Here is a 64,508-nt window from a genome sequence, read left to right as displayed (position 1 = left end):
CTTCGAGGACTGTTATATATCAAAAATTTGAAAAATATCAATTTTTTATAATTTGTCATAAAATTTGTATTATATTGTGATTTAAAAAAATGAAAATTATTTGATATCAGAAAGACATGCTTCGTATTCAGAATGCAATTCGATAGGTCTGAGGTGCTCTCATGTCCCACAAAAAATACTGTCGAAACGCAATAAACGCTCATTTTGGATCCCTTAAAATGAATATAAAATTTTAGGAAAATTATTTTTGATGTCTAATAGTAGCCTTGAATGTTCTTTAACTATTATAACCAAATATAAATATATTATTTTTTAATTTGAAAAAGAAAGTCATCTTAGTTTATGTAAGAAATAGGTGCTTTTTTGTGTCGACAGCCTGACCATGCACACGGCATAAAACCGATCCACTATTAATAGGCATAGCACACTACACACAGTAAAACCTGCCAACCTTGCAATCATGCACAAAAACAGATTTTCACTTGATTCAAGTCAATGTTTCAACAATCATTGTGAGAAAACGAAAGTAGCTATAAACATAATCATTTCACCATTATTTAGCTTGATATGTCCTTGTTATTACCTTTAAATATTATTATTGTAATTACTCCAGAAGTATTTAAAAAAAAATTATTACCGCACCCATGTTTTCATGCATGGCACAAATGGTCACTTCAGTGGCCGTAATTAACCAGCCATCACAGAGTCCACTCAGTTTTGCAAAAACCCCTCTTTTAAAATGGACTTTTCTGGTGTGTTACACTCCATATATAGAGAAACCCTTACCATATATGGTAGCCTGTGACCTGCTCTACATGACCTTATGTTCATCTTTTGGATAACGCAAATATTTTTGGAGTTACGATCGTTCTAATGAATTTTGTGAACTTGCCCAGAATTGCTTAATTTTTGACCGATTTGACTAGATGAAACTATATTATAGAAGTATAAACACCATATTTTTCTGTGATCTACTCATATTTTGTGTACATTGAGTGTAACACTCCAGAAAATACGCGAGAACTTTCAGTTAAACTTTCACTCAACTGATTGAAGACGCCAAGCCATGCGCCAGTGCATGAACAAATTCTTCATTTGACAGGCTGGTCGGCCGACGAAATAACCCATCTTGTGCATGATCGGACTTATTTTGGTAAGATATTTTGATTGTTTTATGTACTTAAACATATTTATAACAAGTGTAATAAATAACTTGAGTATCAGAGGCATAATAATGGTAGAATAAGTGAGGAAACCAGCATATATTTTAAACATGCATATTTTAGGGAGTATGTAAAGTAAAGAGCACTGCGACCAACAACTTGTTGCATGGAAGAGTATGCTAGCATGTACATGTACGTGTGTATTGTGCGTATGTGGAAGTGCTTTGTTGTGGCTGTTCCACTGATTGCGCTTACTCCAAAGGAAAAGAAGTGCATAGAAGAGTTCCAGCTAAATACAGGGAAAACTGAATAATTCTAGTGCTGTTTTGGCAAAATAACTGGAAGTTTTTAATGTGTATAATTTTAATATTATCCAGTTCCAATTGATACATGTAGATAAATATATCATATGGCTTAGATTTAATAGGCCTCACATTTCCTTTGTTGCTCTTTTTTAGTTTTCGTTGGTTGGTCTCTTGTCTTGATTTGTCTCTACTCTGGTTTGTTTGATTGTTTTTAAGGGCAATCTGACATAATGAGTTTGAAAATGTAATCTTCAGTAAAATAAATTTTTCACTTTGATTTATTTTTATGGAAAATTTTTTCCAGGGTCAGAAATTCGCAACCAATTGCTAGAATTCTCCCAGTGGAATTTCGCAAGAATCCATTGATTCTCGCCGTATAACTTTGTATGATAAATTGAAATATTTATGAGAATCCATTTAGATTCTTGCAATTTTGTTGACGAGAATCTTTGCGAGAATGAATTCTTGGATTCAAGCCGAATTTCTGAACGTGTTTTCTGTACATTGTATTTTGTAAAGGAAAAATATGTTGTTAATTGATTATGACTTCCATGAAGACCATGATATAGGCTTACATACGGTATTTATTATTTCTTTTCTTTGTGTCATTTCAGATCACTTGTATATTGATGACCCTACCAAGACCAACCTTTGCACCGATGGAAATTGGAAATTATCTGACAATGAATCCATTATGGAAAGAACTTTAATGAATCCTAATTAATCAGCTTTGCATATGCAAATAATGTAATTGTTTACACATGTATTCAATGCAATCCAGAAATGAAAATGTATGAATCCATCAGCTGTCTATACAAATGTATAATGATTTTGTTCACAAATTCAGCATAATCAAGAAATAAAAATGGTGAATTATTATGATTTGAAGATTTGCTGGCCTGTAGACCATGTTGTGTTTTCGCATATTTAATTAGGCAACCAAGGGCTTTCTTTACTTTAAATTATTTGCATTTGCCAAATGTTTAGGAGTTTTAACATCTTGTGAATGTATTGGCATATATTTATTTATGATTGTTGACCAATTCTGTGATGATATGTAATTTTTTTTACTGGTTAGTGACTCAACAAAGTTTTTCGCATATTTAATTAGGTGATCATTTACCATGTTATATTTTCAAACTTAAAAAATAAATTATTTCTTTCAAATTGACAACAATATTCATGTTTCATGTGGTGTAAAGTGTTCAGATATATTTAAACATACTATAGATATGTTGTGGATCACATTCGTGTTTAAAAAGTGCCGATATATCATACTTAATTTGCATATTTGAAATTTGAATATGTAATTAGCTAATTTGCATATTTAATGAGATAATTAGCTGAATTGCACATTTTAAGATACATCTTGGCACAAGTAATCATGATACCAAGTTTCATCACTGAACTACTTGTAGAAGTCCAGATATTCAATTTACGCATATTAATTAGCTGTACTTAGTCGTTTTTTCATGATTTTCTCATTTGCAGTTGTGATTTTTGCATAAATTGGCATATCCGAGAGTGTATTGTACAAAAATGGGATTATTAATACACCTGATTTTATTAAATATGTATTAACCTATGAATAGTGTCTTGTCTCTGTGATTTGCAGTCATTGTATCTGTATAATTTTATTTTTAGGGGTGTTTGAACTTGAGAAAATCTCATTTTTGGCCAAAAATGGCTTTCGGTGGCAGGTTTTCGGTCATTTTTTCCGAACTTCAAATGACAATATCTCATGAACCGTAAGCCCGATCACGATGATTTTTTCACCATTCTTTTTCTTTTTCAGAGATCTCTTAAATGCTCCTAATTTTGTAGACCTCCTGTGTAATTGAATTTTGTGTGTGCTATACCTACTATTAATGCTTCCAAATCTGGGTGTTTGATATACCTAGATATGGACGGATGATGTTTGATATACCTAGATATGGACGGATGACATGTTTGAATGCTGAACATGTTTGAGTATATTGAGGGATAGTGTTTATAGACAAAAACATGCTAAAAAGACAAAGCAATGTTTTGTTAAAATGTGGAATAAAATTAAAAGAAAGTTACTGAAAGAGAGAAAGAAATATATTATATTTTTTAATTTGAAAAAGAAAGTCATCTTACTTTATTTAAGAAATAGGTGCTATTATTTGTGTCGACAGCCTGACCATGCACACGGCATAAAACCGATCCACTATTAATGCTTCCAAATCTGGGTGTTTGATATACCTAGATATGGACGGATGATGCTCTTTCACCCGAAGACCCTTATTTTTCCATTTGATCTGTCACCCAAAGACCCTTGCCAGTTCAATTTGAACAGCAACTTGGTTTATCACTGATTTTGCTGCTTATTTTGAAAAATGAAGACATTTGAAGCCATTTAGAACTAGAAATTCGATTCATTTCGAGGTTTCTGTGGCGCTGTTTCGGTTCTCACCCAAAGATTCCATTTAAAAAAAGGTTATGTTCTCACCCAATGACCCCGATGATATTTTTTACATTTTGCTCTCACCGAATGCTTAAAACCATGCTCTCACCCAATGACCCCATATTTTTTACATTTTGCTCTCACCGAATGCCCCTTAGTGCGGAAGTGCCTACTCCTATATCCATTTCAAATTGAAGTGAATCCCCAGGATTCTTCCACTCCAATGTTCAGCTGAATTATGACTATGAGTCGATCAGAGTCAATTGTTTCAGCTCACCCTATGGTCAAGATCCTAAAATGGGTTCAGTATAGGGTCAGATGCTAAATATTGGGTCTTTTGGAGCAGAGTGTTGTAACAGTAGGGTATTGGGTGCAAAAATATGCATTTTTGGGAGGAATGACAAGGCATTATGGGGTCGGGGATTGCATGAATCTCATAATATTAGAGCATTAATTGCCTTTTGGAGGAGAACAAGAAAAATATGGTGCCGGGGAATCTTGGGAAGGCACTAGTAAAATATGAGGTCTCATACGGTGGGGTAAACGGGCTAAAAACAAAAAACATAGGCCTACATACAAAAACAAAAACAAAAACAAAAACAAAAACAAAACAAAAACAGGGGGGTTTTAGGTGTGCGCATGTAAGCCTATTTATTGTGGTACAATAATGGGCTAAAATGATCAATTTGTCATTACAATGACATTCTGAAAAAGAAAGAAAGAAATACAGAACAAAGAAAGAGATCCGATCTATTTCTTGTGTCTATTTAAGTGCAAAGAGAACAAATATCTAGCTCATTTGACAAAGATTGTTTGCTCGTCCATCATGTCATTTTGTTTTCTCAAAAGTGACCAGCATACCCGCCAGCATACCAACTTCGGTCTGCAAAGGACAGAGGCGCGATCTGATGACGCTTCAGTGTTAACAATGCACTATTTTGTTTGTACATACTTCTCAAATTCAGAAATCAAATATTTAGAGTTATATTATGCAGAAGAATGAAACTTGAAAGAGTGAAAGTCCGAAAATCTACATGCGAATTCCAAAACGACTGCAACGGAAGTCTATGAACAAATTAGGCAACTCGGTATTAAGGACATAGGCACGATCTGACGCCTCAATTCTGGTTAACAATGCATTATTTTGTTTGTATAAACTCCTTTCTTAAATTTCTCAAATTCGGAAATCAAATGTTTTGTTTTGTTTTTGCATGTGTATAGGCTTATACAATGCTTCCAACATTCAATGTTTGAAATTAGATGCAATAAATTTTCTTAATGCCTACCGGTATTATTTATACTATAAGCCTCTCCCTAATAATATCATTATTTTCTAATAAATACACGCCGGCAATGATACCAGTATTCATTTTTATGATATGCCGATATCGTAAACACCAAAGAAAGCTTGGTCAAATCACACGTGCGAAATTTTAAACGACTACAACAGAAGTCTTATTGAACAAAAATTCAAATTAAAGTATCTTAAAGTTGAACTGAAAAATGCTCTGAAAACCATGAAAACTTTGCACCTAATTATTTTGAAATTTAATGTTTACTCGCGAGTCGCGATATGCTTTATTTAAGGGGTACTACACCCATTGATTTTTTTTGCATTTTTTGCATTTTGTGAAGAAATTACAAAAAAAAAATTGGACAAAGTGGTATGCAAAATGAAGGGGCAAATCTTCTCGTTTTATTGGTGGTATCGGTATCAATGTAGCTTACATGCTTTTACAGATAGAAGCCAAAAGGAGGTACATCACTGATGATTTAAATTCACTTCATTTTGGAAAGCTTACTATCAACGGATTTCGTTAAAATTTTGGATATGTGTTGCTAACACATTAGGGAAATAAAGTTGATATGTAAAATGGGAATAAGTGGTTCCTGATTTCTTTTATGACTTCATGAACTTGGTGCTCCACAACTATCAAAAAGGAACTGGTTAAAATGCTTCTATTTTCAATGTTGAGCTATATTTTGTATTTTTAACTTGCGACATTATTGCACTGAAACTTAATTAAGCCATAGGTAACAGGTTACAACAACCATACTACAGCAATGATGAAAAAAATTGTATTTCTTGTCACCTATACAACCATATTGGGTAGTTTTCCGTAAGCTTAACGTTTGTGATTTTGGTAACTATTTTATATTTATTTGTGAAATCCGTCTCAACTAGGCATTCTAAATTGTACTCACCATTTACATCCCAAGGTATATTAGTATATCCACCATGCACTTCTCGATATATATCCAGTTAAAGACAGAATATCAAAATTATGCCTCATATGATATCACAGACTCTCACATGTGTATTCAAAATTGATGCTTAAATTTGACCTGAACCAATTGACCTATAACCTGACATACGGTGACCTAATAGCCTTTTCTTCTCCTAACAACTAATGACTATGCATCTATTGTATAAGTGTGTATTTAATTTATTCGGTGTTATATCATGGTAGGTATTTTGCATGCACCACTATAGATTTTCTATAGAGAGTATAACAAAGGATTTAATGTATTCTATTCATGTACCCTACTTGAACATTTTGAAAAGAATAAATTATGGTTTGTTATGAAACACAGATCTGAGTTACTAGGTTACAGTAAACAAAAAATATATAGGGTTAAAATGACTTACTAAAATGGTTGAAAGTCACTTTATATGTAGATATATTTTATAAGTTAAGGACATGAGGTGATAAACATATATATGTACTTAATAAATTTGCAAGAAAAAAAAGAAGAGGGGTACTGATGAAAATCGGGGTATTATATCGCCTTAATACAGACCATTGATGGGGGCCATATCCGGGAGCAACGATCCGTTCGTGCACTTCCTCCTCTAAAATCAATAACCCATTGAATCTGCAATACTCTCATATCGATGATTTAGCCGAAAATCGACGATTTAGCCGATTTGAGACTCTCAAATCAATGATTTGGCCTATTTGTGTGCTCTCCTCTTTACTCTCAGATCGTGGAATTCTACCTCGTTAGCTACCTGGAGTGGATGTTCTGCGCCCGAGCGCAGCAATGATCCACCGTTACATATAAGGGACTGCGCCCGGGCGCATCAACTCCGACAGTGGATGTTCTGCGCCCGAGCGCAGCAATGATCCACCGTTATTATAATAAGAAAATCTATTATTTTGATTATTTTTTATTAATATAATAAGAAAATATTAGTTATTATACGCATGCATATTGTATTTTATTAATAAAATAAGAAAATAATTTATTTGACTTCCGAGCGCAGAAGCTCCGACAGTGGATTTTCTGCGCCCGAGCGCAGCAATGATCCGCCGTAATTTCAATAAGAAAATGCATTATTTTGCTGTCAATTTGGAGTTATAGTTATTATACACATGCCTATTATAAAAGGCCTAATACTAGTTATTATACGCATGCATAATATAGGCCTGATAAGAAAATGTATTATTTTGCTTCCGAGCGCATCAACTCCGACAGTGGATTCTCTGCGCCCCGAGCGCAGCAATGATCCACCGTTATTATAATAAGAAAATCTATTATTTTGCTGTCAATTCGGTTATACTAATAGCAATAAACTTCTCGGAGTTTAGTTATTATACGCATGCATAATTATATTTTATTAATAAAATAAGAAAATAATTTATTTGACTTCCGAGCGCAGAAGCTCCGACAGTGGATTTTCTGCGCCCGAGCGCAGCAATGATCCGCCGTAATTTCAATAAGAAAATGTATTATTTTGCTTTCAATTTGGAGTTATAATAGGCCTAATACTAGTTATTATACGCATCATATTTATTAATATAGGCCTAATAAGAAAATATATTATTTTGCTTCCGAGCGCATCAACTCCGACAGTGGATGTTCTGCGCCCCCGAGCGCAGAAATGATCCACCAGTATTATAATAAGAAAATGTATTATATTGCTTCCGAGCGCAGTTACTCCAACAGTGGATGTTCTGCGCCCGAGCGCAGCAATGATCCACCGTTACATATAAGGGACTGCGCCCGGGCGCATCAACTCCGACAGTGGATGTTCTGCGCCCGAGCGCAGAAATGATCCACCGTTATTATAATACGAAAATCTATTATTTTACTTCCGAGCGCAGCAACTCCGACAGTGGATGTTCTGCGCCCGAGCGCAGCAATGATCCACCGTTACATATAAGGGACTGCGCCCGGGCGCATCTCCGACAGTGGATGTTCTGCGCCCGAGCGCAGAAATGATCCACCGTTATTATAATACGAAAATCTATTATTTTACTTCCGAGCGCAGTAACTCCGACAGTGGATGTTCTGCGCCCGAGCGCAGCAATGATCCACCGTTACATATAAGGGACTGCGCCCGGGCGCATCAACTCCGATGGTGGATGTTCTGCGCCCGAGCGCAGAAATGATCCACCGTTATTATAATACGAAAATCTATTATTTTGCTTCCGAGCGCAGCAACTCCGACAGTGGATTCTCTGCGCCCCCAAGCGCAGAACATCCACTACCGGAAGTTCTGCGGAGGGGCGCAGGAGCTCCACTGGTGGATGACGTACATACATGGAAAGGGGCGATGAAGTGTTAAGTGCGCGCAGCGCGAAAATTTTGAAATTTTACCTGGAAGTGACCATAGGTAGGTGCTATAATTAAAGCATCCCTATTGAGTTAGATACGGCACGATTTAGGGTCGGAAAAAAACCGGACATGTTTTGAAAAGAAACCCTAATACCTCATACTCATTTGAGACACTAAGCAATATACCGTATAATGCGGGATAAAGTAAAAGACAAAATACAAAACTTAATATAAAGATTCTAACTTTTCAATAAATTTGTTATTAAATTTTTTAGATTTACAAACCCTAATAAAACAAAGTCAAACATAAGAATTTCTAGATGCTTCTTTTCAATGCTTATTTTCCATTCTCATAATTTTCCTCATAATACAATAAAAAACAAAAGAAATGGATTTACAGATCCTAATAAAACAAAGTCAAACATAAGAATGACTTTTTTCTAGATGCTTATTTTCAATTCTCATAATTTTCCTCATAATACAATGAAAAACAACAGAAATATATTTACAGATCCTAATAAAACAAAGTCAAACATATATAAGAATGACTTTTTTAGATGCTTATTTTCAATTCTTATCATTTTCCTCATAATACAATGTAAAACAAAAGAAATAGATTTTCAAACCCTAATAAAACAAAGTCAAACATAAGAATGACTTTTTTTCTAGATACTTATTTTTAATTCTCATAATTTTCCTCATAATACAATAAAAAACAAAAGAAATGGATTTACAGATCCTAATAAAACAAAGTCAAACATAAGAATGACTTTTTTCTAGAAGCTTATTTTAAATTCTCATAATTTTCCTCATAATATAATGAAAAACAAAAGAAATATATTTACAGATCCTAATAAAACAAAGTCAAACATAAGAATGACTTTTTTCTAGATGCTCATTTTCAATTCTCATAATTTTCCTCATAATACAATGAAAAACAAAAGAAATATATTTATATATCCTAATAAAACAAAGTCAAACATAAGAATGACTTTTTTAGATGCTTATTTTCAATTCTAATAATTTTCCTCATAATACAATTAAAAACAAAAGAAATATATTTTTATTCTTTTTTTTTTTTTTTTATGTTTGACTTTGTTTTATTAGGGTTTGTAATGCTATTGCTTTTGTTTTTCATTGTATTATGAGGAAAAATATTAGAAATGAAAACCTCATACTAAATTCCCCCTAAATCGTGACATAGCTGGCGTCAGAAGCCGACCATCTTGTTTTTTTGTTTTTCTTTAAATGGCTTTAATGTTGGCCCTTTTAAAATAGTAAAAGGTGATCAGCTTTTTTTTTGGCTAAAAGTGCACCGATTTCAACAAAAATGGTCTCAAATTGTTAGTCAAGTAAATTAAGTCAAATAAGGAATAGTTACCGGGAAACATTTTTTGCAGCGAGAGTAAAATCTCTGCTACGTACCGTATGCTTCTTTAATACACACAGGAAGCAGCACCTGAGCACTGACCTGTATGTGGATATTCCGAAGATATGTGAGAAGGTCAAATTGAGAAGAATCCGATGTGCTGGCGGCTGCTCACAAAGTAAATATAAACTGGTATCCAAATTACTTCACTGGATTCCGAAAGTTGGAAAATGGGAACAAAGAAGACCATCTGCTCTGACCTAAGACCTGGTCTGACCTACATTGATGTTTTAAAACAAGATACTGGACTAGAACCCCAGAACCTACAGGTGTGGAAAGCATTGGAGCTCAAGGAAACAACTCGGCTTACACAAGCAAGTAAGCACGTAAATTTTAATTAAAATTTTAATTTTAATTTTAATTAAACAGTTAAAACTGTTCTGTATTTTGACTAAATGTATACCTATTATCAAGCATATGTTACAATATCTAAGGTCCATAATAATGCAATTGAAATACAGGTAAAAATCAAGGGCCAAAATATAATAACAACATCAAAAAATTACTATTTTAACTTGGCAACAAACTAAAATTCAATTACAAAACTTCTGACTTCTGAAAATGTTCGCCTCAAGTTCTACAGTAACGTAGACCTGCGTATTTCACTGGTCACAGTATCGAATCACGAGCGTACAGGCACGCGTACAAGAGTATGTCGGCACCCTGACATCGTAAAAAAAAAAAAAAGCATTGATGTCACTACCGACCTTCAGGTGACCCAAAGAATAGTCGTGATAGTGGGGTGATTTCAGTATTTACAATATTCATATCTATTTATCTATTCAAATAACCATGATAATACATTGATAATGTTGACGATATTGACACGGTTCATAATTGTTTGTTTCATGTTCGTATCGTCACAACACTCGAATCCAAAATGGCAGCAAGTTCAGTTGCACTGTCAATGATTTCAGGATTATCTTTTACCTACATTTTATTTCTGGTTGTAATCTTTGTGACTTTGTTCTTCTTCTTTTATACAAAGACCAACTTACCGCCAGGACCATGGACCCTCATTCCTTACATTGGATTTGCTCCCAGAATCGCCTACACTCTCTACAAAGGTGAACCACTCTACAAGTTTTTGATGGAGCTTGGTAACAAATATGGACAAGTATTTTCGTTCACAGCACTTGGGATGCCTATAGTGGTACTGAATGAATATCAAGCAATACGCGAGGCTTTTCAAGATACTAAACTCAATGATAGAGGAGAAAATGAAATCCAAGCCAAGATCTTCAGCAGATCTTGTAAGTAGTACACATGATAAATGTTAATTATGAAATTGATTACCAGTTCTATCAACATCACAGACAGCAACTGTAGCAACGACGCCGACAATCACCACCGCATACCACCACAATCACCACCGTAATCGACATCATCATTATCACCACCACCACTACCATAACCACCACCACTACAATAACCACCACCCATTGGTTTTCTCACCTAGTTCTCAACTTCTGATGCCTTAACAACAGCCATTCATGACTGCTATAATGCTCTGGAGAACCGGCACGATGTTGCTGTGGCCCTCTTCGATCTTACAAAGGTATTCGACAGAGTACCCAATGGTCATTTGCTGCTGAAACTCAGATCTGTTGGCATCACTCGTCCACTCATGTCCTGGTTACGTTCGTATCTTTCCAACAGAATCCGGCCCCTGTCATTTCAGGAGTACCCCAATGCTGTCCTTTTTTCTTATCTATGCTAACGATCTTTGCCTCTCTAATTTCTGTTATGCATTTCGCCAAACCCATTTAAACTGCACCGCGTCCTGGCCTTCGCAATCTCAACAGCTGCACGCTTGTTATTCCGTTTTCTCGTCTCTCCCTGTCTCAAAAATCATTCTTCCCATATGCACCTACCCTATGGAATTACCTTCCTGACACTGGCTCCTGGCTACCTTCAAATCTACCATTAGTGACCAGGTGTTCTAACCATCTCCTTCTCCACCTCATTTGCTTTGTCTTGTGTTTATTTTTTCTCATCCATTTGGTTTCTCCATTTTATGTCTGTCCCTTTTATTTTGTGTTTGGTATAATTAGGCCAACCTTTAATTTAGTGCATCATGCACTATTGGGTTCTCGTCTGGTCTCTGACCGAATTGTTATAAAACATAATCATCCACAACAACAACATTTACCACAATATCTCCTAAATATCAACATCAACGTCGTCGTTACCATCCTCTCAACCATCGTCATTTTGCCATTATTTCGTATTTGCTGTTGCTAATGTTCATTTTAAACGATACGCATCATCACTTTTTTGATCGACATCATCTTCGTTATCTCCATCATAATTACTATTATCATCATTATTCTTCCACCGCACAAACAATGTTTAAACTGTTTTACCCTAGCTTCGGGGCTGCCGTTAAGGTTTTATTATTCATACTTACTGAGCAAATAGAAATGTGAAATCATAATAACTTTCGTCCTATCATTTTATAATTTTCTTGTAGTTAACAAATGGACTGATATGGGACCATACCGGACTTTTGCACTAGCCTGCTTCCGTCAATTTGGAATCGGTACATCTCGTTTTGAGGAGCCCATCAGTAAAGAAAGCAAATATCTAATCGAGGAGTTAGCCAACCTTAAAGGTCAACCTGTCGATCTTACTTGGTATTTTAATAATGCCGTATCAAACATCATCTGTAAAGTTGTATTTGGAACTCGATTTGAACTTTCTGATGAGCGCATTCATCGGCTTACGAGTCTTTTGAATCGTCTAAATGAACTGTTGGGGGCAGGTGGCTTGGAAATATTTATCCCAATCAACATCCCGAGTAAAGCGAAGCAGGAAATGCACAAAGTTGTTGATGAGCTGCATGCATTCATAAACGATATGATTGAAAGTCATCGTAAGAACTTTGACTCTAATAACTTGAATGACGTAATCGATTTGTGGTTGAATGAGATACGACTTCACAAATCAGATGATCCTAATTCTTTCCGAAATCCAGATAATATGGTTGGACAGATATTAGCTCTTTTCTTAGCGGGTACAGACACAAATTCAAACACACTTCGATTCGGCACTCAATATCTTGTCCGATACCCCAAGGTACAGGATCGCATACATCGCGAAATCGATACGATAGTTGGTCGTAACCGGTTACCAACATTGAACGATAAACCAAATCTTCCTTATTCACAAGCCGTTCTTGCGGAGCTTCACCGAATTATTTCACTTGTACCACTGTCTGATTTTCATGTAGCAGGGGATACGACAACTTTCCGTGGCTACACCATCCCGAAGAATTGCGTAGTGATTTCTAACTTGTATGCAGTGATGCACAGCCCTGAAGTGTGGGGGGATCCAGAAGAGTTCAGACCAGAACGCTTTTTGGACGATGAGGGTAACTTTCATGAGCCGGATGAAGTGATTTCATTTGGAGTAGGTAAGTAATTAAACAGATTAATGCCATTAATGCCAAGAATTCAGGCATTTTAGAGGTATCCTCGAGCGAAAGTGATTAACTGCGTGAAAACTATATCGTTTATGGGTATAGGCCTAAACCTGCATTTAACATTGTCAACTATAATGCATATATAGTTTTATTTTGTGAAAACAAATCATGCTTTTGTATAAAATAGGTTAAGTAATTTCTTCTATACCATTTTTTACCCAAATGTGGTAGTGACGTCAACGCGTTAAATTAGCCGTTTAGCTCACGCATCTTTACGGCGTCTTTAAGCGCGTGCATGTGTACATCTGCACTTTGCGCGAACGCTAGCGATTTGAGGTTGCGCCCAATGAAATGCGCACTGACGTCACTGCCACATCAGGGTTGAAAATGGTATAGAAGTGCCGTTTACCCTAGATCTAGATCAGCCAGACGAGGTAGATGACTAGATAAGGATCCCCAAATGTGTAGATATGGCAGCAAAACGCCCATAGCGTCGAGGGGAAAAGAGCTCGTCTAACAAAGTGATTTGTGATTGGGATACTTTCCCAAGCCATTCTTAACGGCTTGCGTAACTCCCTATGGTTCACTATAGACGAATCCAACGAGCCAAGTCATGATCAGGATTTGGTCGGCCATGACGGGTCCCCGCATGCACCACACTGGTGTAGTGACTGCCCAATTGGGTGGATTAAAGCCGCTTAAAATTCGATGTTAGATTCTTTTGTGTTGTATTCTGTCATTATTCTTTTGTCTACGTGTAACACAGGTGATAGAATGCAGTTTAAAATACCCTCCAAGGCCGCATTATTTCACATTTTATGTGAGATTGAGCCGACGGGGACCCAACTTTGGCAGCCATTAAGGTATAGGAATGCGTGAATTTGGATTCGTCTATAGACAAATCGCAATATTACGAGACTGGTCGGTTTCCTGTACACATGCTATTATGCGATGAAATCACAGATAGGGTTAACAAATGCAAAATGTGTGAGACAAGATGTATGGTTTAACTTTATACGCCGTAGAAGTAACGTAGTTAATCGGATTAACTACCATAGCAATGGATTCATACAATTCTGATTATATCGCCCGCACTACAACGTTCACGCGGTACTGATGCATTGAACCACAGATGTCAAAAAATGCTAATCACTCGCACCTGTCAAATTAGTATCATTGAAATGAGCGGTATTGTATTCAATCTATGATTGCAGGCATACACAGGTGATGAGTGCAACCTGCCTGTAGTTCATCCATTGCTATGGTAGGTAATCCGATTATGACGCCACTTCTACGGCGTATAGGTAGACGACGTGTTGTTGGACGAAGCAACCAAAAATGGATTTTCATTATCCAAATCAATATATTATTGAAAAATAACACTTTGATGTTTTGCAAAAGTTCATTCTACAAATCATATACTTTGAAAACTTGCTTGATTTATTGTTGTGAATGAGTTGTGTACGTTTTACCAAAGTGTTGTTGTTTCAGCCCTCTTTACAATATAACTCAAGAACCCCAAGACCTACCAAAGTATGTCTGTGCTATTTGAATTCTTCTACACACTCGCGATGAAAAGAAATGCAATTTTTGCCAAAGCTCACTACCATTTGCAAGATACTGTGAACTACCAAATCGCAACAGTTTAAAACAGTTGATAACCTTAGGAAATGAGGATTTTACAAATTATAGTACAGGGCGCTATGTGGAGATATTCGAGTTAGCATTTTGTCTTGCTACATTAGTGTCACCAATGATTTTTGGCATCCTTACATCTCAAATGATAAAACTAGATTATTGGTTCCCTTATGCTTCCCACGAGGGGTCGAAGGTCATAATGGGGGCCAAAATGTATAATTTATTCTATTGTGTTGTTATATACCTCAAATTGTTCCTCTCATTGCTAGGAATAAAAAAGTCATATTGCACCAGGGTGTTTTGTTCAGAAGTTATATAGTAAATTACATTAGATCAAATGTCAAATATCTCATGCATTAGAGGCCAAATTATCAAAATCCACCGATTCAATCGCGTATTTTCTCAAATTACTCCTCCCGACAAACGAAATAGGAAAATAATTTGTTTGACAAAATGTATAACCTCAGAATCGGATGAAATCATAATTATGGATCAAAGGTTATGCATATTTCTATTGTACTTTGGCTGCATTATCTCTGAAGGGGATATGGCAATATAAATTACACCAAAATTGTAAATTATGTTTTAGATTTCATATGTTAAGGGGAGTAATTTGACACCAGTTTCGATGAAATCGGACATTTTTAATGTTGAACTCTGTGTATGAAAGTTTTTGACATTTGACCTATTCGACCTTATAACTCCTAAACTAAGCACCGTAGAAAAATATGACAATTGACTTTTTATTCTCTGTGATAAGTGTAACAATATAAGATACATTACAATAGAATGGGACTATTTTTAGGTTTTGACCCCATTGTGACCTTCAATTCGACCCCTTGTGGGAACCACGGGGGGCATAGAAAAAATGCAACCAATGGAATTTTTATCATTTCAGGTTTAATGGTTCAATGTAGAAAAAGAAAATCCATAACGCAATGTACTTTTTAAGATGTGTCTGTTCTGGCGAAGTAGCGGAGAGTAACACACTGCATTATCGTCAACTACTATCTATCGATAACACTGTGATATCAGCGATATCGATATCATTGGATAGTAGATTTATTGATTTAGTGATCATTATCGATATGTGGTGTGGTGACAAATGTGATTTCGCGTTGAATGAGCTCTAAGAGGCAATTTCAAATCAAAGGAAAGGTCACGTATGAAATGATTTCTGTACATTTGAATACAACCGTCAATCAGTCCCGGCAATCAGTACGCCTTGAATTTTAAACCTGACAAATTGATGAGTTATTTGATCCATCAAAGTGTTTTCCCGCCTTCTTTGACACCGGCTCATTGCGACATGACCGTTTTAAATTTCCTTCGCCACCGTTTTGTTATCCATCGTAGTGTAACGCGGCTGGGCCGCGGTGGTGAATACTGAGAATCCGGAACCTGGAACGACTGGACAAAAAGACAAACTGTACGAAATGCCATCTAAAATGGTGAACTACTCTTATTGCTAATTTCACTGGTTCTTAAAAATATTACTCATGGCGGGAGCTTTCGACTGATGCCAGCTTGTCTATCAGTTTGGCAATTGAGCAATTTAGGCCAATCAGAAGTCAAATTTCTTTGTGATATAAAAATCAATAAATAAAATCCAAAAATAATAGGCAAGTTCAGCCTATTTAATTAATTTTGAAGTCACTGGCTGATTTTCCACGTACTTTCCTTGATTCTGAAGTATAGAACTGCACAATTGATAGAATAAACAGGAAGTTCCTTTTTAATTTATAAAACGACGAGTGTGCCTTTAATCCATAACACCTAAATTCAGAGCCACCATCTGCATGGCATGCATGCACATCATAATGCAAGGCTAAGCTTAGCCTTTCTTGAAGACTAGGAACTTCCACTATTATATTCTATCGTAATTAAAGATGATTAAAATGAAGCTTTATCAGTCACGTTGAACCATGATATCCAAGAGAAGTAGAAGGCCCAAGAGCCTAGGTAAGCTTAAACTTTCCAGGCCACCTACAGGCGCTAAAAGTCGCAAGGCAGCAGCCTAGGCCACCTAAGCTTACCGATTTATGACGATTTGTGACTGTAAAGATGCGGAAAATGGTGCAGTTCTATAGGCCTACCTTCGAGGGAGACAATTAAGCATTCATGGGAACCAAAACTTATTAAACTACGAAGCGGAGAAAGCTAGGCTAGCCTTGAAAAAGGCTCGATGATGACAACCCACTTTACACTGCTGACAATGACATGGCTGCATGTCGTCTGCTACATTTTGACCATCATTTTTGGCTGAAAGTTCCCATAAATTGCGTTAAATGTCTTCCACATCGAAGCTGAAATTTAGTGAACCAATGTCAAGGAAAGCGAGGCTACGGCAGTGAGTGGCAATCACTTCCAATGCCCGATGAGTCTCATTTCAAATCTGCTGTGACAGAGCTGACCAGGGGCGTGACTGCCCCTGGCAGCGTCAAACCTAAAAGTGAGCAATTTTGGCGAGCAGCCGCTTTTATAGTGAGCAATTTATCGCGAAAACGCGCACAAAACGAGAGTTGAGTGAGCAGAAAAATACTTTCTTTGCTCGCGAGCAATTTATCGTCTTTTCTCGTGAGCAAGAAAACAGCACATTCTGCTCACGAGAACTCACTCACCGAAAAGGTTTCTGATTGACTGAAAACATGAAAAACGAACGCGGCGCAAACCCAGACAAGCGAGAATCCGACCATAGACATCCCCAGACGGGGTCGATCTCCAGAATAAAAAGCGAGTTGCCAGGGCCGCAAATTTGACAGAATCTTTACTAGATTCAGAGAATTACACCCAAAATCGACAAAGAACTGGCAACTAGTAAACAAGTCAAAACTTTCCCAGATCGAAAATATGCACGAAACATATCATTTTAAATCAATTAATTTGAGCTGAAATTCATTTCAGATTTCAATAAAAGTCATTTTGATAGTATTTCCACCTGTGCTTTGCTATAAACTTTTATTAATTTGCACAATAAAAGAATTTGGATCATGAAAATCTGGCGACAAAATCAGTGACTGGTGAGTAATACAATACTCTTCATTCAGTAAGCTTATAAAAATGCATGACCAGAACATCGAAATCGAGGACGAATCAAAATTGATCAAAGTTGTTTATAAAAATCATGATAACTAGTCCAAGAGAGATAGGTACGTGTAACAATACAAAAATAGACCATAAGCCTCACACGAGCTCAAATAACCAATTTTTAGAGAATGAGCGAAAATCCATTTTCGTTACACTACCCCCACCTCTGAAAAGAATTTCGTCCTCGAAATTTAATTTAATTTCTGAATTAAGTGAACAATCTAAATTGTGAACTATTATTAAAATTCAAAACATTCAAAAGCGAATCAAATTTTCCAAAATTTGAATAAAAGCCAAAATTTCATTTAAAAAAAATGCACAGGATTTGAACTGGTTAGATCGACCAATGCCATACCTAAGTCATTTTAGTGCACTCATCATTGCCAAAAATTATTAATCTTGTGACACGTGAACATTCCCACCAGGTCTCCAGCACCTTGCTTTAAAGCATATTAAAGAAAACTTAACACCATGCACCAGGCATGCCAGGAAGACCTTGCAAGACAATTTCTGTCAACATTGCGTACACAATACATAATATAAAATCTTACTCTACAATTTGGTTTAATTTTGTTTTGATTTTTAAAAGAATTTTGTTTTTAATTATTTTTATTATTATTATTATTTAAATTTTGCAAATTAATTTTAAATTTAACTGAAGTTGAGTTTAAAAAGTTATTCCAGAAACATAATCACAAGTTTTCAAAACATATCAAATTCCAAACTATTTTCAAAAATCTATTTCAAAATCATCAAAATGTAAACAAAGGTTATTTTTATCTTCCAAAATTCCAAGTTACAAAATTTCAATCAATTTTCGAATTTCCAATTATCCAAAATGAACTAAAATCTTTACATGTTTCCATTCATCACACAATTTTGATATCAGAAATAATAGTATTTCACTTTCGGAGCTTTTCAGAATAACCAAAATTCATTTAAATTTCATTTTCCAAAAATTCAATTTTCAAAATTCAAAGATAAATTATTTCTCAATTAAAATTTGGGTTCAAAATTATTGCAAGATTTTTTTGATGTGTGAATTACTGAATTTACAAATTTTACATGCTGAATTAACTGAATCTTCGTATAGTCTTCTTCTGCAGGTTATCACAGTCCTACAGATGTTCATCAGCTTGGTACACCATCACACAGGTAGCCTGTCATCTGACATCATGCTGAATCAGGTTCCAGATCACAGTGGGAGTCACCCTGTCAAGACTCAAGTTGGGAAATGTTGCTTTAAAAAGATTTAACACTGGTATTGTTGGAAGAACCATCAAAGTTTCACCATACACACTCGGTAGCGCAGTCATCCCATCACACCATGTAGCTAGCACAGGGCTCTCATCAGAACAGGTTCAGACCATCACTCACATGACATCCCACATAGAGCCCAAGGTAGAGAATAAATAATACCAGTGTCAAACTTCTCATTGCAACATGTCCCAGGTGCGTGCCATCTCCAGGTTGAATACCATCGAAGACTGAAGAACCACCGTCACCACATGCTGACTGATGAACCATTGCTGAAAAGATACAACTAGTAAAGATGGTTGTTTACACAAGCAAAGCAATGGTACCATTCATAAATTCACATCAGCACAGTAATATAAAGTTGATAGCATCATACATGTATTGTACATGTACAATGTGTAGTACCAAATCATCAGAATTATTAAAGTTGGTTGAACAATAAAATATCATAAAACATGACATTTTGCAGTTATTTTGTAAAGTTGAAGGTACATGTAAGACTTCTCTTCTCCAACAAATACAGTTGATCATCAAGGTTGGCAAGGTTGAGTGTAGCCAAACCATCTCTCCCTGAAAGGTAGGTAGGAAATATTGAAAATGAATTTTACAGTGTGATCAGTACTGCAAGCATCAATGTCAACATCCCAAAATACATGGTAGGACCCTATGCAGCAAGCCCGGGCAGCAAGTTGACGAGTCATACATGTGAAAGGTGGGTATTATTCATCACCCCAGGCGAGATCTATTTGAAAAAATTAATAAAGATGCCAACTGTCAAAATTGGTGACAACATTTGTTGGTTGGTAGCCACTCGCTTCTGAATTTCCAGCACTGTATAATTAGTACAGCACAGCTGATACAGCCACATCTTACCTCTCTCAGTTTATGTAAATTAAGTAGAATGATAAGAGTCTCACACACTCTCACTGTCTCCCTGCAATCATCCTAAGGTTCCACCCATTGTGTAGTTAGTAGTCGTCTCAAGGCGTAGTAGTACCAGATCAAGCAATGGCGAATAAACAACCACTGCGATCAAAAACATCTCCATTGGCTGCTGAGCTTACCCTGCTCGTCCTGGCCACATCGGAGGTACAAAAAATATCAACATAAGCGGACCGGTCCTCCCCCATGTAAATTACATCTTCCAGGCATGGGCGCTATATCTACCTCTTCCTTCTCCTTTAATCGAGCACCTTCTCTGGGAACCCCGGTGGTCTACGTGGCCTTGTGACTACTACCAGTTCAATTTTACCACAACATCTGCTGCACCTACTACTGTATCCATTGCTGCAGCCCCTGCTACAGCGCCCTGCAGCCCCTGCTACTGCGCCTGCAGCCCCTGCTGCAGCGCCTTGAGCCCCTGCTGCTGCGCCTGTAACCCCTGCTACAGCGCTTGGATCACATGCTAACTGCGCCTGCAGCCCCTGCTACAGCGCCTGCCTCACCTGCATCTATACAGGATTTTCTATTTAATTTGTAGTTGAGTTGTCTACCAGCCTTAGGATTGCTGTTCCACCAGATAATGTAAGATGAGGCTGTGACTGTAGGCCATCTGGCAACACTAAAAGTATAAAAACTTTGATAAAAGTTAACATGAAGAACATTATGCAGTTGTAAATACTTGCAATTACATCATTGCATATTAAAGATGATAGACTGGTCATTTGGTACTACTCAATTCTGAAGCTGCATTTCTAGGCCATAATTACATCAAGGAATACAGGCACTCACATGCTCAAAAAAAGGCTTTGAAGCATTTCAGACTCAGTTCTGACATCACAAACATCACCATAGGCTAGCATTGGTAGCGAAGACATGGTATGGGTAGCGTAGGACCGTAGCGGCAAAAAAACAGTATACACATTACACACAACACCATAGGCTAAATAGAGCTGCGAAGCCACACAGGTAAGCTTACCATGGAATGTCGAAAATCATGTCCAGGCTGTTCCGGACGTTCTCAGTACTCGTAGGACTATCATCGATGACGAAGGTCAACTCTCCTAAGAAGCAAAGTTCATCCACACAAGCTGCCACCAAAAATTTGTAACGCGGCTGGGCCGCGGTGGTGAATACTGAGAATCCGGAACCTGGAACGACTGGACAAAAAGACAAACTGTACGAAATGCCATCTAAAATGGTGAACTACTCTTATTGCTAATTTCACTGGTTCTTAAAACTATTACTCATGGCGGGAGCTTTCGACTGATGCCAGCTTGTCTATCAGTTTGGCAATTGAGCAATTTAGGCCAATCAGAAGTCAAATTTCTTTGTGATATAAAAATCAATAAATAAAATCCAAAAATAATAGGCAAGTTCAGCCTATTTAATTAATTTTGAAGTCACTGGCAGATTTTCCACGTACTTTCCTTGATTCTGAAGTATAGAACTGCACAATTGATAGAATAAACAGGAAGTTCCTTTTTAATTTATAAAACGACGAGTGTGCCTTTAATCCATAACACCTAAATTCAGAGCCACCATCTGCATGGCATGCATGCACATCATAATGCAAGGCTAAGCTTAGCCTTTCTTGAAGACTAGGAACTTCCCCTTTTATATTCTATCGTAATTAAAGATGATTAAAATGAAGCTTTATCAGTCACGTTGAACCATGATATCCAAGAGAAGTAGAAGGCCCAAGAGCCTAGGTAAGCTTAAACTTTCCAGGCCACCTACAGGCGCTAAAAGTCGCAAGGCAGCAGCCTAGGCCACCTAAGGGAGCGATCGTTATTTATGGCAGGGGGGGGGGAATGGGTAAATTTAGGGGGGAACACAAAATTTTTTTGTGGTCTTGAGGGGGGAACCTGAAATTTTTAGTTGAACCAGGAGGGGGGATTGTTAAATTTTAAATGGAGAAAATTGGGAAAACAAGGGGGAACGCGAAAATTTTGAGCGGCCAAAATTTTTGTCGATATTTTTGCCAAAACACCCATTCCCCCCCCTGCCGTAAATAACGATCGGTCCCTAAGCTTACCGATTTATGACGATTTGTGACTGTAAAGATGCGGAAAATGGTGCAGTTCTATAGGCCTACCTTCGAGGGAGACAATTAAGCATTCATGGGAACCAAAAATTATTAAACTACGAAGCGGAGAAAGCTAGGCTAGCCTTGAAAAAGGCTCGATGATGACAACCCACTTTACACTGCTGACAATGACATGGCTGCATGTCGTCTGCTACATTTTGACCATCATTTTTGGCTGAAAGTTCCCATAAATTGCGTTAAATGTCTTCCACATCGAAGCTGAAATTTAGTGAACCAATGTCAAGGAAAGCGAGGCTACGGCAGTGAGTGGCAATCACTTCCAATGCCCGATGAGTCTCATTTCAAATCTGCTGTGACAGAGCTGACCAGGGGCGTGACTGCCCCTGGCAGCGTCAAACCAAAAAGTGAGCAATTTTGGCGAGCAGCCGCTTTTATAGTGAGCAATTTATCGCGAAAACGCGCACAAAACGAGAGTTGAGTGAGCAGAAAAATACTTTCTTTGCTCGCGAGCAATTTATCGTCTTTTCTCGTGAGCAAGAAAACAGCACATTCTGCTCACGAGAACTCACTCACCGAAAAGGTTTCTGATTGACTGAAAACATGAAAAACGAACGCGGCGCAAACCCAGACAAGCGAGAATCCGACCATAGACATCCCCAGACGGGGTCGATCTCCAGAATAAAAAGCGAGTTGCCAGGGCCGCAAATTTGACAGAATCTTTACTAGATTCAGAGAATTACACCCAAAATCGACAAAGAACTGGCAACTAGTAAACAAGTCAAAACTTTCCCAGATCGAAAATATGCACGAAACATATCATTTTAAATCAATTAATTTGAGCTGAAATTCATTTCAGATTTCAATAAAAGTCATTTTGATAGTATTTCCACCTGTGCTTTGCTATAAACTTTTATTAATTTGCACAATAAAAGAATTTGGATCATGAAAATCTGGCGACAAAATCAGTGACTGGTGAGTAATACAATACTCTTCATTCAGTAAGCTTATATTAATGCATGACCAGAACATCGAAATCGAGGACGAATCAAAATTGATCAAAGTTGTTTATAAAAATCATGATAACTAGTCCAAGAGAGATAGGTACGTGTAACAATACAAAAATAGACCATAAGCCTCACACGAGCTCAAATAACCAATTTTTAGAGAATGAGCGAAAATCCATTTTCGTTACAGTAGATATGCTCATTATGATATTCTATTTTCCATAATGAAATGTATTTTTAATAATTATCCTTTCCGTTATAGGGCGCCGCGTTTGTCTTGGTGAAGCTCTCGCGAGACAAGAACTCTTCATCTTCTTTACCCATCTTCTGCATCAGTTCAAATTTGAGAAGACATCTGAGAACGCACCGATGCCTACCTTGAAACCAATCGACGGGGTTGTCACACACCCAGAAGCGTACAAACTGAGAGTATCTAAACGGGATTAAATCTGGTATCCTCTTCTTTGGTGTTTAATTTCGGTAGTATATTATCCAGGAAATCAGATTCTCAAGGATAAGTGATCTGTACTTATATCTTGTATGATGTAACTCCAGTTCACTCTTCATCTAAAATTAGTACATGCTTGAACTTGAACACGTTGAATGAAGTATTTACAGCTACATATATTTATACATCATAACAATTATTGAAAATGAGTAACTTTTTTAAAACTATATAAGTACGTCTTGTACTGTTGATATGGCCACTTTATTAATGGATTCTTTGTTCGGACTCAATCAGGAAGATACATCTACATCATTATAAATTATATACGTATTACAGTTATACCGTTTTGATTCACCTAATGGCGCACGTAGGATCCTTTGCATTAGGGTAAATTTCACGTACAAATAGAGAGCTCCCTCTTCTAAAATTGCCAACAAGAATTAAGGTCCGTCCCCTTATTTGCTGGTGGAATTTTTATGGGAGGCCACTTTTAGTTTGTGCCTTAAATTCCAGTCATGTGAAGGGAGCCCATATACTTTATTAATTTATGAATTTATGAATTTATGAATTTATTAATTAATTAATTAATTAATTAATTAATTTTATTAATTTATTAAATATTTAATTACTTAATTAATTAATTAATTAATTAATTAATTAATTAATTAATTAATTAATTAATTAATTAATTTATTTATTTATTAATTAACTTGTTTCTTTATTAATTAATTAATTAATTAATTAACCTTCGTTACCAATTCCATAAGAACCCTATATTTTACGTTTCACAAACAGACGTACGAGCAGCATCCGTCAATAGTGTGGCGTATGCTTCAGAAACGAGCCGAAAACCCAAAATCTCCCGTTTCACATAATGACGGACAATGTGGCGTAAGGTACAAAAAGACACTGAAAGTCCGATTTGCTCCGGTGCCGTAGCGTGAGTGATCGGGGGGATACCGACCATGATGGCATCGGGTCTGACGGGGGTGGCACAAGCCGTTTTCCGGCCATTTTCATATTTTTAACCATATGTGTTAACTTTTCAAATCGACGCTACACCACTGATATGCTCCGTTTCACATAGTGGTGTACGTGCGAAAAAAAAAAAAAAACGTGCTGAAACCCCCAAATCTTCCGTTTCACATAGTGACGCCGTTTGCCAATCAGTGTAGTAACTTTACTTTTACGTCTTATGTTTGTTTTAATTTTTAAAAATTAATATATTTAATTTCACATATTTAGTGTCAGTCATATTTATTATGTCACAATTGTTGCTCTAGACAAGCTTTAATTTGAGAACTGACCCATGAGTGTACCCTACAGGCATTAAGCGAATTCGGTACAAGTGGGTTTATGTCACGTGGACAGGCCACGCCTCTTATCCCGGTCGAGTGAAACATATGCTGGAAATGGTTTAGTGAATATGTCGTTCGAGTGGAGTGAAATAAGAACGAATCATACTGCAGTTACTGTCCGTTTTCCTATACACAATACACAGTGCTCTCACCATTGACGCGTGACCCCTACAAATGATGTATGTTGGGAGAATGGACACTTGCCTAGTTAACATCACTGTGTGAAAAATAACCAGCCAATATTTTATTTATTCTCCAAAACTTCTAGCAAATATATTTCTCTAACATGACCTAAAATTACAGCTAGGTTAGATGTTCAGAAATGGTCGCACTTTTGTAAAATATGAGTGAGGGCAAGGCATAGCTAGCCAACTCCCCGTGTTATTTGAATGGAGATTTGACCGAAAATATTGGTATCGGACCACTCACTTCTGAAGGATGCCACAAAAAAACCGGTAAAAGCTACATTTAAATTATTCTAAATAGGTTCTAGAAAATAAAGTTTTGTAACATGTCCTAAATTTTTAGCTAATTTAGGTGTTTGGAGAGGGTCGTACTTTTGTGTTTTAGGAAGGACATGTAAACGACAGATAACACCAAAAATATGAAGAAATTATTTCTAAACCGTGTTAAGTCAAAAATCATTATGTTGCTCATTTTCAAGAATGCTGGTTTATCAAAAAGCACGACATTGTCTGATTTCGTGAACAAAGCCACACATAACATTGCTTCCTTTCGTTTCCTTTATAATCGGTTACCCAACTGAAGCTATGAATACCAGCTTTATTGCGATATCGCACATGAAAACAGTCACTTGTGCACAACCAGAGAAGATCCGATTTAATCAGTTGAGCTGTTTCAATGAGTGTTATCTTGGTTTAATAGCTTTTAATGGGGTTAAGTCCTGCAAAGGTCGAGATGAATTCTACTGTAGACATGACTGCATCATGTGGGTAATTTGCGCCGATTGCTTAAAGGAGGATTTCGTGATCCTAGCATCCTCTAGTAGTACAGTAGGTCTGTATAGGGCAAAGTTTTCTGTTCAGCCTGATAATGTCATATTTCCGGGACACCACTAATTTGGGACATCGTATCAACTTTCATAGACATAGTTGTCTTTAAAACCGGTCTAACTTTTTAGGCGTGTGAACCGTTCGGCCATATTAGTCTTACGGAAACATCATGGATATTGACGTGGTCAGATGAGGTCATCCTCGTCCATATTCGGGACGGTAGAAAATGGACGTTTATAGAGATCACCCATTCATTAAGCCAATAGTATTATCATTTTGCGTTAATTAACTTCCCTAGAGTTATATCTCGTCCATTACTGGGCTATCTATATCAATCTCTGTATTAGCAATTCTACCAACACCTTAATTAATCGTTTCTCCAAGTAAGACTTCTCCCAAGACAACCAGTACCCCCTCCCCCCTCCAATTACAAATTTCCAATTTCCATATGGCATGTATGGGTTATTATAGTGGTCAATGGAATAAATCCAGTTAAACAGAGTAATATAGTCAGATTTTCCCATAGTTGTATCCTTAATTAATTGTTCCTCCAAGTTAAATACATAGAGTTCTCCCAAAACACCCAGACCACACCCAATTAATAACTTCCCTCTGGGTCATAGTGGTCAGTGGAAAATGACCAGTTAAACAGGATATACCGATACAGATAAGATTTATCCATAGTTGTGTACAGTATCACATAATTGGCACTGTGGCTTCTATCTGTTATATTTAATTTTGTTTCCCTATTTGATTTGGAAGAATGTAGTGTACATTGTAGTGGTTAAAGGAGGATGTCCGGTTGGGGGGTGGGGTGGGGCGTGTAGTTGGTGGTGATGAGCGGTCGACGGTCACAAAGGAGGGCATTTAGTTGGGGTGCAGTTGGTGATGATGAGCGGTTAAAGGAGGGCGTCCGGTTGGGGTGTAGTTGGTGAACACCATATGATGTAAATCATTTGAACCGATATTTAGAGGATATGAATCAAAAGCGGGTCTAACATTAATGATGAAGACAAGCCCCTACTCGGTTAGATTTTTTAGTCAAATCCAAAACGTATTTGAAGATATATAGAAGTCAATGTCATTTACAGGCCTATGATCATGTATAATACGACCATAGGCAGAACACTGACTGAACTGGGCCCAGGGGAAACTGATTAATAGGGTGAATTAGTTGTATTGTGATAATCGCTCTAATTAATTGGAAGAACTATTGGACCGACTGTCTCGGTGATCTACTTGGAAGTGTGAGTGGACGAGATTTAGGGTGAGCACATAAGTTCTATTATAATTGCCTAAATTCTAAATATGTTATGAAATAGACCCAAACAACAACACATAATAAAGTACGATATAAGAAGATATATATATTTTTCATATTTTTTATTTTCATTTTATTATAGATATTCAAAAGCTCTTTGTAAGCGTTACTCGATGGTTTAATGTTGGTATTAATATTCGTCAAATGTACTTTGTAACACATATTAGATTTTATTATGCTGTTTGTTAAATATTTTATCGTATTAATGTAGAGTATAAAGTATAGTTTGGTGATGGTGATGGTGGTGCTAAAACAATTTTGGTTCCTTTTTCACACGCTGTCTTCATCATCAGCTTCCATTTCTTCATCCGCATCTTCATCGTACAGGAAAAGGCCATCAAATTTGGCTTGATACTTAGCCACCACTCTTTTGATTGCTGTGTGAATATCCGCACCATAGTCCATTTTGTCTTCGAGTTCATCCGTGATTTCTCGATACAGGTCATCATCTTTCAAATGCGCAAAACTCCATAAAAATGTTGTAAATTGGTTGAAAAAGGCACGTTTAACAGCCCACAGGGTCTTCGTGTATGCTTTCTCCTTAGCCTGTTCTGGATCCAATCCCTCTGCAATGTACTTTTCATATTTTTCAGCTCTCAACTCTTCAGTGGTTTCCATGGCTTGTGCGTACCATTCTCGATACGTAGCGTTGTCTTCCAGTTCATCGCTTATCTGTTCACCCGATGACTCCTCCTCAGATTCAGATTCATATACTTCAGAAGCTTCGGATTCAAGGTTGTCATTTACTTGTGAATCATCCCAGTTCATATCATCTACTTCTGAATCACCTTCCTCCTGTTCAGACTCTTCTTCTGGATGTACAATTTTCTCATGTCGCCTTAGATCGAATTTGCGAGTGAACCCTCTCTCACACAGGGAACACCGGTGAGGATTAGTAGCAGGAACATTCATGTTGACCTTTCAAAGAATTGTGTACAAATGACGAGAAGACGGACTGACGTTAGCTTAAATAAACTGATGATTCAAGCCATGATAAAATGCATTTGACGTCGCAACAGAAATGGTTTTGTCCCATGCTTTCTAAACACGCTGAACAACAATTTCTGCATTCATGTTAAAGGGCATATCTATTGCAAAAACAAGTTTAACTCCATTCTAAAAGAATAATTATTACATTACAAGTTGACACTCGTTGCAATTTTTTTATGCTTATATCTCCTGAAAAAAGAGAAATTGTGAAAAATTTACGTTAATCTAAAAAAAAAATAGTTACAATTGAAAAATGTTTCATGCTTCGCGCTCACTCACAATAACCGGACCTAAAATGATGCCCACCGGAATTTGTTTGTCTTGGCCCACTCAGACAACTGACCCTGATACGCTTCTATCATTCCCTAAAAAGGATTCCCTAAAAAGGCTTTTTACAAAGACCACAATGCTTCTAAGTTAAACCTTCAAAGAGAAAATACATACTTGACATTTACTATGGAATACTTTTTCGCAAAATTCCAAGACTGGTCTGGTAGAGGTCTGCATAAACGGCACGGGCTAAATATTAATTGGGGTGTGTCGGGAGATTAATTGTTTGACAGAAAATGTGCTTTCCATTAGTTTACATTATGGCGTCCATAATGTAGTAAATTAGCCTAAAATGGCGGATTTAAGGAGACTGAATTTGAAAAAATTTCTGAAATTGAGCAACATTATTCTGATATTATCAAATTTATTGAGATTTGAGGCAATGTTTTTGAACCTAAATACCAATAAGTGTTCGTCAGAACTGAAATGCACCTTGATCTGCCAGTTTTGAAAGTGGGAGGAGCTTTACAAAATATGGCGCTATAAAGTGGTATGCACTCAGAAAATTTGAATTGTCCCCTGGGGCCAAATGTTATAAACCTACTTTACACAAAGAAACAGTGTGAGTTCATTGGACAACCAGGAATCCGCACAGTTGTTTTTGTACCGTAAGTTTATAACATTTGGCCCCAGAGGCCATTCAAACTTTCTGAGTTCGTACAGCTTTTAAGAGCCCTATTTTAAGCTCCGCCCCTGTTCAAAAACTTGGTATATTGTAAGTATATTTTAGCTGTGATGAATGCCAGTTGCTGACGAAGTTTAAAAAATATCCCCTCAAACTTTGATAATAACAGAACCACGTTTCATAAAGTCCGAAATTGTGTCCCCCACAAAGCTCAAATTCAGCCTCCCTAAATCGGCCATTTTAGGCAAATTCGCTACATTATGAGTACCATAATGTAAACATATCGAAAGCACATTTTCTATCAAACAATTATTTTACACCATCTCCCGTAACACCCCAATTAATATTTAGCACGTGCGGTCTATGCAGACTCCGTCCAGACCAGACTTGGAACTTTGCGAAAAATATTCCATATTAAATGTCAAGTCTGTAACTTGTTTATTCATCACGTTTAATGACCCTAAGTTTGTACTTTTCAGGGTGAGTGACAACTCCTTCAATAGGTTCTAATGTAGGCATCGGTGCGTCCTCAGATGTCTTCTCAAACTTGAACTGATGCAGAACATGGGTGAAGAAGATGAAGAGTTCTTGTCTCGCGAGAGCTTCTCCCAGACAAATCCGGCGCCCTGAAATCGAAAATGATAATATAATATGCTTTATTATGGTATACATAGTTAATATAAAAATACAACGTATGGTTTATATAATATAACTCCAAAATAGTTGTTATAATAGGTGTGTTGTATATATCCACATCTTAGTTTAGGTCTGAAGGGGGCTGATGAAATGAGAACATTATACGCAGGGTGTAGCCAGTTCAAATTGTTCACTTAATATGTGGGCAATGCTCTTTGCATATTTCGAAACATTTACTGATTGTTCCGAGAGGGAACAGGTGCAGTCGTCCAGCATGTCCAGTTGTCCCGGGTGTAGGGCGGGGAGGGATGGGGTAGCCGGGGGGTAGTTGGTAAATAATACAATTTAATATCATATTATCATAATCTGTCACACTCTGGTGACGCTACTGTGGAGGCTTTAAAAGCTAATGTACATCGAAATATTCCCTCTTGGTTAGTTATGTTAATATTGCGCCACATTCAATATCAAAGCGCTTGAGACTTTACTTGCATTAATATACATACCTACTCCAAAAGGAATCAATTCATCCGTTTCTCGGAAGTTACCCTCTTCGTCCAAGAAGCGTTCTGGTCTAAACTCTTCTGGGTCTCCCCATATTTCAGGGCTGTGCATCACTGCATACATGTTAGAAATCACCACACTATTCTTCTGGATGGTATAACCACGGAAAGTTGTCGTGTCTCCTGCTACATGAAATGCAGACAACGGTAAGAGTGAAATGATTCGATGAATCTCCGCAATAACGGCTTGTGTGTAAGGAAGATTCAGCTTATCATCCAGCTTTGGTAACCGGTTACGACCTACTACCCTATCGATTTCGCGATGTATGCGATACTGCACCTCCGGATATCGGACAAGGTATTGACTGCCCCATCGAAGTGTATTTGAAGTTGTGTCTGTTCCCGCTAAGAAAAGAAGTAAAATTTGTCCGGGCATATTATCTGGATTTCGGAAAGAATTAGGATCATCGGATTTGTGAAGCCGTATCTCATTCAACCACAAATCGATTACGTCATTCAAGTTATCCGTGTCAAAGTTTTTACGATGACTTTCAATAATGCTGGTTATGAATGCCAGTAGCTCATCAACAACTCTGTTCATTTCCTGCTTTGCTTTACTTGGGATGTTGATTGGGATAAATATTTCCAAGCCACCTGTCCCAATCAGAGTATTTAGACGATTCAACAGACTCGTAAGCTGATGAATGCGCTCGTCGGAGAGTTCAAATCGGGTTCCAAAAACAACTTTACAGATGACGTTTGATACGGCATTATTGAAATGCCAAGTAAGATCGACAGCTTTGCCTTTAAGGTTGGTTAACTCCTTAATCAGATATGAGCTTTCTTTACTGATGGGCTCCTCAAAACGAGATGTACCTATTCCAAATTGACGGAAGCAGGCTAGAGCAAAAATCCGGTACGGTCCCATGTCTTCCCATTTGTTAACTACAAGAAATGTAGAATGAACAAAAGTAGATAATGATTAAATTCTAAATTATATTCTTTGCAATTAGTGTCAACCCTAGAACTACTGAGCCATATTTTGTAACACGGACTACGAAGGGGGGGGGGGGCTGATTTTCAAATCTAAAAGTCATATACCACTAAATGTGGTACAAATGCATAGCTATGGGTCTCTTCTATCTAGTGATACCAAAATAAGTATAAACATTCCCCACATAATGTCGGTATGACGTCATAATGTAAGGGCGCCCATGAAAATTGGGGAAATTTTGGCCATGTACAAAAGTATAGGCAAAGTTGATTTTCGGTTAAAATTGTACACAAATGCGATTTTCATCAAATTTTCTCTAAAAAGTCAGTTGCTTTTGGAACAATTTGACTAGAGTGAAATCATTGATATTACTGTAGAAATCAACGGTGGGCCTCACCCCCCTCTATTGTCATCTTTGACCGCTTGCCATATCTCAAGTGTTTTGTTACCTGAGCAACAGGGAAACAAAATCTTGACCTATTTTATTATGTTACACACTAACAAATTACATGAGATATAGCAAAATGTTCTTTGTTTAAAATGTTGTTCCATGCCAAACGATTTGAGACCACTCTGAGCGAAATCGGTTTGATTTTTTTACCCCTATATATATAATGATGGAGACCAAAATTTAACATTTGACCTTTATAACCCAAGAACCATACATCGGAGATTGGTCAAACTATACTTTTTCTGAATCTTAATAATGAGAGAAATACAATTACGTGATTTTGATCCATATTCCCCCAATTTTAAAATTTGAGGCCTGCATTAGCGGTCATTTTGGAAATATGCAAATTAACATTTTCCCCTGTGCCCTTTTTTGCCCTTTTTGGATATGTGATTCAGGAGGGTGTTTAGAGTCACTAGCAAGCAAAAACATTGATGTTCCATTTTTGTCTAGCTCATACGTAAATTAACTCGTCTATAAGGTGCTTGGGTAAAACATTTGTCACTAAAATGAGCGCAAAGGATGGATCTGCGATTAGCTTAGGTCGTTTGCGTTTTGTTGTTGTTGTTGTTGTTATTATTATTTTGTTTTGTTTTTGTGACGGATAAAAATCTTAGGGGCTTGGTACACCCCCTCCCCCTTTCGTAGTTCTAGGGTTAAACATGCCGTACAGAATGAAATGTCGTTGATACAACGTCAAGTTGTATAAACTTTGGTATAATGCCAAAATTTCAACCTGATTATCGGCTTAGGTTGAACTTCAACGTTGTATAAACGTTGAAATAACGTTAAAATCTCAACCTGTAGCCACAGGGAAATTTTTTATATAAACTGGTAATCAATTTACAATAATTGTTTTCTCTACTTACAACTTCTGCTGAAGACTTTGGCTTGCATTTTATTTTCGCCTCTATCACTTAGTTTAGTATCTTGATAAGCCTCGCGTATTGCTTGGTTTTCATTCAGAACCACGACAGGCATCCCAAGTGCTGTGAATGAAAATACTTGTCCGTACTTGTTACCAAGCTTCACCAGAAACTTGTGGAGTGGTTCGCCTTTGTAGAGAGCGTAAACGATGTGAGGAGCAAAGCCAATGTAAGGAAGTAGAGTCCATGGTCCTGGCGGTAAATTGCTCTTTTTAGAAAGAAAGAAGAAGACTGCTACAATGGTGACAGACAGAAGAAATATGGAAGTAAAAGATGAGTCTGATATTATCGAAAGTATAAAAGAATTTGCCGACATTTTGGATTTGAGTGGACTGATGATGATACAAATATCAAACGAAATTTAATACGTCTAGTTTGCACATTATTATATTGCGCACTAATGTATTCAAATAACAAATTATTTATAGCGTTAAAATATTAATGAACCTTGGTCTGATACTTATTAAATAGATATAGCTATCAAATTGACCTTTGACTTTTACTTGATTGGTACGTTTTCATGATTTTCAAGATAATCGATTACAGAGATATGGACGTGTGTGACATCGGATAAGAGAAGTACTTTCATGGATGCCACGTCACTGTAGACATAATTCCAGACACAAAACAAACAAAAGTTTCCTTCAAACTTTCTATGCCATCCCGCGGATCTGCCCCCCCCCCCTAATTACTTTTCCACTTTCACTGCTTAAGTGAGCTAAATTGAAGCGAAAATGGTTTTAAACCAGAGAAAAAGTTAACTACTACCCAACACGTACCCCACTAGCTATTAGCTTTCTTCAGATGCTAAAATTTGCATTTTGATATTATCAAGTGGGGGATGAGGCTGTTGATATGATCATACCTCTTTGAATGAAAATGGAGGTAATAACTTCTTCAATGGTACTATCGTCGGTACAAAACACTTCTAGAATTTCACCTGGTAACGTGGTTACCAACTGCCAACATTTTGAGCAAATGGCATCCCCTTACTATGCATACCTATTCCAATTGGAATCACTTCATCCGTTTCTAGACAGTTACCATTATCGTCTAAAAAGCGTTCTGGTCTAGCCATGGAAAGTTGTCGTATCTCCTGCTACATGAAACGCAGCCAAAGGGAAGAGTGAAATGATTTGATGAAGCCCGCAATAACTTTGTGTATAAGGGAGATTTAGTTTATCATCCAGATTTGGTAACCGGTTACGACCGAATACCGTATCGATTTCGCGATGTATGCGTTCCTGCACTAGCCTGAATCCTTCTGGCCTCTAATGGCGGCGCCTTTTTTTTACCCACAATCCTTCTCGTTGCCTTATTCAATACAGCACAGTGGAGCGGCCGTGCGTGAGTATTCGAGGACTGGAGGACCGAGTCTATTCTTGCACCTCAGAGTTTTGGACAATGTGTTGATTAACTATCATAGTGAGGTTAAAATCATTCTTGAATATATCACACTGCACTAGTACGTTTACGTGGAACCTCTTCATTAAACCACATTATGATGATCACTCTCATCTGTAAGATTAGTATCTTCAAACATTGTCATAGGCTTAGGAACCGGGTAGCTTGGGGGCTCAGCCCCTTCAATAATTTTGGTGCGGATTTCAGCCCCCCCCCAATAATCCTGGGTGAAGTTTTAACTTGTTTGAAAAAACTTGTTTGATAAAAATAATAGAGGGAAAAATAAGTGTTTGTGACCGATATTTTGCAGAATTTTCTGACTCTGAGAAGGAAACAACGCTCTGGCCACCACCCCCCCCCATTAAAAATCTTCCTAAGCCAATGTTAACAATTTTGTTCATTTCTTACTTTGCTTTACTTGGGACGTTGATTGGAATGAATATTTAGGTAAAGGCCATAAGCAATCCTCACAAAGTAAATATAAGGATGAGTGTGGAAATTCCATTACAAATCCTCAAGATATTTCAAATGCATTTAATGAACTTTTTGTTAACACAGGGCCTAAACTTGCATCAAATATACATAATTCAGGTAAAACTTATTATGATTATCTTGGTGACATTAAGTCTAATAGTATGTATTTTAAACCTATAATTGAAAGAGATATCACGAAGATAATTGATAAGTTCAACCCAAATAAGGGTGCTGGTAATGACAACATCTCAAACTTTATTATAAAAAGAGTAGTAAATGAAATAGTGAAACCTCCTACGATGATTTTCAATCCATCTATTTCAACTGGGGTTGTTCCAGAAAAGTAAAAAATAGCAAAGGTTGTACCAATTTATAAAAAGGATAATGCCGAGCAATTGTCAAACTACCGACCAATTTCACTACTACCATAGTGAAAATTTTAGAAAGACTTGTGTTTAACAGATGTGTTGATTATATTGATGCCCATGAAATCCTTAATGACAAACAGTTTGGGTTTCGTCCCAAGCACTCAACCTATATGGCTTTTTTACAACCTGTAGATAAGATCAACAATGCCGTTGAGACAAACGAAACTACAATAGGTGTCTTTCTTGACTTATCAAAAGCATTTGATACCATTGATCATAATATACTTTTGCATAAATTACGGATTTCGTGGAATTGCATTAGAAACAACATGTTTCATATAACTCATGCGAGTCTAAACATAAAGATATTATCTGCGGTTTTCCCCAAGGGTCGATATTAGGCCCTCTACTCTTTAATTTAACCTATGGTTTATAAATTTCTTTGAGCCCGTCCTTGTCTTGTTCCGTAGTTGTAGTATAAGGCTTTGTTTTTGTATTTTAAATATTTTTTTGTTTGTTTTTGTTTCTACCCCTATAGGGGAAGGCATTTTACAGGCCTATTTGGCCTTCCAGCCTTCTCCTTCATAACATGTCGTGTTAATTGTTGTAATTAAGTTTTTTTCTGATTTTGATAATTTAATATTGTCTGATTTTGATGTATGTAATTATGTATTAATTTGATATGGAAATAAAGATTCGTCGTTAATTGGTTGATTTTATTTGTTTCTCGACAATAAAATATACGCGCAAAACGAAGAAACATAGAATCAGTGACTATACGAATAATTAAAATTACTTATCTTAAAAAATATTACATAAAATGGTCAAATGAAATTAAATACCAAAACTAGACAGATGGACAGTATCTTGAATTCCAGTGTGCTGGGACACCAAAACAAATATTTAAGTAGCAAATTTGAAAGAGCTCACGCATAGAGCGTAAACACAATTTCAGCTTTCACATTTTATAGTCATATTAATTATAACAGGGATGATTTTGTCCCGTGCTTTCTGAACATGCTTGCTGAACTGCAGTATTTGCATTCATGTTAACTGCATACTTCATTACGTAGACAGTGCCTTGAAAAATCGAAGCAGAAAGATATTCCCCATCCTAATCTTCCACCTGTTTTAACCAGGCAATAGCATAATAGCGGCAAGCCCTATTGTGCTATTGACTGGTTAAAACAGGTGAAAGATTAGACTGACGATTGTATTTGACCTGAGATTTTGTTTTTTCATACGTCTTTCAGCTTCGATTTTAAGGCACTGCCCACGAAATGTGACCCTACAATCAACTTTATTATCATTAAATTACCTCTACCTTCTAGCTGGTTTTATTTGCTATTTACACATTAGTATCAATAAATGAAGATATAATAATTCATAACATTTACCATCGCTTTTTAACAACATACGCAGCACCACAAAGGAAATAACCTAAGAATTAAGTTTTATATCCTGATACAAACTGGTTCTTGGGTTGATTATGTATGTTCAACCGGTCTTTGAGAATTTAATTTGATCTAAATCTGCAGTTAAATTCCCAAAGAAAATATACTATATTTATTCAATCACGTTTAACGATCCTAAGTTCGTACTTTTCAGGGTGAGCGACAACTCCGTAAATGGGTTCTAAACTAGGCATCGGTGCGTCCTTAGATGCCTTCTCAAACTTGAACTGATGTAGAAGATGGGTAAAGAAGATGAAGAGTTCTTGTCTCACGAGAGCTTCTCCCAGACAAATCCGGCGCCCTAAAATCAAAAATGTGAATATATGTGTTATTATGGAGTACACAGAAAATATTTACAAAACGTATGTGTATGTGTATAAATATAACTCAAGAATAGCTATGTTAATATATAATCAGGCTGGCGACAGCTCGTTATAAAAGTAATTCAAGTATGGAAGCCGCCATTACCCTGCCATCGCGTAGGCCTGGAACACTACCGCGATTTCTACCGGCTATATCGCGTCCGTGCTCTGCGTTCAAGTCATGAAAAATCGCGGCTTGCTGCATCCACGGTTAGACTTTTTCAAGCCTGCTAGTCAGTGCATTTTTTTTCAAATGTTGAACAGGTTTTTGAATACTTTTAATTATATTTTTTAGCGCATCCATGAACTTAATTGATCAAATGCATTAAATCAACCAACAATCCCGCTATCCGGGCCAAGATTTATACAAGAAAAATACTGTTTCAATCACGAAAATTAACCTAAATTTCGCGCATACACGTAAGACTTGGCGATAGTCTATTCAGATATTGTTGTCAAGCTCGATGTGATTGACCCCTAATGATTGACAGTTGGGAACGCGTACTGTGCGCGATGCTGAACGCGTAGTCGTGGTAGCCGGGGTGCTAAAACCTCAAGGGTACATGCCACAAAATAGCTTTCCATAGACTTTACGTGCAAAATAGGGGTCACGTTTTAGGCTATAAGTCGAGTTACGTCTTACTTTGAAATATATATTTGATATCATCTTAATCAGAACAAAATTCTGCATAACATATCTGAAAATGACACCATATTTTAGGTCTACTTTTTGAGAAAAATAGCGCTATATAAAAAGACCCGATTTTCCCGTGTTTACGTCCGACTGCTAACCGCGTTTTGACCTCGTGTGTTCATGCGCTCATCATCGTAAACATCACTCAAATTTTCGCGTTTTCTGTTCAAATTAGTAGAGATCACATTCACAAGTTCTAGCAAAACACGATTTGCAACACTAAAATTGTTAATATTGTACCGATTTTGCACATTTTTTATGCAAAGTTGGGACTATAGTCGTGATAAACTTTTACCGGAAACCGCTTCACACGCGGATTTAGTGGCATGCACCCTTGAAGAGGCTAAAACATCGTTTTAGGCCTTGAAAATGATTTTGTTATCTTTTTCACTACATTTTGAATTAATTGTAAGAAATTTTGGGTTATTTTCTTTCATACTTTAGACAGGATGTCGCTTTCAAGCACAAGCATGATAGCCGACAATTGCCATTTTTCGTCATTTTGATGCACATGAATGCACAATGGTTGCTGATTTGCTATTTTCATGAAGATATTAATTGATGTTAAGAGTAAACGTTCTTTAAACATCTTTTACAAGTGCATAACTTCAAAATTAAAACATTCTCAGTACCTGCAGAATATTTAAAAGACAAGAAATGTCAATCAAGTAGGCCTACCCCCTTCAGCGTCACTTTTAACCCGTTTTGTCCAAAAAGCAAATGTAATGAATGGCTATTTGAAATTAAATATTAATATAAATTAAACTTTGAATGTTATAACAATTTAAAATACTGGACAGTGGTATAAATAAAGCAAACTAGAAACTTAAATATCTTAAATCTAATATTTCATGTAATTTTATTAAAATTGAAGGCCAAAACTTGAGTTTAAATGACAAAAAATTGGTTAAAAATAACAATGAAATTGAAAAACTTCTTTGTAATTTAAACACCAATAAAAAATGTTTTCAATATTTTGAAACTCTTCTTTATTCATATCAAAAGGTTTCAAACTTCTACCAAAATCGGAACTTTTATTAAATTGGAAATAAAAGCAGGCCTATTCGCGGCAAACGCACATACAGCGAAAAACCTGGCGGCGTCCATGAACGCGCTTGTTGATGTCCCTCCTCTTTTCTTCGCGTGCATTTTAAATAGATAAAGACGCGCGGAAAACGCATGGAATTGCTCCTTAAAGGGTATATGCCACAAAATAGCTTTCCATAGACTTTACGTGCAAAATAGGGGTCACGTTTTAGGCTATAAGTCGAGTTACGTCTTACTTTGAAATATATATTTGATATCATCTTAATCAGAACAAAATTCTGCATAACATATCTGAAAATGACACCATATTTTAGGTCTACTTTTTGAGAAAAATAGCGCTATATAAAAGACCCGATTTTCCCGTGTTTACGTCCGACTGCTAACCGCGTTTTGACCTCGTGTGTTCATGCGCTCATCATCGTAAACATCACTCAAATTTTCGCGTTTTCTGTTCAAATTAGTAGAGATCACATTCACAAGTTCTAGCAAAACACGATTTGCAACACTAAAATTGTTAATATTGTACCGATTTTGCACATTTTTATGCAAAGTTGGGACTATAGTCGTGATAAACTTTTACCGGAAACCGCTTCACACGCGGATTTAGTGGCATGCACCCTCAAATGGCGACCTCCATGCGTGTACCGGGGGTGCTAAAGTGGAACCAAAACAACAGCGGGAATCGTGTGTTAAATCGACATAGAAAAGAACAGGAGGGATCAGCGAAATTTACTGTCAGCCCCAAATTTAAAGGGATTGACACTTGCTCACTTAACAATGTGTGCAATGCCTAAATGGGCTGACACACTCTGAAATTAATCTAGTAAAAAATGAATAGAATGTATACAAATTTGAATAGGCAACTGTGTACGAGGGACACTTCAGAATGAGGAGAATTTTCTATTCAAATAAATGATCCAAAATTCTATTTAAAAATGAATAGTTAACTTGTCAGGTAATGAATAGGTGACTTCTTACAATTAAAGAAATATATTCATATTTTATGAAGGGATTCAGCACACCTTATACAAATCTAACGATACAAAAGTCATCAATGTCAGCATGCCATTAAAGCGGTATGCAAAAAAATTGCCTATCGCGGGTATTGAACTCGGGAACGCCCGGTCCTAATGCGAGAGTGCTAACAATTATTCCAGCTAACCAGTGTTACACACATGCGAATTGTAAAGTCCTTTTGATCGTAACTAATTATCGTAGCTAACCACACGAGACTCGTAAGCCGATGAATGCGTTCGTCGGAAAGTTCAAATCGGGTTCCAAAAACGACTTTAGCGATGACGTTTGATCCCGGGGGGGCACTCGAATTTTTTTTTGGTAGGGGTGTGCCACCGCCAGTTTCGAACTTGAGGTCTAAGGAACTGATCGGCCAGCCAAAAAGGCGGGTCGAGGGAACTGATTGGCCGGTCAAAAGGGGGGGTCTTGGGAACTGATTGACAGGCCAAAAGGGGGGTCTTGGGAACTGATCGGCCGCCAAAATCTGAAAAATCTCAGAAACTAAACCCGCAGGCCAAACCAGGGTTCAATTTTGTTGCGTTTTTGCCACAGATTTTTAAAGGAATCGATTTCACTTTGAATTGTGCATTAAATTATTAATCAGGAAAATCATTAATGCAAAATAGGTCTGGTTTGGCCCATTACGATGGAAACCTCAACAAAGCAAAACAGCATTCAAATCAAAATTACTAGACCCTGTAGACCTACAATCTATGCTATTAGCCTACTGATAATTATAGCAGCATTACAAAAGCCCACCATAAAAACAAACCCACAAGAATTATTTTTTCAGTGCCGAATAGAAAAACATTTAGACTACATTGAACTGTCATGCTTATACCATGAGATGATTGAGTGAAGTGTGCAGAATTTGACAGCCATTCCACTCCCGATTTTACTAGACCAGTAGATCGTAAATTACCTTTTAATTCATTGTTTATGGAGAGCTGCAAGGATGTGTACATAATTATTAAGGTACTTTTCCTCATATTTGGCAAAAAAAAAAAAAAAGAGATCTCAAAATCATTTATTTCTAGCTAAATGTTCACCAGCTGGACTCTCGCGATCGGCATTGCTGCAATGTTTATTTATTATCAGTCAACCAGTGTTGCCACTACTAAAGGAGCCCAAAATCCCACCCAAAGTTCACCTTATTCCTTACAATGTGTTTCAATGGGGAAGAAATTAATGGAAAATTCCCTTTGAAGTTTTTGGGCTCGCAAAAGTAGCTTTTGGGTCTGCTTTTGGGCTTGAAATAGTAGGACAGAAAACACGTCTCTCAAGATGCCGATGAGAGCGGAAATCGATGATCTGAGGGTCTATGGAACGGCTAGAAAAATTTTGGGGCTTCAGAGCGGGCAAACAATGAATTCAGAGGGTCTAAGGAACGGCCAGTGGCTCTGAAAAAGGGGGTCGTCGCCGCGGCACATACCCGTATAGCTGGGAAATGTGAGTGCCCCCCCCGGGCGTTTGATGTGGCATTATTGAAGGGCCAAGTAAGATCGACAGCTTTGCCTTTAAGTTTGGTTAACTCCTCGATCAGATATGTGCTTTCTTTACTAATGTGCTCCTCAAAACGAGATGTACCGACTCCAAATTGACGGAAGCATGCTAAAACAAAAGTTCGGTATGGTCCCATGTCATTCCATTTGTTAACTACAAGAAAACATAGTTAAGAATTCACCTTTCAAATTTGTCAGTGAGTATGAATAACAAACGTTTAATAACAACCACTAAACTACATGGAGAAACAGCTTACACTCTACTAGAGCGGTTTGGTATATAAATAATATTGATAATAATGATGATGATGACACTCGGTCCTTTCAAATATTGAATTTTTTGGTTTCTTGACTCACGCCATTATTGATATTTGTACCCCTTGTCAGAAACTTACAATTTGTAAAAAGCATTTTCGGTTTTCATTTCAGTTTGTTACATAATCGAAAAACCGCAGAATATCAGGTTTGAAAATACCTCACAAAAGAACTTTTTGAATTTGGCAGTGCAGTATTCACGAGCAGAGAAGTCGAACAAGTAAATCTACATTTGAAAGTGTGGGTTCGATTTCCAAATTAGCTTTAGCTTAATTCCTGTGAACAAAATATAGACCATCAAAAGCACTTGAAGTCTACTCGAGTGTCTATACATATGCATATCGCATACACGGGGATCAATTGAAGATTGAAGCTATATTACCGTATAGACTAGTTGACTTTTATTTTATATTTATTGCTCCAAGAAATGAGAAGAGAGAGGGGAGGGGGAAAAGAGTGTGTGAGGAGGGGAGGAAAATAGAGAAACAGATGGGAGAGAGCATTGGAAGTTGAAAGGGAAGGAGAGGGGAGTTCGAGACTGGAGTGCAATAGATATCGAATATAGGGGAGGAGAGGAAGGAGAATAAGACACTTGGGAGAGGGGCGAGGAGGCTATATAGGTGGGGAAAGGGGAACCTAGGTAAGAGGTATGGATTGTGCTTACCGGGGACAATAAACTAATTCATAATCATATCATCTCCATTATCATGCATCGTTTATGTTTCATATAAACAAACAAAGCCACCCCTCAATATACGCGCATGATTTCTGTGCCTCGGGCCGTAGAACTCGGGGTGTAATACGGTGACATGAAAGTAGGCCACCTACAACAGACTTCGTTAAAAGCGTCTCTGAAGTAAGACTAAATCAAATTTGATAGAGCATCAACTACCACCTGCGTTGATAGATATCCGATAATAATTATGCTTAGCACAAAAGACCATTATATGGTTATATACCCAACTGGGTCCTCCCAGCACAAAAGTGTTATGATTGCAGACAAATTCTGCTCCACATTTTAATCCCCTGATTCTTGGTTTCTGAACAATAGAGAAACTAAAACTCAATATTTGAAACGACCGAATGATATACTTACAAGTTGGGCTGTAGACCTTGGCTTGCATTTTATTTTCGCCTCTATCACTCAGTTTCGTATCTTGATAAGCCTCGCGTATTGCTTGGTTTTCATTCAGCACCACTACAGGAATCCCAAGTGCTGTGAATGAAAATACTTGTCCGTACCTGTTACCAAGCTTCACGAAAAACTTGTGGAGTGGTTCACCTTTGTAGAGAGCGTAAACGATGCTGGGAGCAAAGCCAATGTAAGGAAGTAGAGTCCATGGTCCTGGCGGTAAGTTGCTCTTTTTAGACAGAAAGAGGAAGACCGCGGCCGTCACAAGGATGACGAACAGAAGACATATACAGCCTGTCTCAAAAAAAATTGTGCAAGTGGAAAGCGCCCTCTGTGGCAATTAGAAAATACCGTTGTGACATGATGCTGAGATCAATGTCAAGGGCGTAGTCTTAGCTCTCAAGTGCCGTTTGTTCTGTTAAATTTGCTTGGTTTAATCTCGAGATATGCTTAGTTAACGACGAAAGGGTAAATTCACAATTGTGCCACTTTTACTAGGGAAAAGGGCTTTACATGTAAATCAGTGATAGCATCAAGTTTATCAAGAGTTCCTTCGCGAAATCAAAAGAATGCATCAATTACACAATACAAATTTTTTTACTGTTTTTACTGTTTTATCATGATGCAGGAATAATGATTCTCTTTTTCCACTTAAAAAGATTAAATGATAAATAGATATTTCACATTCTGCTGTAAAATTAAATACATGTGCATGTCAATGATTTTATCATGGTAAATACTGTTCACTTAGTCACTTTTAAAAGACATGTTAAAAGACAAACAAATATTGCACACTTAGGTTAATCAACGCGTATTACTTGTTGGGAGAGAAATTGGACAAAATAATGCACGCGTGCTGATGTTGACGCGTCTAATGCACTAGCCCCGAAGGGGGAGCGCATTAGACGCATCAACATCAGCTAGCATTGATTTACATGTACAGGTCTTTTCCCTAGTAAAAGTGGCACAATTGTGATTTTACCCTTTCGTTGTTAAACAAACATATCTCGAAATTGAAACAAGCAAATTGAACAGACCAAACGACATTTGAGAGCTAAGACTGTGCCCTTGACGTTGATGTAAGCGTCATGTCACAGTGGTATTTTCTAATCGCCACAGAGGGCGCTTTTCACTTGCACAATTTTTTTTGAGACAGGCTGTAGAAGTAAAAGACGATTCCGAAATGATCGAAAGTACAAAAGAACTTTCTGACATTTTGGACTTGAGTGGTCTGATGATATAAAATATCAAACGAAATTTTAATACGTCCAGTTTGTAGCATGTGATATTACGAACTGAGGTATCAGAATAAACAAATTGTTTATCAAGTTTAAACAATAGTGACCATGGGTCAAGTCCCGGTGGGTCAAGTGTTTAATAAATAGATATAGCTAAAATATGAAAATAATTACAGAGATATCGAAGTATTGTAGCATCGGATAAGATAATTGCTTTCTTGGATGCCACGTCAGTGTAGACCTAATTTCTGGTGGGTTATAACCAGCTTTTCGAGGCATAAGCACACAATTGAAAATGTACTGACGGCATAAGGAATTGAATAGTATTTGAAAAGGTGTCCTCCAAACCATAAGACTTTTACTGGCATACGACAAAATGTACCGTCTGGTCGGGATGTATCGACATATGCAGTCTACATGTTCTCTGTTTACAAGGGGCAGTCTTCAGTGAACAGCTCTTTTTCAGAGCCAACAAACCTTTAAATTTAGCAGATAGGCGAGGTCTGCTTGTTTTTCTGTTGACAAGGGGCAGTCTTCAGTGAACGGCTCTTTAAGTTCAGAGCCACCACGGCTCTTTTCAGAGCCACCAAACCTTTAAATTTAGCAGATAGGCGAGGTCTGTTTGTTTTTCTGTTGACAAGGGCCAGTCTTCAGTGAACGGCTCTTTTCATCATCATCATCATCATCATCATCATCATCATCATCATCATCATCATCATCATCATCATCAGTCGGCTGCGGAGCAGGCGACTACAAGCTTTCTCCAACTAATGCGATCTTGGGCAAGCGAAACAATTTTGTTTGGCTGCAGCATCCCTTCAGTATCTCCCAGGAGGTGCTGGACATACTGTAAGTACAGTGTGCGCGGCCCCATGTGGTGGAATATAAAGCGCATATTCTTTCACAGGCTCGCCATCTTCAAGACGCAGTATATGGCCGAGAAATTTGAGTTGATGAATCTTGACTCTAGCAACCAGTGGTGTGGTGTTGGTCAGGTTGTAGATGGTGTCATCTTTTCAGAGCCACCAAACCTTTAAAATCAGCAGATAGGCAAGGTCTGCTGGTTTTCTGTTGACAAGGGGCAGTCTTCAGTGAACGGCTCTTTTTCAGAGCCACCAAAACCTTTTATATTAGCAGATAGGCGAGGTCTGCTTGTTTTTCTGTTGACAAGGGGCAGTCTTCAGTGAACGGCTCTTTAAGTTCAGAGCCACCAAACCTTTAAATTTAGCAGATAGGCGAGGTCTGCTTGTTTTCTTCAGTGAACGGCTCTTTTCAGAGCCACCAAACCTTTAAAATCAGCAGATAGGCGAGGTCTGCTTGTTTTTCTGTTGACAAGGGGCAGTTTTAAGTGAACGGCTCTTTATATTAGCAGATAGGCGAGGTCTGCTTGTTTCTGTAGACAAGGGGCAGTCTTCAGTGAACGGCTCTTTTTCAGAGCCACCAAAACCTTTTATATTAGCAGATAGGCGAGATCTGCTTGTTCTCTGTTGACAAGGAGCAGTCTTCAGTGAACGGCTCTTTTCAGAGCCATCAGTAGGCAAGGGGCGGTCTACATGTCTCATTCTTAGGTACTTTGTCCTGAAGAAGTCAAAGCTACTCCTGACGAAAGCTTGACAGTTCTAAACATGTCCGACGGCGAACCCACTAAAAACCCACTAATAGTTTGACTATTCCTTTTGTGTTTACAAACACACTAGCTATGTGTGCTATTTCTTCTTACTTTTGGGTGTTGCACATTTGGTAAGTCTGATCTTGCTTATGATCGGGGATATTTTGTCCACCTCTTCCCAAATTATGGAGGGGACATGTCCCCCTGTCCCCTGGGATTGACGCTCATGCTCAGATCCAATATTTTGAGTAGCACATGCCAGTATGATACACGACACCCAAAATTATGCAATTGTCCAATCACATACTCGGTGGCTAGACCACAGCCACTGAGTATTTGGTGTTGCCCGGTGTTTAAAAACTAATGTTTAAAAAGCCACCGTTTTTTAATATCTTAAGATATATTATATTTAATGGTTAAAATGGATAAACACAGAAAATGAAATAGAGTACCAAAGATAGCAAGATAGACAGCATGACTTGAAAGTAAGACCAATGTGCTGGTAATCACGAGGACACGATGGCTCAGTTGTTACGGCCTTGGACTCTGAGAGCTTACTCGACGTGCGTGGGTTCGAGTCCCCATCTCACCACCGTGTTGTTCCCTTGGGCAAGGCGCTTTGCCTCGCTTGCCTCACTCCACCCAGGCGCAATGGGAAGCTGTTAGGGATAGTCACAGTCGTTGCACTGATGAACCATGCGCCATTTGTAGGCAGCAAACGTGGTTCCGACATATTTTAAAAAATACGCTAATACGCGGAATACGCTACGCTTTGAGGCTGTTTACGGCATAAAGCGTTATATAGACCTAAATATCTACATTTATTTATAGTTTTAGTTGTGGAGCAAATCACACATTATGGCGTTAATGCAGGTAAAATGACTCATAACATTTCCCATCGTTTTCAAAACATACAAAACAAAAGGCTACAGTATTGCACCTTATTCAATTTCCACTCATATAGCATAAACACAACAACAGCTTTCACATGTATAGACGAATCCGACGAGCCAAGTGATGGTCAAGATTAAGTCGACCATAGCTGGGGGCCATCCTCGCCAAACAAGCTTAGTTCGTTTAGATTACGACCCAACATTTCCAAGACGCCCACTATCACGAGCGCATCGGAGCGAGTAGCACTTGCGCCGCGTGACGGGAGCGTTAACGCTCGTGTAAAATGTATGGATGGCCCCAGCTTTGGCCGCCAGTGAGGTGTAGGAATGTGGCTCGTCGGATTCGTCTATACTATGATCAGCTCGTAATAGGCAGGACTCATAATATCTTGTATTGATATAGAATGGCGTTAACGCAGTTGGGCGTATTGCGTAATTGACTCGCGCTTTTGTGAATGTACGCGAGCCTACGTTAGGACTTAATTAATGCGCGCAGTAACAAAAACCGAACAATCCATTTCCCGCCTGTTACGAGCTGATCAGAGTATATGAAGAGCTATGTTGCAAAACCCCTTACATCCACTTTTGACTTTTTGAGAAAAACAGCTTTTTTAATTGTGCAAGTATTACTTGTTCGATTTGATTCAATTTGGGTTTGGATAAAGTGTTGATGAATAGAAACTAAAAGAATAGGTTTGGTACAATTTTCAAGCCTTCCTATTTATTTTATTATTTATTTTATATCGCACCTTTTGTGGATATAAGGGGTTTTGAAACAAAATAAATATACCCTTTTCTAGAAACCACCTTTGCAATCAAATTTGAGCCCATTTGTTTGCACTACTTTATGTAACTTGACTAATGCTTTCAAAATCAAAAAGAAAAATTGAAATATCTCATTTACTTTTTTAATTATGAATTTATTTCCGAAGCTACACCTTTTGTTAATTAAAATGATTTTTTCAAACATAGTGACCCAAAAACAGTTCCTTTTGGTTTTAATAGGTAAAAAACATTCCAGGCTACTATTATACATCAAAAAAATTAAAAAAAACCAACCAATTCTATATTAATTTTAAGTTGAGATTTCCAGAAATTCCCTAAGATTTCCCAAACGGGAAATATACGATACCTCCGGAAGGGAAAGTAGTATGAAGGTCAAAGAACCACCAAAATGTGTATTTTACCCACACTATAATATCATGACAATAACTCAATTTCAGCCAAAAGTGGATGTAAGGGGTTTTGAAACAAAGCTCTTCATATAGTTATATCAGTTTGGACAGGAATGGTTTTTATCCCTTGCTTTTTGAATACGCTGAACTGAATTTTTCATTCATGTCAACCACATACTTGGTAGTTTGATCAGAACACAGTATTTTAAAATAGGCCTACTGGCTATAAACCCAAAAATCAACTTTATGAATCATTAAATTACCTCTACTTTCCAGCTGGTTTGTTAACTAGAAATTATTATCAATTAATGAAGGTAAAATAATTCATAACATTACCCTTTGCTTTCACACAACGCCACAAAGGAAATGACCCAATAATTAGGTTTTATATCCTGATAAAATTGTTTTTGGTTGATTACATATGTTTAAAAGTGACTATTTGGGAAATAAAAAATATCGCATACTCTACAATCAAAATTAATCTAAATCTAACTTAAACCCCCATAGAGAAGATACCATACTCAATCACGTTTAATGACCCTAAGCTTGTACTTTTCAGGGTGAGTGACAACTCCGTCAATGGGTTTTAAGGTAGGCATCTGTGCGTCCTTAGATGTCGCCTCAAACTTGAACTGATGCAGGACATGTGAAAAGAAGATGAAGAGTTCTTGCCTCGCGAGAGCTTCTCCCAGACAATTCCAACGCCCTGAAACCGAAAATGTGAATATTATGTTTTATAATTATAGTTTATTTGGAAGGAGGGCCTAGCGTGCACCCTCGGAAATATACTTCTAATTAATGTTTCTAGATCAGAAATCATGCGTAGAAAAAGATAAGCTATGTTAAAAAAAATCAAAACGTGTCCCTATGGGTCTACAGGGGTCAAATTTCATATAAACGAGTTAAAATATCAAAATTGCCCAGATTTGGTCACAAACCACGGCAAAGTATTATCCGGGTCATAACGATTCGGAAAAAGTATAGTTTGACATTTTGGGGGTGGTCTTTTTTGCCAAAAATTTATTTTGGAGTGTGTGAATTGACAGGCCATTGTCTTATTTCTCAGCTCTCCTCCACAATATAATTGTATAGTTGTAAAATCTTTAGTTGATATTTTTTGTTCATTTTTGTCAACAAATAAATTATGTTATGTTATGTTATGTTATGTTATGTTATGTTATGTTAACACTTTCACTGAATGTGTGGGAAATGCCTAAATGAGCTAATACCTAGGCCTATACCCATAAACGATACAGTTTTCACACATTTAATCACTTTCGCTCGAGGATACCTCTAAAATACCTGAATTCTTGGCATTAATGGCATTAATCTGGTTATTACTTGCCTACTCCAAATGGAATCACTTCATCCGGCTCATGAAAGTTGCCCTCATCGTCCAAAAAGCGTTCTGGTCTAAACTCTTCTGGATCTCCCCATATTTCAGGGCTATGCATCACTGCATACAAGTTAGAAATCACTACGCTATTTTTCGGGATGGTGTAGCCACGAAAGGTTGTCGTGTCTCCTGCTACATGAAATGCAGACAAAGGTACGAGTGAAATGATTCGATGAAGCTCCGCAATAACGGCTTGTGTATAAGGGAGATTAGGTTTATCAGCCAGCTTTGGTAATCGGTTACGACCGACTACCGTATCGATTTCGTGATGTATGCGATCCTGCACCTTGGGGTATCGGACAAGGTATTGACTGCCCCATCGAAGTGTATTTGAAGTTGTGTCTGTTCCCGCTAAGAAAAGAAGTAATATTTGTCCGGTCATATTATCTGAATTTCGGAAAGAATTAGGATCTTCGGATTTGTGAAGTCGTATCTCATTCAACCACAAATCGATTACGTCATTCATGTTATCTGTGTCAAAATTTTTACGATGACTTTCAATCATTTCGTTTATGAATCCATGCAGCTCATCAACAACTTTGTTCAATTCTTGCTTCGCTTTACTTGGGATGTTGATTGGGATAAATATTTCCAAGCCACCTGCCCCCAACAGTTCATTTAGACGATTCAAAAGACTCGTAAGCCGATGAATGCGCTCATCAGAAAGTTCAAATCGAGTTCCAAAAACAACTTTACAGATGATGTTTGATACGGCATTATTGAAATACCAAGTAAGATCGACAGCTTGGCCTTTAAGGTTGGCTAACTCCTCGATCAGATATGTGCTTTCTTTACTGATAGGCTCCTCAAAACGAGATGTACCGACTCCAAATTGACGGAAGCAGGCTAAAGCAAAAATCCGGTATGGTCCCATGTCATCCCATTTGTTATCTACAAGGAAATAATAAAAATAGTTCAGGGTATTTAATTGCCAATTCATACTACAAATCCATTTTTTGAAATTTAAACATCTAAATATTTATTAGGATTGCGCATATGTCTAGCTTCCACTGGTCTCCTTTGACTTTATCAAAGGTTGTAGCAGTTCTTGGAATAAAAAACCCAAAAAAAACTCCGATTTAGATAGCAAAATCAGCAACCCTAGGTTGTGTCTGAGGGGCTGCCTCCCGCCCCCAACATCCTCCTTGCCCCTTTTTATTTCTTTGCCTTCCCGATTCTCTCTTTCATTTTCTGTCAGGGGAGCACTCTTCCCCTGCCAATACCCCCCCCCCCACACACACACACCTCCACACACATACACACACCCCCACCCATACACTTTATGTCACAATGTTGACACCGATTTTTAGTCGGTGCATTTTCACCACATAGTTTTAATTGTACAGTGTGTATGCCTCCATTGAAATAATCGTTGAATTTTTGCCCAATCAGGCTCTCAAATCGAGGGTTTGATAACACTGCCGACTGTAGAATGAATAGTATAGCCAGAACCTGTTCAGCCGGGGGACACGGGGGGGGCTTGTTGCGGGAAGCCCTCTGAGCAGATATCAATGAGAGCTTGTAGCATGTTAAATAATTCTTGTTAGGAGAAGTAAGGCAGCAATAATTTTGACACTTTGTGATAAATATTCATATTGTTTGTAATGTTTGCAATGCAGTAATGTGTTGCCAGGAAACAAAATGATACAAACGATCACCACATGAATAATTTTATTTTTGTTGGAAAGTAGAAAGATGGTTCTTTATAGGGATCCAATCCAATTTCGTCTCTGTTCTCAAATAATAGTTCTTTATTAGGCAAATTTCAGCATTTTCAGCCTGAAATGAGCTAAAATTGCCTAAAATACATTCCAGGACGTTACCATGGCAACGGGTAACATATGAGCGATATTTAGCTGGGGTTGTCATGAGCAAAATCGTTGTGGGGTTATAGATTTTCAACTGGTTGCATGCCAACAAAATTGGCAAAATTAGGCAATTTTCAGCTAGAAACACTGGGACATGTGATCCAATCCCGGGGATCCAATAATTAGCACTTCCATGAAAGAGGATTCATCATATCTGATTCTTGAGCCAAATTATGAATGATTAATCCAACCTTCATCCACGAAGGTCAGGTGGGTTTTAAAAAACACCCTTTCACATTTCAAATTTGAGTGTGAATAATCAAAAGCTTAATAACGGCTTATCAAACAGAAATAATACTTACTAGTAGGCATGTCCACTAAAAATTGAAGTACTTTTAAATTGATTCAGACCTAACTTATTGGATGGGAATTGATGAAAGAAACATTTTGGCGTTTAAATAATCTTAATCGGACCTTTCATTCCAGAGATATGGCCTTTCGAGTGTCACGGTTTTATATAGGGCTGCTAGAACATGTTAAAAAGTTAAAGTCCAAAATGGAATACTAACAGAAAGTGCAACTTTAAGGTACTTTTTCTTAATGTATTTATTAACTATCTGATCTGGAACATTATATTTGCTTATAACAACATGAAAATAAGATCATCCTGAAAATTTTATCGATTTTGTTGACATACAACAAAAAATATAAGACCTCAAAACCCATGGTTTGTTTGGTGAAACCTCAAGCATGATCATAGATGGCCGCCATGGAAAATATCTCCATAGAGGAGATGAACAATAAGTGCATTATTTCAAATGAAAAGCGGTAGTCTTAAACATTGTTCAATCTTTTAAGGTCAGCACATTTTATCTTCAAAAATTATTATATTTCATCATGGCATAAGTTTGGTAACATTAATCACTACCAATTTTGAGAAATTTGCTCCAACTCAAAGGTTATCTTTACTACATTGAGCAATACTGTGTGTGCATGGAAGACATGATGGTCCCCGGTTTTTATACTCCCTATGAAATGGACATGGTAGTGAGAAGTGCACGGGGAAGTGCATGATTTGAGATGGGCCGCGGTAGGCTTAAACATTCTTAAATTTCTTAACATCCTACACATTTTGTCTTCATAAATAGTTAAATTTTATGAGTATGTAAGTTTGCTTGTCTGATTCACTCCAAATTCGGAGATAATTGCGTTTGAACACCTGATGCACGGCATGGTGTCACTTCAACCTGTTGTAGTTCTCATCTCATTAAATTTTTCATTAAAAAAAGTTGATCTCTTCATGCAGGAAGGTCCTCTCTATTTACTGACCAAACAGGAAAAAGTTTGGTTAATGTTTTCTGGTGGAATCAGGAATTTCTTGAAACACCCTGATATAGGCCTACATTTGGATCAAAACAAGTATGTACGCCATTTAACAGGCCTGGGATTTCTTGTATCGATCAGTTTCTCCATAGACAATACGTGTGTGAGAGCACGCACACAGTAAATGAAAAATCGTTCTAGTGGAAACTGTATTGAGAGTGGGCATCCCTATTACTAGTTCGGCTGAAAACCTTGGCTTGCATTTCGTTTAGTATCCTGAAAAGCTTCGCGTATTGCTTGGTTTTCATTGAGAACCACGATAGGCATCCCAAGTGCTGTGAATGAGAATACGTGCCCATACTTGTTACCAAGCTTCACCAAAACCTTGTGGAGTGGTTCGGCTTTGTAAAGAGCGTAAACGATGTGAGGAGCAAAGCCAATGTAGGGAATTAGAGTCCATGGACCTGGCGGTAAGTTGCTCTTTTTAGAAAGAAAAAAGAAGACCGCAGTCGTCACTACGATGACAGACAAAAGAAATATGGAAGTAAAAGACGATTCCGAAATAATCGAAAGTGCGAAAGAACTTGCTGACATTTTGGACTTGAGTAGTCTGATAATACAAATATCAAACGAAAATTGATACGTCCAGTTTCGACAATATAATATTGCGCACTGAGGTATTAGAATAACAATTGTTTGTCAAGTTAAAACTATGATGACCCTTGGTCAAGACTAGTACTTAATATATAGATATAGCTATCATATTGATCTTTGACTTATATTTGATTAATTCCTAATTTTCAAAATAATTACACGGATATCGATGTGTTGTGACCTCGGATAAGATAATTGCTTTCTTAGATTGCACGTCAGTGTAGAGCGAATTTCTAGTGGCTTAGCTAGCTTTTCGAGACCAGGGGGGGCACACAATTGGAAATGTACCGACGGCCTAAAGAATTTGACAGTTTTTGAAAGGTATTCCCGTGTATACAAAAATGGTGTGGCCTTGGACACACACAATGGCTTAGAGCTATTGTGGTTTGTAATATTACTCCCTCTAAATTCACTTTGATAATATTATATTTCAACTCGTTTTCCTCAAATGTGCCATTCGTTGTCGACAGAAATAATTTACATGCTAAGAAAGATTAGTAATTCAGCTAAATGGTGGTAGGTTTTGTTTGTTTCAAAAAGTCTATATTTATTGATTTATGAGGGATCTTCAACAATCCATAAAAACAGGTAGTAGCTCTTAAACGAAGCAAAATTTATTTTTTCAAAACCCGATGGTAGTCAAAGAAAGGTTTCACACACCATATATTAAAATTTCAAACAACTGGGATAAATAGCACATATGAGGAAATTAATTTTTCGACATGGATGTGTGCCAAAATTGAACAACTTTGATGCGCGCGCTTTTCAATTTACTGTTGTGCTTGCATGCACAGTGTGGCATAATAATTGAGCAGCCACTGTGACATACCTACTCTTAAATCTTGGTTACAAATATAGATTTGGTAGGTCGGAAACGGTCTGAAGAGAGAGGCCAATTTTGATTAAAAAGGTTGCCAACATTTATGTAGAAATCATTACAGATTTATTTTTGAAAATTATTAAATTGGTTTATTTTCCTTCAAATAATTTAATCAATATCTAATGTTTGCAGATAGTACAGTTTTACTGGGTATCATGTCTTTTGCACATCAAAACCGATACATGTTTAGAATAGCCTTCGTATTGACCATTTTCTATCGGGTTTTTGACTTCGATCGGGTGTGCACTTTAGGGTGTGCACTTTATTGGTTCAAGTCATATTAATTGGTTCATAAGTTAAAATCAAATAAGTCTTATGCACAGTTTTTGTATCTTATGAGTATTATACAAGGTTATTAACAAATTTTTCATCTTATTTCCACGTCAAGATGAATCAATTGCTTAAAATAGGACGTAATTACGAATTACCCTTAAACGTGGTTTAGTCAAATTTTGGCCAATTTCTCTAACATTTTTGTGTATGTTGAACCATTCAATGTTTTCTTCTCATATAAAACATGTTTCATTTTGTTTTGAAGTCCCAATGCATGTCAGAGAGCTCAAATAGGACCAACTATTTATTCTGAGTAAGCAGTTGGACAACCACATCTTGAAAACATTCTTATGGAGATTATCCAGTGCAACAATATGATGCTTACTAAACTTTTGGCTTTAGTTTTTATCAAATAACTTTTATTTTATAGCGTAGATGTAAGAGTATAAATATGGGTAATTTCAATATCCTGGCACATACGATAACAGAGATGTTATGATGGAGGTAGAACCTTTTGAATGACCTTCGTATAAACTAAGTCCAAATAAGAAAAGCAAACAAATGAGGAAAAACAAAGCTGTGCTTTAACTTGAGATTGATAGTCCATGACAAAGTATGGATCATAAAGTCCAAGAGCAGATTGTGATTGCTCATTGTCTAGTCGATTAGATAGATTATTTGAAGGTCATATTTATCATGTTTACAAAACGCATAGCCCGTATAACGCATATAACTCAATATTCAAAAACTAATCAAATTGGACCCTGGGGCAGTAACTTCTATCCGATTATATACTTACTTCTTTTCTTAATAACAGGAACAGACAACCCCAGACTATGAAGAGTTCCAAAACGAGCGAGGTCTCTTCACAGTTGTCGATCCAAAACACGCCTTCATTTTAGAAACTGAAGATGCAGTCGATATCAAGATAAATCACGAAAAACGTAATTAATTATTTGAGCATTTCTTTTGTGATGTTATGTTCAATAGCTATTGTTGATTTTGGACAGTGTTAGAATGGCTGTATTTTCACAAATTGATACGAAATTCTATAAAAGTGAATACTACCAGTTGAAGTTGATTTTAGAGTGATGTTGCTTTGTTAAAAGCAATGGGTAGTTGGGTACCACTCAGTGGGATTTGCCTGCCAAACATGGGACGTTACAATAGGGAAGCTGAAAAGTTCCGTTGTCTGAAAAGTGTCGACTTGATAGATTGATATGATATACCGTAAAACCTAGTCTACAAGCATAGTGCTTCTCATTAAAGCTACATTAATCCAGGTGCCATTATGGAGTTTGAGCAAATAAATTACAGATCCAAACATTATACAAACAAGTATTATTGTAAGACCAACCTATTGTATTAGTATCTTCCCGCTTGTTTCGTATTAAGTAAGCTTTCATCAAAAACACTATGCTTGTAGACGAGGTTTTACGGTACAAGATATTCAAAGAACAGTCACATGGCAGCAGATCGTTCAGTGTAGCTGCACCTACTAGACCTGGAATGCTCTGCCTGCAGACATTCGCAGCACTACTTCTCGGCAGAACTTTAAAATATGCTTAAAGACTCATCTTTTCAAATTGTCGTTTAAGTTGTAGTTTAATTTTTGTACTTGATTTAAGGTATTGTAACCTTGTTTTGGGGTGTTTTTTTTATTTAAGGTATTGGACAGCTGGCTGGTACCCCCCCCCATCATCCCCCGTTCCCCTCCCCCCACTTCCGCCACCTATGAATTTCATAGGTATGAATATGAATTCTAGTCGCTTTTATATACGAGTGCCCACCCCCGGGCAAAATTAACATTAAAAATTTAGTGGATTTTACGGTGTTATAGAGTTATAGATAAGTATAAAAAATTGAATGTCAGTTTTGAAATTTTCAGAAATTTCCTATGCAATGCGCATCACCTGTTACAAAAAAAGTTCTGATTTTGTATTTTTTTAAAAATTGAAAATTAATCCATAGATGCCCGCAAACCTTAAAGGCTCGGATAGCAACGTTTGCATAGTATTTTTTCTGGGACGTGGGAGCACATCAGACATATCGAATTGCATTCTGAATACTAGGGATGTCCTTTCGATATCAAATAATGTTGATTTATTTTGGCCTGCCAAAAAATCTTTGCCCCCCCCCCTATAATTCACCACACCGGTTGTACACATAATTATTGCACCATATAGCTGGGAGGAAATTTTCCACTATTTTTGGGCCTTGGTGTGCTCTTATGTCCAAGAAAAAATACTGTACAAACGTTGCTATCCGAGCCCTTAAAATAGTCTACATTATGTTGCATATTTAAGCGTTTCCGTACTGTTTTCCTAAGCCATTTTAAAAGGCGCACCATGAATGTGTACCAAAATTGCCCCCTCCCCGGCTTGCCAAAATGACCTCCCCCTTTGGCTCGCCATAAAATAATGCCCTCCCCCCATTTTACCCTCCCACAGGGCTCATAAAAACACGTTTTTTATGGGTCACCCTGTATTTATTTATATAGCATTTGACCTAATGAACCATTTATCTTGTTTTCATAATTATACGTCATTCCGTTTACAGGTTGTGAGTAGGCAATGTTGACTATAGTCACGTCTGATTCAATCTAGCAATCTGATTCAAAATGACAGCAAATTCAATTGTGTTACCTATGATTTCAGGATCATCTTTCACTCATATTTTACTTCTGGTCATCATTGTTGCGGCTGTTTTCTTCTTTCTCTCCAAAAAGAGAAACTTGCCGCCAGGACCATGGACTCCAATCCCTTACATCGGATTTGCACCAAACATCGCCTACGCTCTCTACAAAGGCGAATCACTCTACAAGTTTCTGGTGAAACTTGGTAACAAATATGGACAAGTATTTTCGTTCACGGCACTTGGGATACCGGTCGTGGTTCTGAATGACTATAAAGCAATACGTGAGGCATTTCAAGATACGAAACTAAGTGATAGAGGTAGCGCTGAGATGATAATCAAGGCTATTGGCAGGACATGTAAGTAGCTGTGGGTGGCAATTTAGGGTTTTGCTGAAACATGAAATGGTATCAGCCTATAGTGTATACTATACTTACTTACTTACTTTACTTACTTACTTACTTACTTACTTACTTACTTACTTACTTACTTACTTACTTACTTACTTACTTACTTACTTACTTACTTACTTACTCAGTACTTACTTACTTCTTACTTAACTCGCCCCTTTCAACCTACCAAAAATGCTTGCCTCCAATCCCCCCCCACCCTTTGCCTGGCCAATAATTATTGCACTACCCCTAAGACCCGGGTCAATATTTCTATTTTGGGTCCATTTCATATTTCGAAATCCCCAGGACGCATGATTCCTGAGTGGTGTCAAATGAAAAAGAAAACAGTAAAGAATATAATAAGAAATAATAAGAACATTCCTCGGGTCAATATCCTATTTGAGTCCGTTTCATAAATTCCAACAAGGTATATCTCGAAAACCCAACAAGGTATGACCGCCCGGATGACAGTGGTATACCACAATACATTGCCGAAGCCCCATGGTTCACCTATGGTGCGATAACCGCTCTACAAGCTTCTACATGTAGTTACTATTTGTCCGTGAGGCGCTATCATCATCGTTATGCACCACACTAACATGTTAATCAAACTGTGTAGACTTTCATTCAACTGGGTATGTTGAAATTAAGAATTAATTTAAATCTGGTCAACCAGACATACCTATTTTAACGGACGAACCGACGGACAACCATCCCATACCACGGTGACTTATCTGAAAAACTCAAAAGAATTTATTGCGACCACGGGATTACCACCCACTTTAAACCCACAAATACTATCCGCCAGTCCTTAGTACATCCCAAGGACAAACAACCCAAGGGAAGGATTAGTGGAGTGGTCTACGGGGTACGCTGTTCTGGAGAGCAAGATTGTCAGGACTCTTATATAGGAGAAAGCGCCCAACCTCTTCACAATCACATGCAACAACATCGCAGGGCCAGCTCTAGTGGAAACGACTCCGCAGTTTTTCTTCATCTGAAAGCCAGCGGACACCATTTTGACACCAAGAATGTCCGGATTTCAGCGGTGGTTTGAGCGTGGCGTGAAAGAGGCCATCTAGGTGAGGGCCGAGCAACCATCACTCAACCGTGGAGGAGGCGTCCGGGCCAAGCTGTCACACGGCTGGGACCGAATCATAAAGGACATTCCTCGTCGATTGTCATCAATACCGGAAGTGTCCGGTACTCAAGGTCATTTGCATCACAACCCAACTGAAGACTGAAGGTTTCAGTCGCAACGTCGGTGCGTCCGTCAAAAATAGGTATGTCTGGTTGACCAGTTTTAAATTAAATCTTAATTTTAATCATGTTAATAGTGTTCAAATTTTCCTTTCATGTTTAACCAAAATCAGCAGTTTCAAAATATAAAAATGTCCCTTTCTTCTAATCTTTCCTGTAGGGATCAGATGGGATGACATGGGACCATTTCGAACTTTTGCTTTGACGTGCTTCCGAAAATTTGGAGTCGGCACATCTCGTTTTGAGGAGCCCATTGGTAATGAAAGCACATATCTGATCGAGGAGTTAGCCAACCTTAGAGGCAAAGCTGTAGATCTTACTTGGCATTTCAATAATGCCGTATCAAACATCATCTGTAAAGTTGTTTTTGGAACTCGATTTGAACTTTCCGACGAACGCATTCATCGGCTGACGAATCTTTTGAATCGTTATAATAACCTTGCGGGAGCGGGTGGCTTGGAATTTTTTATACCAATTAGCATCCCAAGTATAGCGAAGCAGGAGATGGACAAAGCTTGTGACGAGCTGCACGAATTCATAAACACCATGATTGAAAGTCACCGTGAAAACTTCGACCCCAATAACTTAAATGACCTAATCGATACGTGGTTGAATGAGATACGACTTCACAAATCCGACGATCCTAATTCTTTCCTCCATCCAGATAATATGGCAGGACAAATCTTCCTTCTTTTCCTAGCGGGAACTGACACGACTTCAGCTACACTTCGATGGGGCAGTCAATACCTTGTCCGATACCCCAATGTACAGGATCGCATACATCGCGAAATCGATACGGTTGTCGGTCGTAATAGATTACCAAAGTTGGACGATAAACCGAATCTGCCTTACACACAAGCCGTTATTGCGGAACTTCATCGAATCATTTCACTGGCACCGCTGTCAGATTTTCATGTAGCAGCGGACACCACAACTTTCCGTGGCTACACCATCCCGAAGAATTGCATAGTGATTTCTAACTTGTATGCAGTGATGCACAGCCCTGAAATATGGGAAGATCCAGAAGAGTTTAGACCTGAACGGTTTTTGGACGATGAAGGCAACCATCTTGAAGCAGATGAATTAATTCCATTTGGAGTAGGTAGGTCATGCAAGTAAATACCAAGCTTCTTGGGGAGGAGTTTTGTTCCCTTTCAATTAAGTAATATTTTAGAAGCTGCGGTAGTGTAGTCAACATTTCGGAAGAATCTTTTCACAGACACCTAACCTGTATGCACTGTCACGTCCAGTCGTCCACTCATTGTATAACACAGAAAAGTGGATTGTTATGATAAATTGGCAGCATCCGTAAAGCCATAATTATTGTAATATTTGCCGAACAGGACTCTCTCAAGTTTTGTCAAAATTCTGATTTTTACATGATTGTAATAGGCATAGGCAAAAGAGTGATGTTTCACAAAGTTTGGATGAGGGTCTTATTTAAAGCCGCTCATCCACCTTACAAAAATATCGGTTGAAAAGGTAGATGACGCGGGCCAAAAAACGACGTAGAAGCAGGTCCGTTTTTACCACCCTTTTACATTATTTTGAATATTGTTGCTATATTTACAATGTTTGGTGGTTTGTATTGATAATTTACCACTTTGGTGACCATTTTTTTAACCAGAATTGTGTCTTTTTTATCAGTCTATAATATCGAATTGATTAATTCGAATTAAACAATTCATCGAGTGGCCATGGGCAGCGCCATTAGACATGTTACAAACTACCAAGTGACAGGTGATGGACCGTACACACACAAATGAATAGGCACTTTTTTGATAATTTTCACCAAGGTTACTCAAAACTTACCTAGCTAATTTATTATAAACCAGGGGTCTCTGTCTTTTTAATATGTTATGAAAAACTTAATTCAGAAAATATTTACCAACGGAAATAAAAATCCATCGACGGATAGTCTTGTTAAGCTATCACAAACTTGGAAAAAAATCTGAAAAATCCAAAATTTTGGTCTAAAAATTGGCCAAGGTTACTGCTGTCCCATTCAAAAGCACAGGAAGACCACCTGCAGCGTTGAGGTCAACTTTCTAGACTTCCTGTCTACTGGCAGTAATGGCTACTACCCAGTGTTAACATCAATGAATTGGGTGTGAGAGCGCTGTTCAACCTAAAAGCTGTTATGCAGCCTACTGTTATGCACGCGCTTTTATTAAAAATTTGGTCTTTTTATGATCAAATGAAAGTTATTTGTAATAAACAGAATCTCCTTACATCTGTTGAGCTGTATGACAAATTAATAATTGATATGCAAATGAGGTAACTTTCTTGGCATTCCTAAGTTAGGACATCAGCTGTAGCTCACGGATGTGTTTACTTTCAAATAGCGGACTTTTAAAAAGCCTTTGAAATAATATTTACCACACTCAGATACTTTAAGAAATTTCAATTGAAATCATATTTATCTTTGAAATTTCCATGTGACATCCAAATCAGATATAAAATTAACACCTACTCTAGGACATAAAATATAAAGAACATTTCTAATAATGATATAATACGTGTTTTATTATTTCCTTTGTAGGACGCCGAAATTGTCTTGGAGAAGCTCTCGCCAGACAAGAACTCTTCATCTTCTTTACCCATCTCCTGCATCAGTTCAAGTTTGAAAAGACATCTGAGGACGCACCGATGCCTACTTTGATACCCATTGACGGGGTAATCTCACACCCAGAAACATACAAAATTAGAGTCATCAAACGAGAATAAATCTGGTATCCTATTGTTTGACCATAATTATTATCATGGTGTCATCCACTATTCGGCATAATTTGAATTTTTTATCGTATGATTGTTGGGTCCCATGCTTACCCCCTGCACAATGTGTTAAAATACTCAACAATTTCGCAGAATTCCGCATATTGCAGTTCTTTCATTGATACCCTGTAAGTATGGGGCCTTGGGGGTATGGGGTTTGTTGGTCTTTGAACTGGAATCCAATCTCCGTGGACCACTGAATCAAATGGACCATGCTGACAATGGGGGTCAAATTCAAGATGGCGGCTCGCTTGTTCGACGTAGCTGTGTAAAAATACGCCAATATTCATGCTCATAATACGAACGGCGAGCTGCTACATGCATTGTAAGTGCTGGAATGAAATAGTAATTTTCTTCGTTTTACCTCATAATGTTTGGCTCGAACAAAAGGGAACAATGTAATCAGTATATATCTTTGAAAACTAACATTTAAATAGGAATCTATTCTTTATACAAATCACATATTGCTTTAACCCCATCAGAAAAATTGGCAACAAGGTTCATTTGATTTATTGGTCCGTGCAGATTGGATTTCAGCTCATATTTTCGTTACTATTGCATTTTTAGGTAATGGTATATCATGTTGCACACCGACATCGCCTGGTTAATAATTACTTGGTACAGCAGAGACACTAAAATCAATACCCGGGATCGATACACGCGAATGTGATATGCACGATTTGATATTCAGACGATAAATCTTTGGATACCGGGATAGAAAATGATGAATATCTCCCGTATTTTTTTATTCTAAAGAAACCATATTGTTTTCCTTGCACTTGAATATATGTGTGGAAAGGATATGATAGTCGTTAGCTTGCGTATTGCGAAAGAACCGTGCGTATTGAGTTCAAAAACTGACAAAAATTCAGATTTTATATGTGCCGAACTATAGCGCAGCGTAGGCGACTCGTGGAGGCAGTCTAAAAGCAGATTACCTCATGGCGCATACCATGCTCACTCACACACGGAGAGGTCAGTCACCGGGTTATTGTCAATAGCCTTAGTCGGATGTCCCTCAGCCCATTTTGCATCTCAAAACTATTGAACAGATCGGAACAAAATGGCCATGCGTGGCTGTGGATTCAACCTACCATGGCGATTTCTGCCATGAAGATATCGGGGCGATGACACTCTGTGTTCTGGAGGGGGTTGTTGGAACATAGTTATTCTATTCTATGAATGCATTGGCACAGAAAACAAAAAAAAAACGAATCTGAACAAGTGTTATTTTAGTGACTTTTTTAATCAATACCGAATATATGAATATAAACATTTAGATAACAATGCTAATCCTACAACAAGACCACTTAACAGAAATATTGAAACAGATCATACGATGCTATTATAGGTGTTATGAACAAAGAGCTTTCAATAGATTATATAATGCTTTGTTCGTTTGATGCCGATTAGAAGTTGCGACAGGCTATTCATAAAAGTGGTACCATTGTTTCAAACAAAGGGGTTCCGCCATTAAATCGGTCACTGATCCGGCATCATATTAACGCTCTACACAACAGACGAGTATCAATAAGTGACCACAATACAGTCATGTGTAAGGGCAGTCATGTGTACCATTGTACCCACGTATCCCAAATGTGTGCTTGTGTGGTCTGAAATCTATAAAGGAGGCTTTAGCTGTCGATGCAATCATCTTTACCGCCCACCTGAAATTAGGCGCTTCGTTTAAATAAATTGAATGCTCTTGCTGATCGATTACACATTAGAATGTATGAAGACTGCCATTTCCACATATCTATATTACACTATAATGGTAATCACTATACGTATACAAGCAAGTATAAGTATAGGCCTATAAAGGTTGTTTTTAAGAAATTTCCATTTAATTTTATTTTAAGAAGGAGATTGGTATAGAAATAATGGCGTACCCAAAGAGGGGAGGGGGTTGGGAAGGGCAGATTCACCCCTGTGAGAAGTCTTGGGAGGGGAGGGGGGAGGAAGAGGGGAGGAGGGGATATGGATAATGAGAGAGGGCTGGAGGAAGGGAGAAATGAAAAGATATAGGCCTAATAAAAACAATAGATAAATTGAAATATCATAAGGAAAATGATGGGAATGAGAGAGGGAGGGTGAGAGGGGACAAGGAGAGCGAGGGAGTGATAGAGTGTAGACATAGGAAAGAATAAGTAAAGAAAAGGGAAAAGAAAGGAATGATGAATACATTCAATAATTATTATTACTGTCTGTTCAATTAGCTTAGATTCTTGAATTTTTAAGATATTTGACAAAATACAAAATTGCGGTCAAAGTCATCAAAGAAAAGTGTTAGCACAGCCTTAGACCTAACGTGATTTATACTTTTCAAATTCTAAAGTTCAATTTAAAACCCCATTTCTTTTCAATTTTGGTCTTTTCCCGCGATATTTTCAAAACAAGCCGTAGAACGTCGGGTACCATAAACTTTTTGAATCAATCCATTTAGAGCAATGGGGACGCCGGACGATATGTCACAATGCGCTGAGATAGTATTTATTCGACCATCCGCATCAAGAATTGTCCAGCAAAATAGCTATATTTGTCAGTAGGCCTATTTCAGATTTGTGTTAAAATCCTACTGTTGAAACATTACCTTATATGAACTACATGCAAGTTTTCTAAAATAGACCCAGCTTATATAAATACATGCCTTGCGTATTTATTTATTTATTTATTTATTTATTTATTTATTTATTTATTTATTTATTTATTTATTTATTTATTTATTTATTTATTTATTTACTTATTTATTTATTTATTTCCTTTGCGAATTTATTTTGCGAATGGATCTGAGAAGGTGTAGGCATTTAGGCCTATTATAAAACTACACATTTATGTTCAATTAGTTATTTCGTTTTGTTTGTTGAATACAAACTATGAGAAGGACAAAAGAACTTTTGTACAAGAAAATATTATTCAAAATAATCAGGTTACAGAAAGCAATTTTTTTTTTTTCACTGTATCTGAAAATGTCAAGCGAATGCTGATTCTTGGGAAGGAATGATGGTATTAAACAAAACTCAATTTACATTGTAAACCAGTTGAAATAAGATGGAAAAAAATGTTTAGGAAAAATAATGCTCAGAATAATGTTATGCATAAAACGTAATCGCGCCATATAATTTCGTGTAACAAAACCGGTGGACCATCATCACCTATAGAACCTATCCAATAACCGGAACGGTATAACAATAGAGGCCCTGCATCATTTTATCGACTGGCTCCAAACAAAGGATTTGAACCGGTGTCCTTCACCGTAGTTATGGCGGAGTGCAGTTCATTCAATCAAATGTTGTCATCAACCTATTTGATCGTAGTGCAGGGTTATGTGTGTGAGACGAACTGTCACGGTAGATTGCAATCATGCTTTTGTTGAATGCATTTGAGTAGTCCGCCATATTTACGGGATGATACGTCACATGCAAGGCCTCTATTGAAATGACAGGACAGATTGGTGAACAGGTTGTTTTGCTATATTGGATAGGGTCTATGCCCTAAGTTGAGAATGGACCGTCCCACTCGATTTGTAAAGAGGTCGCGAACCCTTTGGGTG

General features: G+C 37.5%; 4 protein-coding genes across 4 annotated transcripts; 2 read left to right on the top strand and 2 right to left on the bottom strand.

The window, feature by feature from the left end:
• The first annotated feature begins 9,937 nt into the window (after positions 1-9,937).
• LOC140137788 (cytochrome P450 2G1-like) lies at positions 9,938-24,259 on the top strand. Its single transcript, XM_072159556.1, has 4 exons — positions 9,938-10,206; positions 10,877-11,141; positions 12,362-13,303; positions 23,550-24,259. Exons 2-4 carry the CDS (start codon positions 10,979-10,981, stop codon positions 23,732-23,734), a joined length of 1,290 nt encoding a protein of 429 aa, XP_072015657.1. The 5' UTR covers positions 9,938-10,206; positions 10,877-10,978; the 3' UTR covers positions 23,735-24,259.
• A 5,551-nt stretch (positions 24,260-29,810) lies between these two features.
• Positions 29,811-33,960, bottom strand: LOC140137209 (cytochrome P450 2G1-like). The gene is made up of 4 exons (XM_072158860.1): positions 33,885-33,960; positions 32,826-33,116; positions 30,515-31,456; positions 29,811-29,998 (listed from the first exon to the last, which is right to left on the bottom strand). Exons 1-4 carry the CDS (start codon positions 33,958-33,960, stop codon positions 29,811-29,813), a joined length of 1,497 nt encoding a protein of 498 aa, XP_072014961.1.
• A 2,738-nt stretch (positions 33,961-36,698) lies between these two features.
• LOC140137208 (cytochrome P450 2B5-like) lies at positions 36,699-51,139 on the bottom strand. Its single transcript, XM_072158859.1, has 5 exons — positions 51,130-51,139; positions 48,909-49,850; positions 48,116-48,269; positions 42,613-42,821; positions 36,699-36,883 (listed from the first exon to the last, which is right to left on the bottom strand). The coding sequence occupies exons 1-5, from the start codon at positions 51,137-51,139 to the stop codon at positions 36,699-36,701; spliced, it is 1,500 nt and encodes a 499-aa protein (XP_072014960.1).
• Positions 51,140-56,457: 5,318 nt separating this feature from the next.
• On the top strand, positions 56,458-61,100 carry LOC140137787 (cytochrome P450 2A10-like). The gene is made up of 3 exons (XM_072159555.1): positions 56,458-56,890; positions 58,344-59,285; positions 60,726-61,100. Exons 1-3 carry the CDS (start codon positions 56,518-56,520, stop codon positions 60,908-60,910), a joined length of 1,500 nt encoding a protein of 499 aa, XP_072015656.1. The 5' UTR covers positions 56,458-56,517; the 3' UTR covers positions 60,911-61,100.
• The last annotated feature ends 3,408 nt before the right edge of the window (positions 61,101-64,508 follow it).

The sequence above is a fragment of the Amphiura filiformis genome, chromosome 17 (genome assembly GCF_039555335.1).
Source record: "Amphiura filiformis chromosome 17, Afil_fr2py, whole genome shotgun sequence".
NCBI classification, from domain to species: domain Eukaryota; kingdom Metazoa; phylum Echinodermata; class Ophiuroidea; order Amphilepidida; family Amphiuridae; genus Amphiura; species Amphiura filiformis.
Note: the sequence above shows the minus strand (reverse complement) of the source record. Positions and strands in the feature narration are given on the sequence as shown.

Bases quoted from the DNA above. Each gene is read 5' to 3' on its own strand.
- LOC140137208 (XM_072158859.1), bottom strand. The intron at 48,270-48,908 runs GCAAGTAATAAC...TTTCGGTTTCAG, and splicing joins AGTGATTCCATTTGGAGTAG to GGCGTTGGAATTGTCTGGGA. The intron at 36,884-42,612 runs GTAAGTATATCA...TTTTGATTTTAG, and splicing joins CAAGGTCTACAGCCCAACTT to GGCGCCGGATTTGTCTGGGA.
- LOC140137787 (XM_072159555.1), top strand. From the start codon at position 56,518: ATGACAGCAAATTCAATTGTGTTACCTATGATTTCAGGATCATCTTTC. The intron at 56,891-58,343 runs GTAAGTAGCTGT...TCTTTCCTGTAG, and splicing joins CAAGGCTATTGGCAGGACAT to GGATCAGATGGGATGACATG. The intron at 59,286-60,725 runs GTAGGTCATGCA...TTTCCTTTGTAG, and splicing joins ATTAATTCCATTTGGAGTAG to GACGCCGAAATTGTCTTGGA.
- LOC140137209 (XM_072158860.1), bottom strand. From the start codon at position 33,960: ATGGCTAGACCAGAACGCTTTTTAGACGATAATGGTAACTGTCTAGAA. The intron at 31,457-32,825 runs GTAAGTAGAGAA...CATTTCTTGTAG, and splicing joins CAAAGTCTTCAGCAGAAGTT to TTAACAAATGGGAAGACATG. The intron at 29,999-30,514 runs GTATGTATATTA...TTTCGATTTCAG, and splicing joins ATTGATTCCTTTTGGAGTAG to GGCGCCGGATTTGTCTGGGA.
- LOC140137788 (XM_072159556.1), top strand. From the start codon at position 10,979: ATGGAGCTTGGTAACAAATATGGACAAGTATTTTCGTTCACAGCACTT. The intron at 11,142-12,361 runs GTAAGTAGTACA...ATTTTCTTGTAG, and splicing joins CAAGATCTTCAGCAGATCTT to TTAACAAATGGACTGATATG. The intron at 13,304-23,549 runs GTAAGTAATTAA...TTTCCGTTATAG, and splicing joins AGTGATTTCATTTGGAGTAG to GGCGCCGCGTTTGTCTTGGT.